This window comes from Leuciscus leuciscus (genome assembly GCF_965113295.1).
Source record: "Leuciscus leuciscus genome assembly, chromosome: 11".
In the NCBI taxonomy this organism is placed as follows: Eukaryota; Metazoa; Chordata; class Actinopteri; order Cypriniformes; family Leuciscidae; genus Leuciscus; species Leuciscus leuciscus.
The window spans coordinates 24,740,710-24,812,798 of record NC_138735.1 but is presented as its reverse complement, the minus strand read 5'-3'; the positions used below and the strand labels follow the sequence as shown (position 1 = coordinate 24,812,798).

General features: G+C 36.3%; 1 protein-coding gene and 1 long non-coding RNA gene across 15 annotated transcripts in view; both read right to left on the bottom strand.

Annotated features, from left to right (window-relative positions):
- Positions 1–2,786, bottom strand: part of LOC309509790 (uncharacterized protein) — a 16,419-nt gene extending 13,633 nt beyond the window's left edge. For 8 of the 10 annotated variants that reach the window (XM_082184621.1, XM_082184623.1, XM_082184620.1 and 5 more), the window contains exons 1-4: positions 2,630–2,786; positions 1,309–1,362; positions 468–533; positions 282–356 (exon numbers count right to left, since the gene is read on the bottom strand). In XM_082184621.1, the coding sequence (XP_082040747.1) occupies positions 282–356; positions 468–533; positions 1,309–1,362; positions 2,630–2,677 (243 nt within the window). In that variant the 5' untranslated portion in view covers positions 2,678–2,786. The remainder of the gene's footprint in view (positions 1–281; positions 357–467; positions 534–1,308; positions 1,363–2,629) is intronic. The other 2 variants (XM_082184627.1, XM_082184619.1) reach the window with 1 other exon arrangement.
- A 20,071-nt stretch (positions 2,787–22,857) lies between these two features.
- LOC309509703 lies at positions 22,858–58,141 on the bottom strand. 5 transcript variants are annotated; one of them, XR_014210007.1, is made up of 8 exons: positions 57,909–58,141; positions 54,091–54,123; positions 51,958–52,036; positions 38,653–40,888; positions 36,352–36,664; positions 33,374–33,811; positions 32,485–32,707; positions 22,858–24,650 (listed from the first exon to the last, which is right to left on the bottom strand). It is a non-coding gene; the product is annotated as an uncharacterized lncRNA (long non-coding RNA). The 5 variants fall into 5 exon arrangements; XR_014210008.1 differs by lacking the exon at positions 22,858–24,650 and adding an exon at positions 30,967–31,015; XR_014210010.1 differs by lacking the exons at positions 22,858–24,650; positions 32,485–32,707; positions 33,374–33,811 and adding an exon at positions 34,486–36,234.
- Positions 58,142–72,089: the final 13,948 nt, after the last annotated feature.

The following is a 72,089-nucleotide window of genomic DNA, read 5'->3' as shown; positions in this document are numbered from 1 at the left end:
AAAGTTGGAAATATGAATGTAAAATTCATTTTAAAAGTTAAGGAATCTTACATTAGGCCACTGTACTGTATATGTTTGATTTATGTTGAAGTGTTTGGGACATTGGCTTTAAATGATGTGCGTTTCGTTTTTGTAATCAGGCTTTCAAAGTATATCAAATTTTGGATTTAGATTCATCGGCTAATATATCAGATATCGGCTTTCGAATATAAAAATGATCAGTTATCGGCCCAAATGTTCATATCGCTGTATCCCTAATTTGATTTCCAAAAAAACAATACCTTCTGTACATCTCTGACTTCTGACTGGGACGGACTCTTCATTTCGAGAGTGGAGGGTTCAACCTCACTGAGAGTCTACAAAACATAACATTAGACATGAAACAGTGGTGTAAATATGTGAACACTAGATCTCACAGATGTCTCTGCTTCGTTTGCTTGTTCTCTTCCAGCACAACTCTCACTTACTTTGTCTAGTCCCACAGTAAGAGCAGCACAATCACTGCCTGATGACCACTGGCTCTTATGGCTCATCTGAGAATATGAAATTAAGCGTTACATACAGAAACACTTCACCTAAGAGTTTAAAAAAAGCATTATAAATGGAATATATAAAGGATAATGTACAGTCAGTCAGTAATTAATACAAAATAAACTGACAGGATAATAAGGGTCCTGATACACAGCTACCTATCAATAAATATTTGCACATGAAATACTGATTTGAGATAATATACAAGATTACAAAATAGTTAAAGTTTTCAAATCAATATTTAAATGCTACCACAAGGTAATGTTCACGGCTTTTATGCATCACATTACATGTGTTTTCATTCCAGTGTGTCAGGTTGTGTGTAGCTTTACACCAGTTTTATGAGGACACCGTTTTATGAGGACATCATAAGAGCATGTTCCTGATGTTTGACTTGACTGAAGAATCTCAGTGTGTTGTGTAAGTTTAACAGAATCCTGGTCTATGAGGACACTAGATTTATGAGGACATCATAAGAGCATGTTCCTGATGTTTGACTTGACTGAAGAATCTCAGTGTGTTGTGTAAGTTTAACAGAATACTGGTCTATGAGGACACTAGTTTTACTGGGACACTGGTAACTAGATACATTTGGACGGCACTGAGTTCAAGTGTGTGTATGTATGAGAGTGATACGAGACATTGCGCCTGTGCTAGATGTACAGTAAGTGATCGTGACTCACTTCTTACACACACAATCATAATTCAGGGACTGATAACTGTGGCAAATAATCTGTTTCTGAGGAAACAGAGTTATTACATTAACTTATTGGATACCTTTAGAGTTGCTGTATCTTGTTCAGGTTTCATCTGATTCTTCAGAGTTATCATCTGAAAAAAAAAGTAGTAAAAATATATAAAAAAGACAAATAAATACTAATTTTAGTATCACTTATTGACAGCCAAACAGAGGTTGCTATTTTTTACCAACTTCTTCAATGATTATATTTAATCTGACAAAAGCACAAATAGTTTTCGCTATTGGTATTAGCCACAATGAGCTGTGAATTATGGGTTATCAGTATCGATCCTAATATTCCATATGTGTGTCCCGGTAAAACTAGTGTCCTCATAGACCAGGATTCTGTCAAACTTACACAACACACTGAGATTCTCCTGTCAAGTTAAACATCAGGACATTGCTCTTATGATGTCCTCATAAAACGGTGTCCTCATAAAACAGGTGTAAGACACACACACACACTTGACACACTGTAATGAACATGCATGTAATGTGATGCATTAAAGCCATGAACATTAACTTGTAGGGCTGCACAATGTATTGCTTTATCATTCATACCTATCTGTGGTAGTGACATTGCAGTATAGGCCTCTGTGAAGTCAGGCTATATAAAGACTCTGCCGTGTTATTTTACAGTTGATTCCTCAAGTTCTGTACCTAAATGCTGTTAGACTTACCTGGAATATATGAGGCATTGTTTATTTCACATCTTTGTTAATTTTTTTTATCTCTGCTTGCAATTTATTATTTTCTATGCAGATGCAAACCCCTACAAAATCACACCAATCATTCTAGAATGATTAATTATTTCCAAATAGAGCTATTCAATTCATTTAGTGAAATTGCTTTTCATATTGAAAAACTTTTGTTAATGTGAGTTAATAAAATATGCGAATTCATGTTCGTTCACAGTGTATTAAATTAACAGATACAACACTGGATCCTAAAATGTCTTGGAAAATGTTAAGATTAACGTTAAGTAAGATAAACATTAAGTAAATCCTGTAGAAGTATTGTTCATTCATTGTTAGTTCATGTTAACTAATACTAACAAGATGAAACCTTTTTATAAAGAAAGTTGGAAATATGAATGTAAAATTCATTTGAAAAGTTAAGGAATCTTACATTAGGCCACTGTACTGTATATGTTTGATTTATGTTGAAGTGTTTGGGACATTGGCTTTAAATGATGTGCGTTTCGTTTTTGTAATCAGGCTTTCAAAGTCTATCAAATTTTGGATTTAGATTCATCGGCTAATATATCAGATATCGGCTTTCGAATATAAAGAATGATCAGTTATCGGCCCAAATGTTCATATCGCTGTATCCCTAATTTGATTTCCAAAAAAACAATACCTTCTGTACATCTCTGACTTCTGACTGGGACGGGGACGGACTCTTCATTTCGAGAGTGGAGGGTTCAACCTCACTGAGAGTCTACAAAACATAACATTAGACATGAAACAGTGGTGTAAATATGTGAACACTAGATCTCACAGATGTCTCTGCTTCGTTTGCTTGTTCTCTTCCAGCACAACTCTCACTTACTTTGTCTAGACCCACAGTCAGAGCAGCACAACCGTCTCTGCCTGATGACCACTGGCTCTTATGGCTCATCTGAGAATATGAAATTAAGCGTTACATACAGAAACACTTCACCTAAGAGTTTAAAAAAAGCATTATAAATGGAATATATAAAGGATAATGTACAGTCAGTCAGTAATTAATAAAAAATAAACTGACAGGATAATAAGGGTCCTGATACACAGCTACCTATCAATAAATATTTGCACATGAAATACTGATTTGAGATAATATACAAGATTTCAAAATAGTTAAAGTTTTCAAATCAATATTTAAATGCTACCACAAGGTAATGTTCACGGCTTTTATGCATCACATTACATGTGTTTTCATTCCAGTGTGTCAGGTTGTGTGTAGCTTTACACCAGTTTTATGAGGACATCATAAGAGCATGTTCCTGATGTTTGACTTGACTGAAGAATCTCAGTGTGTTGTGTAAGTTTAACAGAATCCTGGTCTATGAGGACACTAGATTTATGAGGACATCATAAGAACATGATCCTGATGTTTGACTTGACTGAAGAATCTCAGTGTGTTGTGTAAGTTTAACAGAATCCTGGTCTATGAGGACACTAGATTTATGAGGACATCATAAGAACATGATCCTGATGTTTGACTTGACTGAAGAATCTCAGTGTGTTGTGTAAGTGTAACAGAATCCTGGTCTATGAGGACACTAGTTTTACTGGGACACTGGTAACTAGATACATTTGGACGGCACTGAGTTCAAGTGTGTGTATGTATGAGAGTGATACGAGACATTGCGCCTGTGCTAGATGTACAGTAAGTGATCGTGACTCACTTCTTACACACACAATCATAATTCAGGGACTGATAACAGTGGCAAATAATCTGTTTCTGAGGAACACTGGTCGCATGGCACTGCTTAAGCATGGAAACCCTGAACTCACCTTTATAATGATTGCTGAATCTGCCCTGGAGCTCATCTTTGTCTGTAAACGGCATGTCCTCTTCCAGATCTTGAGCTTCTCCTTCACTGACTCACTTCAGCCATCATCCCATGTGTCTGCGCGCATAGAAAAAGACTCTCATTAATCACGACCATTGCATTTCATTTGACATATTATTCAAAAAGCTTGTTTTAAATAAATTGATCAATTATGGTAAACAGCATTCAAGTTATTTTAATACTTTATTATTATATGATATTTAAGGAATATGTTAATTGATAATAACTATTCATTCATAGATTTCATTCACAATTGATACATTATAGGCAATAATAGTGACAGTATTAATAAGACTGAATCAGACTGACAGTTCTAATAATATTCAGAGTATATTTTATTATAGTCAGGAGTAATATGAGCACATATTTGTGTCTTAATGTGTTTAAAGCAAGCATAACTGTAGTAATATTAACAGTAGCATATCAGGATACTGTACTGGGTGAAATAGCCTCCCCTTCACATACTGTAGTCATGACAACGCGTTATTATGATGGCTAGACTATTTTATGAGATCAGAAAAGGTAGCAGTTACAAATATAGTGCAATCGAAAACGAGTTTAAAATGACAAGCATCGCTGATTCCCTCATGTCAGTCTGTAAACAGAATCACTATAGGTCCGCTAGCACCGTTAGCATCACGCGCTAGCTGCTTTCTAACTGTAAAACGAGCAGCGAAGAGCATACAGAACATGCACAAACAAGCCAACCGGACCCACATGCTATTAGAGAAGCAATTAAACAACGTTATAACTTACCTTTTGGATAACAGTTGCCTTCATCAGGTCCACAGATGTCTTCTCAGGTGCAGAGTTTGTCCAGTCCAAACAGGAAATGACGTGACGACGAATGACTACACCTCTGATTACGTTGTACTTATCATAATATAAACGGGATTTTATTTATTTATTTATCATATATTTAATGCAAAATTAATAAATTACAGGCAAAAATACTTAAATAATTAGTATTTTGCATTAAGTTGCTACACATTTTAAAGCTGATTGAAGCTCCGCCCACTGGCGCCATCTTGTTTTCGCGATCTCCCGCCTACCGGTACCGATCTGACCAATCACTAAAGCTGATTGAAGCTCCGCCCACTGGCGCCATCTTGTTTTCGCGATTTCCCGCCTACCGGTACCGATCTGACCAATCACAGGCCCCAAAGAATACACTTGTGTAAAAGATGCAAATTTTTGATGACGCGGGTGTAATACCAGGACCTGGCTACAGGGGCGCACTCTCGAAATCAGGGATACACTGTGTATGGTAAAATGTCAGGGTTTTGTGGTATGTAAGGACATGGCGCCAAACTTTGAGAGGGAGCTTCTGGAACGTAGTAAATGACATCTACGCTGTCGGATTTATGAGGACATGGCCTCTGTCCTCATAAACCCAAATGTCCCCATAGTGCTGGTGCGTATTCAGGTCAAAAGTCCTCGTAAACCACAAAAACAACACACACACACACACACACACACACACACACACACACACACACACACACACACACACACACACACACACACACACACACACACACACACTGTTCTGATCCACCCAAGCTTCCTTTGATTTTCTTTCTCACAAGGTTGGTTTGCCGCTCTCGGTTGCCTGTAACACAATATTGAGGAATACATGGGATAACATGAGTGACCATGTTGATTGTTGTGACAGCCAGTATATCACTGCAGCAAAATGCAATTTTAGTCTATAGTCCCTTTAGCCTGTAGATCTTATTAGCTGACCATGAGAGAGGAGAAGAACAGCACAACATAGATCCACTATCACACGGTAATGTGTGTAGACAGACGGAGAGGAAGAAAAGGCCCTATATATTTTAATACAAAGAGGAAGAAAAGGCCCTATATATTTTTTTTCCCCTCCAAATTTGCAAGCAGTTGTCCTTATAAAGTGACAGAAAATCTGAATCGCAATTTCATTAGCACAACTTTAGCATGCAGTATTTCTGCCCAAAACCTGCACTAACTACCCACAATGAAGTTCAACTAATAAATATACATCACGGTTTCCAAAAACATATTAAAGGTAGTACAATTTCAACAATTGTAATAATAAATGTTTCTTAAGCACCAAATCAGCGTAATAGAAAGATTTCTGAAGGATCATGTGACACTGTAATAATACAGAAAATCCTGCTTTGCCCTCACAGGAGTAAATTACATTTTAATATAATAAAATAAAATTCAGTTATTTCAAATTGTAATAATATTTCACAATATTACTGTATTTTTGATCAAATAAATGCAGCCTAGGTGCACAAAAGAGATTTCTTTAAAAAACATAAAAAAATAGTTCTACTCCAAAATGTTGAACGTTAGTATTTCTTCCAAATACTTTATAAACATATCTATATTTTACAACTGCAACTTGATTTCTCAAAAAGTGACATATCACATGATTAAGTTTACCTACTCTGAAAAGGGTTACTTAAAAATAACATCTAAATTAGTCAAAAATATCATTTAATATTGCTGAATCAACCTAAATACATTGATTTATTCTAATAATTCGACAAAATGAATTTGCAGTTTACCACATTTTACAGTGTAGCAGCTAAATGCTGAAAAAAGTGCATTCTTCAAATCATTGTCTTTTCACTAAACATGCCCCTTTGTATGCAAACTAGGCTTGTAGAAATGATTAAATATGTGATTTTTGGCACCATTAAACCTTTGAACAAACTGATGATAACACATATGAAGTGGTCATGGACTAAATGTTGGCACAATGCAATAAAAGCTGCTGTGGTATTATCTAAATCATATGAGTGAGTTAAAAGGCCCATTATCAATAATCAGACTCTTATGGGACCACCAGTGTAGTGATTTAACCAAAATCCATCTCTGCCGCAAGATGAGGTCTTAAAAGCTAAGAGAGGAAAAGACTGTTCCTGATAGTCAGCATGATGCTTTTGCTTTGACATTTGGACAGGACTGACAAATAGAAAAATTGCGGGGATGAAGGACACGTACTAACCCGTGGCAGCTGTGGTGGAAGAGGGAAGACATCTGTCGGACTCTGGTTTCATCTCGGTTTAGGCTGCCAGACAGGGTATTTGATACGAGACATTTTGAATAAGACATGGTGGACTGATGCTCTTGAAAGATGTGACTAGAACGCTGAGTTTGATGGCGATCCATTATAGCTGATAACAGGCCATGTAACATTTCAAAAGCCTGACCTCACTCAGAAACCCAGTAGCACTGAAAACATCGCAGTATCCGACTTTGTCATTCTCCAAACCCAATTACCCATCAAAAAATTTGTTTTGTTATTTTGACATTTTTAGTTTACTTTTTTTTTTCTAGTTAATTATGTATGAATTTCGGTAACACTTAGGTCTCATTTGTTAATATTACTTAATGCATTAGCTAACATGGACTAACAATGAGCAATATTTTTTTTTAGAGCATTTATTAATTTTTGTTAATGTTAATTAGTAAAAATATAATTTTTCTCATGTGAGTTCACAGCAGATTTTAACAGTGTATAGTAAATGTTGAGATTAAAAGTAACTAACAAGAATTGTTCATTGTTAGTTCATGTTAACTCAACTAATGTTAACTAATGAATTCATAGTAATTCATATTACTATGAATTCTATAGCATACCGGGATCAAAGGATAATACTGATGTCAATGATTTCTTAAAATAGGTCTCATGTATTTTTTTTTTTTAGCAGATGTTTATCCATAATATGTTAATGCAGTGTTATTCACACTCACTGTAAAATGCAAATTAGATAGAATTATACTTCAACCCAAAAGCATCTAGACCATGTTAATGACATCACTTCAGTGTTGTGCTTCTTTTCCCTAGGGAAAAAAGAAAATCTTAGGTTTGTGGTTGAAAATAATCAATACATGTCAATCAAAAGTTAAAATTGTCTCATCAACAGTTTATAGAAAGCACACTAGAGAAAAAAACAACAACTATAATAATGATAATCAATACTAATGGTTGCTTATTAGTACGTTGCCTTTAAAAAAAAAATGCTGTACAGCACTATTCTGTTAATGGATTTTTCAATTATAAGCACTTTTCTGGTCCTTTTGGCCATTCATTTAGCCTACACAACAATGTTTTGGGGGCCTGAAAACGCAGACTTTGAAAACGGTGACGTCAGGCACATGCGTATAATGTGTTCAGTCTATAGTCTTTTTCTTTACAATGTGACATCACGAACTACTAGCCTGGGAGCATAATACAGCGTTTTTAGATGCTTTTTGCAGATCCGTATGAACGGGGAACGTTTTGACAACGTTATCTTCTGTAAACTAAAAAGTCAATGAAAAAACTTTTCCGTTTTTAGTACATAGTTGTTGTGTAAATGTACCCTTAGTCTTCAATCAAAACCATTCATCTCCCCTCCCATCCTCTTCACGACATATATCTCGGCTAAGGCCCTGTCCCAAATGGCACCCTAAGCACTCGTGGTCTTCCTACGAGTCCGCACGTTCGTGACGTAATGCTGCTTTGACTGTCGGGAAGAAGTCTGCTGCGGAGCCCGCATCAGTGCGGGCTCGGCAAAAGTGCGCATCGAGGGCGCATATCGACCGCAAAATGACCGCCTAAAATGACTGCCTAAAATGACAAATGGGACATCCTACGGTCTCACGGACTTAACGGACACGCGCACATGGCAGCCATTGTAAGTCCACAAGACCGAAAGTGCATATGAAGTGTGCCATTTGGGACAGGGCCTAAATATCCTCCACAACTGACTGCAAACTGACATTCAGATCTGCCCCCCGGTTGGTTAGAAACGCCCACCTTCCTACGATCCAATCAATTCACGAAGGATCAAGCCCCGCCCTACATTTTTCTCATTCCAGAAGCCGTTTCACTCGAATACGTCACAATAGAAAAGACTAGCGCAACTTCCATTGCATGCCGACTAAAATGCGGGACATTTCTACTTTGAAGTCTTATAGGAACTTTAAAACAAGTTTTAAAACAAAATCAGGGTCTGAATCTCCTGATAATATTGCAATTTCAAACACACACTAAATTTTTCAAATCCTAAAAATGTTACTGCCTATTTGTGACCCTGGATCACAAAACCAGTCACAAGTCGCACGGGTATATTTGTGGCAATAGCCAAAATATTGTATGGGTCAAAATGATCGATTTTTCTTTTATGCCAAAAATCATTAGGGTATTAAGTAAAGATCATGTTCCATGAAGATATTTTGTAAATTTCCTACCGTAAAGATATAAAACATTTATTTTTGTGAGTGAATGCAGAACAATCGCAAACATAAATGGACAAATTTAAAGGCGATTTTCTCAGTGTTTCGATATTTTTGAACCCTCAGATTCCAGATTTTCAATAGTTGTTTCTCTGCCAAATATTGTCATATCCTAACAAACCATAGCATCAACGGAAAACGTATTTATTCAGCTTTCAGATGATGTATAAATCTCAATTTTAAAAAAATTGACCCATGTGACCAGAGTCACATTATTAGCTCACCAAAATGAAATTTGACTTGCATTTGGTGATTATTAATTTTTAGATCCCGTTAAGTGTGATTGTCCTGAACTTTAAAGCTGGATTCATAAAGTACTGTGAGCTTGCTCTGAACACTGCACACTCCCAGTCATTTTTTTTTCTACCTGAAAATAATAAAAAATTAAAAATGGTGTCCCCAGACAACCGCAAACAAAATATTAATGCATATAATTTTACTCTGTCCTTTTGTCTGAGTGACAGTGAAGTTTTGCACGAGTGGGAGATTCATTGGGAATTATAAATCTGATCAGTGACAGGTCCATAGACACATCCACTGGCAGATTAATGAGCCGGATCTCCATGTGGGCTTCTGGTGCTGTTCTGACAGGCTTTGCTTCAATGATCATGCATTACTGAGGCATGAGGACCCCACCTCAAGTGTGTCTAAAGGGAATATCAGGGTCAGCTTGTGTTTATTTGCATTTGAAGATTTCTCCCGTGATGATGGGGAACTTGGATGATTTGATTGTGAGAGAGTCCTTGGTGAGGCAGGAGCCATTTCTTTCCTACATTCACAGTAATTTGCCTGTCACGTCGTCCCGATGTCTGCAAACCGCAACCCCACAATTTCATCAGATGAAATTTCATCTGTTCTCTGCCTATTATTTGCAAAAATTTAATAACAGTTGCCTGACTAAGAATGAGCGTAAACAGAATCATATCCCTGCTCATTCTGAAACGACCTGGATTTTACTTTTGATGTAAAGCTCCTTCTCCTGATTATAAAACAATCTCTCTCTTTCTGTTAAAAGTCCATTATGCTCATTGCCATTGTAAATACGGAATCTGAAAATGACATGGTGATCCCATGATGCTTTGGTTAAAGTACCTATTCTCAAACACAATAATTTCATAAAAAAAAGTGTATAAGTATATAGAAATGATATGCCAATCAATTAAAAAATAATAATAAAATGAATTACATGACGTTTAATAAAAAATATAATATCAAAATCTCTGGAATGAAGAATATATTAAAACATTACATTAACATATATACAGTATATGTGTGTATTAATATAATTTAATAATTTTGCTAATTCATTCATTACAATTATTAGTAATTAATTAATGTAAATAATCTTAATATATTTAATTATAACAATTAAAAATGAATACAATTATTATATAAATCATTATGTAATATAATTAATTGATTTTTAATTGATGTGTTTCATAAAAATATTATATAACTGAGAAAACTGGGTGCGTTTACACGACATTGATATACTAAAACTATACAGACAACAACTTTGTCAAAACGATCCATGCTCACACTATTCCGCGAAAACGACTGAAAATGCTGTATTAAGCTGCCAGGCCAGTAGTTGGTGATGTACTTTGTAAAGAAACACTACACACCATTAGACTGAACACATAATATGCATGTGCATGATGTTACCGTTTTCACAAATTCAATAACAGTTGAATTTGTAATTTAGACAATAACGGTAGCAATTTCAAAAGCTTGCGTTTTCAGGCCCCTAATGCCGTTGTCGTGTAAATGAGCGGTCAAAAAAAAGTTTTCCATTTTCAGTTGAAAATGGTGTAGTGTAAACGGCCCCTATAAGGGCTTAAATACACAGTGAATGATAGGCTGAATTCAGAACCGCATACTAGCATTCTCTTACTATTTCTGCCATAGAAAGATGTGGTAAAAGAATGAGTAGTATACTAGTATGCGCTTCCGAATCCAGCAGTAATCAATAGAGCAGGGAACAGGTGTGTCACTTAATTAGAAACCATGGAAACAAAAGACGAACGAGAACTCAAGCAAAAAGGAACAGGGAAAACCAAACTAAGGGGACGTTTACACAACACCGTAAAGTAACACTATGTGCCTATAGAATGAACAGGTAATACACATTCACATGACGTCACCGTAAATTCGTGTTTTTGTAGTTTACATGGAGACAAAAACTGTAAAACGGTCAACTATAAAACGGAAAACTTTTAATGCTTTTTGGCCGATTATTTAGACGACAACAGCGTTTTGGGGCCTGAAAATGCAAACCTTTGAAAACGATACAGTTATTGTCTCCACGTAAACTACAAAAACACGAATTTGTGTATACGGTGACGTCATGTGAATGTGTATTACCTGTTCATTCTATAGGCACATAGTGTTACTTTACAAAGTGACATTGCCAACTACTGGCCTGGCATGAATATACAGCATTTTTTGTTGTTTTCGCAGATCCATGTGAACGAGGATGGTTTTGACAACATTGTCGCCTGCATGGAATATATAGTGGTATCAACATGATACAGGACACCCTATGAGACCTCTTATACTGTCAATAACTCTTGCCTAGATAGGTGATCATGTCAAGGTCACCACTTGCAATAAAAACTAACCCGCATGCTCCTCTAAATTACACAGTGAAACGACGTCACAGAAACCCAGACTGGTTGTGAGATTTGTTACGATGTGATACAGATGTGTTGAATGAGCCCTTCTGTCTCCCGAGGCATGAACTGCGCTTCATTTGCACTAGAAAGCTGTTCTGCGGTGACAATACCACCACGCGTGAATCATACTAGGAACGGCACTACGGAGACGACGGCGGGGAATCTGAATGCTAGACCATCATTTCCAGCATCCTTCTCTCCTGACAGGGCATCAAGAATAATAAACAGTGATCCCGAGGGAAGACACGGCTCAGACCTTTGATGGAAATGAGGGTTCAGCATTTGGCAGCTAAAAAGATGTGATAAACGCCTCAGTCATGGGTCAGAGAGGCGGTCAGAGCGAGAGAGAATCTCTTGTTGATTGCATTCTCAAAAGCTGCTTTGTTTGTCGTCTGCTCGTAAACGGCCTCTGGACGTCTCTGTTCTGACAAATGAATATGCTTCATTTAGAGGAATATTTTGCACAGCAGGTTCACACACTGATGACTTGTTTGCGCAAATGTGCTTTTGGTTGTGACAAGTCTAATGAGAGTGGCTGGATGGCAGATTGAATGCAAACATTGTTTCAGCACAAAAACCTGCATCTCATTCACTAAATGTTTTTATCAGTTTCCACAAAAATATTGTCAACATTACAAGTCAGATCATGTGACATTGAAAAATGGAGTAATGATGCTGAAAATTCAGCTTTGCCATCACAGAATAAATTACATTTTAAAATATATAGAATTAAAGAACAGGTGGTTTAAATTGTAATAATATTTCTCAATATTACTGTTTTTACCATATTTTTGATCAAATAAATGCAGAGACAAAAATTTATAAAAAATAAAATAAAAAATCTTACTGACCCCATATATTTTAATGGTGGTATTTCTTGTGCCGTATTGAACAAAATAAGATATTATTAAATGAAAATATTACAAATAAATATGAATATTAAATATGAATAAATGCTAATAAATATGAATAATAAAATACAATATCCACATGATAGTAAAATGTGGCATATTTGTTTTACAACATATAATATATAATATAATATATTTTATAATATATATATATATATATATATATATACACAATATAACATTTCTGAATACCTATATGAATGCCTTTACATTTTATATGGTGTCAACATGATATCTGTTTCAACGTATTCAAACATGATGTACATGCAAATGTAATGTACAAATACTATGGGACCAAGGGTGCGTTTCCCAAAAGCATCGTTGGCCAACTATGATCGCAATTTCCATTGAACTCTTTTGGTAATGACGGAACTTGCGGCCATTATGGGCTTTTGGAAATGCAGCCCTGGCTGGTAATTCAGAAATAGACCCGTGGTTTGGCCACAAGGAACGCTACAAAACCACATTTTGATGTAGCAATGGACAGCAAACCAAAAAAACAAACATACAAAAAACACACACACACATAAACTGTTCCTGAGGAACTTTACATTTGTCTTCTGGAAACAAATATTTGGAAGGGGTCCTTTCATAGATTAGCTAGGCAGTTGCCAAGAAAACCTCTGCAAACGAACAGAAAATACTCAAATGACATTTACAATCAAAACCCAGATAAACAGGGAGACTGGGCTGTGGAGTCGGGCCAGAGAGAGGAGTGTTTGGTTTGTGAAGACTCAAATGAGCCAGTTATGCATCTGATTTATTGATTGTGTGGTAAGATGTTGCAGTTCAGTTCATAGTGAACCCTACTCAATCAACCTGACAGCTGCGACTCCACTTCGACTCAAGCTGTCTCCAGCGTGGAAAAGGAACGTAGAGTTTGACTTCAGTCACTCCCATGGGGGCCTACATTCTTAAACATTAATGCAAATTGCTTAGAATTCAGACCATCAGCACTAGAATATGCTGGTAAATGACACAAAAGATAATGCAACATGATCTCATTGGCTTTCATAGGTACGTACTGTGCATTTTCGACACCGAAACACACTATAAATGACTTAATCTATAATGTAAATGCTTTTTCATTTACATTGTATGAACAACTTTAGAAATGCAACGTTTTTTTTTTTCTTTGAGGTACAATTAAATTCTTGATTTTGTTGAAACACTAACACAATTTAACACATTTATTATAACAGTTTACTTCTGTTCTGTCTGATTTCTACACTGCACAAAATGACTTCTTAATATGTTTTTAATTAGTTTGTTTATTTTAAAGTTTAAATACATACAGATACTTTGAAAGGTCATTTAGTTTGGGAAGCAACACTGTATATTACCGCATTTGCACTTGTTTTAAGTGAAAGAAATATTAAAGATGTTTTCTGAAAACTCTCTCAATATCTTATGCAGTTTTGCTTCTCAAGTAAATGTATCTTGTCATAATAATTATGAATGTGATTTTTACAGTGTAAAGACTAATTAGTAAATGAGACATTACGTTTATTTGTCTTATCTCATTGATATCTTTAATTGTTTTTAAGCATAAACTAAAAAAATTGATAAAACAAAACTTAATATCTTTATTAATTTTGCATCTCAAGTAAATGTAGCTTTATTTAAGAATGTTTAGATATTTGTACTGGAAAACAATACTAAGATTTTTTTTGCAGTATATGCATATTTCATATATTTAATGATAAATAAGATAGATACCATAGAGTGCATATGATTTTACTTTTATGTCCCATCTTTCTAATTTACAAATAAACTTTCTCAATAATTTACTGATGAATAAGAGGCCTGCTATTGTACTTGAGAATCAGAAAAAGATTTACATTTTAGATGCTGTAATTATGTTGACATTGTACATTTCATCTGAAAGTATTCTGTACAAACAAAAATCTATGAAGACAAATGAGCTAAGCTAAGCAATGTAACTACAGATAGTCAAGGACTCAGTTATCTCAAAGGTCTCAAAAGCGCTAGGGAGGAAAACAAAATGTCCCATCATACAGTGCATTCTGTTACTAAACTGCTCTGTTGTGCAGTAACAGCCCCATGGAGATGTTTGTGATGGCTAAGAGCTCGGTCAGCAATCTTCTCTCTTAGCCATCACCTCCAGGTGTTAGAAGCTCAGTCCTGCCACTGAGCCAGCATTCTTGAAGCTATCGAGTCTTCTCGCAAATCTTGTCATGAAGCTCATGAGTGTAAATGTTACAAAAAAATACCTCAAAATTAGTTAAACATTAGTAGGGTGGTCCGCATGACTTGTGTTATATTCCAAATCGTTTGAAGTCATATGATAAGTGTGAGAAATATTTTATTTATAATTCACAAAAAATTGCCAAAAAAACCTCACAAAAATTCACAAAAAAAAGCTGTTTTAATTTAGTCCTGTGTCAAATGTTGCCTACTTTTTCGTTTTTCAGAGAAGGCATGCGCGTGGTTGCCAGATTGCAGAGATTAAGTAAAACACCTGACAGAAAATGAATCCTTTTAACAGAAAAGCTCTGACTGGAGGCTTTAAACTCTTGGCATCTGGTAACCACAAGCATGAAAGCTCGTAGACTGGAGGCTTGTACAGCAGTTTGTAATATAGAGAATACGAACCTACGTCACGCTGCGTTGCATGCTGGGGCGGTGCCGCCATCTTGGCAGGATACGCTATCCGTTGCCATGGTTACTTCGACAGTGAGACCGAGAGAAATAGCGTCAGAGAGAGAGAGAGAGAGAGCAGCTTGATATTTGTTTGCTTTTTTTGCGATACGGCGGAGTTTCTTGCGAATAAATGGAGAAGGAGGAAGTGAAAGGACAGGGGAAATGCACGTATCCGATTCATATCACATTTATTTCCTCATATGAATGAGGCCTGAAACCTCTAGTATGACTGAGCTCTCGCAGTTTACAGGTTTGTGGGTTTGTAAGTCTTGCAGAATTGTTCATAAGCTTCTAATGACTTAAAGCTTCTGAACTCTTGCATTGTGTAGGCACTGATAACATAAACCAGGTAATTGACAATGTCAGGGTATGTGAAAGGTGGTAGTGCTTTCGTCTATTCTGTAGCTGCAGGTCGTAAGGGTCCATGTTGTTGATGTCAAGCAGTTTCTCTAAATAAAGCTGCCTGGCATTGTTATTTAGTCTCTCCTGATAGAGCTCCTTTCCTTTCACTTCCTCTTTCTCCATTTATTCCAAAGAAACTGCACTGTATCGCAAAAAAAGTGAACAAATATCCAGCTGCTCTCTCTCTCTCTGTCGCTATTTCTCTCGGTCTCACTGTTGAAGTAACCATGGCAACGGATAACGTATACTGCCAAGATGGCGGTGCCTTCCTGAAATGCAACACAGAGTTTTTTTGTAAAGTTTGTGTTTTTAACCACATTTTAACGTCACTTTTTTACTTTTTTTCGTCAACGATATTGCAAGTTGATATAGACACAGTTAAATTGCATTTCCCTGATAAGCTTTGCATTCTCTTTTTGCATTTTCTCAAAAAAGTTAGCCTTCCCCCGAGATAGTTTGTGTTCACTTGCGAAACATTTGTGATCCCTCAAAGTGTTGCGTTCTCTATCAAAAGTGTTGTGTTGCCTCCTGAGGAGCCTTCTGGAAGGTTATGTAACGATCGGCAGAGCTTCCCAGTTGTTTCTTGAGCACCTCGTATCTAAGGCCGCATTTGCATTATATTGTTCAAGTGACGCAATTCCCAAAAAATAAAATAAAAAATTTTCCTCCCATGTGGCACAGATCATTTATGACCCACGAATGTGTAAGCAGGATCGGTTTCAGGATAAAAAAGGATTGGTTTCAGGTCAGATCATGTATGTGGAAATAAATCTATGAATCAAGTACTTGCGGACAGATCAGATATTCCCCTGTCAATGCAAGTTGAACGTCATTGAAAAAGAGATGGTGGCGAATGACATCAACTCAGGTGGACCACAACCACGATCACATGACTCTTTTCAATGGTGCAATGGAGGACGAAAGCTTAAACCAATGTTTTGCTGACCTTGGATGCTGCGGAAAGCAAAAGCTTGTTATCATTTAATCTGTGTCCATTGCAAATCGAGTCGTTTTTACTTCCCCTTTGGCATTAGCTTTTCCGGGTCAGTCATGACTATGTAATATATGATCAATAAGTTATGACAATGTATGCTTTTACATTGCTTTATCTAATTTAAGCAATTATCAACCTTTTTTATGTTATACAAGATTCAACCAATTTAAGTCAGTTTAATGTAATTTAAGTTGTAAGGACTTAAACATTCAAGTTGATTGTACTTAAAAATGAAGGCAGCAATTTTTATTATTTTTATTATAGTCTATCGGATATTGGTCACTGTTAAAAGAATCTGGTCATCAAAAATAAATCGGATATAGTGAACAAATCAGAATTGGGCATCAAGACCTGCAGTGTAAAAGCCCAAGACTCTCTGTCTACATGTCTAAGATGGTCTCAAAATGTCCTTGAACAGAGATGGATGGCTCTATGTTCTCTGGACTCAAGCTCGTTCTGAGTGTGATCTTTCATGTAGTTACACAGCAGACATTCATCATACCAGCGATATATCGTGGGCGCCCTGTCACCAAATATGCAGTTTTGATGTAAAGTGGGGAAAAAATCAATAGACGCAGATGTTAGAGTAGCTTTTATACTGTGATTAAATACAGTGCGCATTACACACTAAACAAGGGTTAAAAGCTCTCCTGTCCACGAACCTGCGATTGAGGTCATGTATTTGGGAGCATTCACTGTCTTTTTTCCTGTCAGTGTTCAGACTCCATGGCTCCAACCAAAGCGGCTCACAGTCTCCATGGAAGAGGGAGCAATCCTATATATTTCCTATTATGAATCTATTTTTGAATAGGAATGAACATACGTAAGGGTTCCACACTGCAAAATATCATTTTCTTATCATTTTCCCTTGCCTATACGGACAGGACTAGTTTTCCCTGGGGAGGTCAGGCAAATTTTTGTTTCACCAATGTACTTTCTGATTTTATTCCCTGTCCAAATCCAACTTGTCTATGTAAAAATCACAGAGCAAATTACCAATTGTTTTTTCAGCTAACTCAAGAGTCCTAAGAGATATGTCGGATAGGAATGTCTGTGATTGCGGTGTGCAATTTCTCCACAATGCTTCTCGTCATTTATTTGACCTTCATCGAACACCGTAACTAAAGCTACATTTCCCATTCTGCTATACCTTCATTCTGGATTGTAGACCTTTTTGCCAGCATTCTGGGTAAAGAACTGCTGGCTTCTTGGTGGACAATAATAAAATACAATTCAGTTAAAGGTATAGCGGAGGATGTTTTACTTCCTGGTGGGTAACCTATACTATTGGTCCTCCTAATTGTCAATCATTCTGGTGAATCAATCAAACTTTTCAAAAAGTGGAGAGGGCGGGTCTTATCTAAAATTTGGAAAGATCCTCCGCTATACCTTTAATAAGGATCAGAGACTGATCAGAAGTATTGCTCATTTCATAAACACTTTATTCATATTTTAATAACACTGTTACAAATAATCTTTAGCATAAATCATACTGCACTTTTTTTGTTTTGTATTTCATGTTTTTTAATTCACTTGTAGCATTTTGGTTAGTGTTTTATTGAGATGTTTTATGAATTTAGATAAAATAGTAAAGAATTTTAATATGAGGCTTGTTTAAAAGCATTTAAACCTAAAAATAAAAATAATTTCATCATTTACTACTCACCCTCATGTCATTCCAAACCTATATGACCTACTTTCTTCTGTGGAACACAAATGAAAATTTCTTGAATTTTTTATTTTATTTTTTTGTCCATACAACTAAAGTCAATGGGGTCCAAGTACATTTATTGTGTTTTAAGCACATTGGAAAACAAGAGAAAACCCCCCTTTTTTTCCTGCATTGCAATAACATAATAAAAAGCATTCATCACAAAGAGATACCAATAATCAGTTGTACCCCTGATGGGGGTTCAATGTTTTGTTGATTAATATCGAATTTGATTAATGTGAGTGTCTAAAAATGGCACTGAGAAAGAGCACCAGAGAGAGGGGGAGAGAAATCCTTAAAATTCTAAAGCAGTTTGATTCAGATCTCTCTCCCAGCCTCTCCGTCTCCTATCGGTGCTCAGGCGAACTTATTATCTGCTCAGCATGTGAGAAGCGTCAGGTCTCCCGTTGATCTGCTTTGCCCTGAGGCAGTTATAATGATGAAGTCTGTATCAGCCATGTCACAGGAACACTGATTCCATATGTAAGTGAACTAAGCAATGACTATCAGTGTTCCAGCCAACCATCAAAATCCTGCCCATATCTATCAGCACGCCTGGACCGTTACTGTATTTTCAGATGCTTTCAGATAAAACAACAGCCCTTTAAATGTGTGTGTGTGTGTGTGTGTGTTTCATATAGACCATGCCAATAGTGATGTATAAAACCAGTTCAAATGTTGGATCAAGTAAAGAGACATTAAGCGGACAGATATACTACTAAATACAAGTCTCGTTAGCACTATTTTATGCCCTTTAAATTCATTCTCTCTCACCTCTGGGAAAGAGCATGTTAATTGTTTTCCGTCTGGCACATTAATCATGATGTGACGATAATTGCCTGTTTTTATCTGTCACTGACATATGACTACTCAACTCATTCTTCACAAAGATGGGTTAAGAATATAATGCCTTTATATTTAGTATGTTAAACAATGTGTCATACTGAAGTTTTTGTTCAAGCCATTTTATTATCAGTTCTTTGTTATTAGATAAACTACAAGGAAGAAGGTTCTTTTCAAATGATTCTTGGAATTACATTAGATCATCAATCCTTTTTCCACTAAGCAATTAACTAGGCCGTTTAAAGGGATAGTTCACCCAAAATGTTTTATTCTGTCATTAATTACTCAACTTCATGTCGTTCCCAACTCGTAAGACTTTCGTTCATCTTCAGAACACAAATGACGATCTTTTTAATGAAATCTGAGAGCTTTCTGTCCCTCCATTGACAGCTACACAACACAACACTTTGACAATTCAAAAAATTCATAAAGAGATCGTAAAACTAATTCATATGAATTGAGTTCAGTCCAAATTTTCTGAAGAGAGACAATCGCTTTATATGATGAACAGATTGAATTTAGGCTTTTATAGATTTGCAAAAATGAATGAAGGTCTTACGGGTTTGAAATGACATGAGGGTGAGTAATTAATGACAGAATTTTCATTTTTGGGTGAACTATCCCTTTAAGGCTTATGCATGCAGAATACTTTAATTGAATATGAGCAACAGATGTGATGTCATGCCTTAGGACTCCATTTGAAATAAGTTACCATTAACAAATAATAAAACATTTTCAAAATGTAGGCTACTATTATATATACTTTCCAAAAAACAAAACAAAACAACAAACATGATTTTTGTATCAAACAAAAAGGTTTATCTGTGATTTTTAAATCATGTGTTCGTCAAACCACTTTTTGCTAAACTAATTTGCAGTTCTTCAAACATCAACCATAAGCTCTGCAACATTTTGTAACACCCACATTTAAAAATGAATGATTTAGCTTATTAATCATTATATAACAAAACTGTGCTTGCGCTGTCTCTTTCAAATAAATGCCATATTGGTCTGATTTTTTGTTATCTAATGCAAAGGCATTCATACATTTTTAAGTATGGATTAAGTACTATTTGGATTGAATACTTTTTGAGGCCTTTGTAGATCAGCTTAAACTCACACAAATGTTGAAATCTAATGATCACCCTGTGATCTGTAATAATTTGTTCCCAGCGCATCTGGCCTTATTATTCCAGATGTCTATACAGTCAACTGTATCATGGCAGGCAGAAAATCTTTGCCCATTACATCTGGGTGATACCCCGCCCCACGCTTTAATTTTGTTGGAGTCGAGGGAGATTAGGGGTCTTCTGTGCTTGCTGTCATTGAGAGTGTGGCTTGGCAGGTGAGTCAGAAAAGCATGCTGATAAGGGCACCTGCTCTCTGCAGATTTCCCAGGAGAAGGAAGACGACGAGGTGGCCGGGGCAAGGTGCTACGCAGGGAAGCACGGGTCGGTCAGAGCACACCAGGCACAGCTGAAGCCCTCCATTTACTGATAGACAACTTACACGCCGGGAGACCATAAAGCCGTGTTGACAGAATCAAAGGGTTTACGGGGTCATAACATAATTGGATTCAATAACCTGGTTAAAAAAACATGCACGCATGCACAAACTAATGAATTAAAAGCAGGGCTGTCAATTCATTACAAATGATAAATTACATTTAATTAATTATTGCAATTAATCACATACACTATACAGCATGTATATATACACTCTTAAAAATAAAGATTTCAAAAGGAGGTTTTCACAGCGATGCCATAGAAGAATCATTTTTGGGTTGCCCAAATAACCTTTCAGTGAAAAGTTCTTAAAAGGACAACTTTTTTCTTCATGATCATAAAATCTACAGAACCCTTTTCCGATATAAATACCTTTTTATGGAATGAAAAGGTTCTGTGGATGTTAAAGGTTCTTGGAACCATAGATGCTTAAATAACCTTTATTTTTAAGAGTGTGTATCCGTAGTAAACACCACTGACTGTTTTGTGTCACAAAATAATACAAATTTCTCAAACTTCAACTTCAGATTCAACATTCTGGACAGCTTTTATCAAACTCAGTTTAACTATTTGGAGAACAATACATCTGAGTTTGTTTTAGAAAGCAGACCCTTGGGTGTTCAAACCTTCAGAGCTCATGTACCATCAAGCCTCCTGTTTACTCTCCATCAAAAGAGCTTGAAACCATTTCCATAAAACAGTGGGAGCGCCAGTTGCTGGGAGCATAAATATTCCCTTTCATTGCAAGGAGCAAGTCAGTCATGTGACAGTGGGTCTGAAGCTTCTGTGATGGGATCCAACAGCTTCTCAAAGACAGAAGTATTGGAGTTCGTCTGCTTTGATGGCATCTCTAGAATATTCCTTATGGCTGTTGTGCCCCAGCAGGAGTCCAACTGACCCTATGGGGAATTAAACACCTTAAGGCTGAGGATATTGAGATTAGATTTGTGTTTTGTGTCATGAATTACATTTCCAAGCTTCCCCATGGGAGAATAGTCATATTATTAATACAGCTTTCTCGATAATATCATTCATATTACTGACGGATTTTTCTGAACCTTACCCCTAATAAAAAAAAGCTTAAATATTACCACATTTTAAAACATGTTCTCCGATCATCCACTGAATAGCCACTTGTTTTGGCCTGCATGAACCGACCTTCTGTTTTCCCCGTTTAACCATCTGAGGGGTTTATCTCAAGAAGTTCTCAATGATCAAAAGGCATTCCTTATTTAGTCTGTGCATATGTACATAAGAATAACATCTGGCAAAACAGCCAATGTACATAAGAGTGAAGTATGACTATAGTAGTAATCCAAACATTAATGACCTGCCGCTTGGAACACTCTTAGGGACACAAATGATACCATTTTCCATAATCTTGCAAATACAGTCACGTCCTTGCATTAGCGTCGTCATGCATGCATTAGCATGTTTTTGGTTCCACTTGGTCAATTTAGACATGCAACATCTGACCAACTATAAGTTCATTTTTATTTTCTCTGCCAGAATGTGACTTCTTTGCCCTAAAGCACAAATGAGTCAGGCAGGAAACACATCATCCACACCAGATCAGAGGAAAAGCCTGGACTCACCAGATACAATTAACCTCAGAGACCATGCAGACTTGATTAGATTAACTTCAGCGGGTCGAGTTAAGGAACATAGTCAACTGGGTCACAGGCATGATGATTGAGAGAAAAAAAAAAGAAAAAAAAAAACTCCAGAGCCTTACTGGAGGGAATTGTTATTGCTCATATGTTGCTCTTGAGTATCAGCTTCTTCTCAGATGTTTCGAGAGCTTAGAATTATAAGGTTCTATCTCCACTTTTGGTCGAAATTGAGTTTTTTACATAATCTGATCCATTATGTGTTTATTAATGCTTGTGTGGTGTTATTTTTGTAAAAAAATATTTTGTTAGTAGTTATTAATAAAATAAAAAGGTTCCATCACTCCATTGCCAGCTGGAATGTAAAAACTTTGATGCTCAATATCTCGGAACTACCCTAAACGGAGATAGAACCTTATAATTCTAAGCTCACGATTTCTCCTAAAATTCCTTAGGAGAAATAATAACAAACAAATCAGACAATTGTTGAAACACAGCAAAATTATATTGTTATACAATCGATGTGGATAGCATGGTTCAGATAATTTGGTCTAAAATAATGAAAAATATTAGAGTTCATATTAAAATATTATACTTTTGATTTTGAGCACACTTTAAGGCATTGTTGAAATCTCTTCTGAAACTCTACAGCAGATATAGATGTGAGATCTAATATGAGAAATCTAAGCAGTTGACTTCAGCAAAAGTCTCCATTGCTCTCTTTTAATGTGTGTTTAGTCCTGCTCACGAAGGTTCAACGTCCTGCAGAATTTAGCCCCAACCCAATTAACTGGACGTTTCTATTCATGAAGACCTTGGCTATGACCGAAATAGTCCCTCATTCACTACTCCCTACATTATATCATCATATAAGGATATGGGCCGAGAAACAGCCCTTGATTAGCTGGTTCAAGTGTGTTTTATTAGGATTGGAGCTAAATGTTGCAGGACAGTGGCCCTCCAAGAGCAGGACTGCAGTCGCCTGGTCTAAAAGAAACAATTGACAAAGATTATTTCATTTGTGACTTTTCTTTTCTATATTATCATAGACATACATTTGCTATATAGTACAGTATACAGCATATTGATACTATTTCGGCACCAATATTGGATATATCATTGATATATAACTGTGCATGCTTATGTCCCCCAATTTTACATTTAGATTAACTTTGTCAATAACTAACACTTACACTAAAACAAATTATCACCAAATCTCAAAATTCCAAAGTAAGTGTCTATTTTCTAAATTCACTTATAATGATTTCTGGTTTTGGTCTTTAACTGTGCATTTACATTTAGATTGAATTTGTTGTCATCTAACACTCATTTAAAAATATTAATAATTTAATAAAACAACAAATGTTATGTTTAGCAAATATACAAATAAGCTAATGCTTTATTTTAATGGTCCACTTTAGACATTCTACTAAATACAAGTAACTTTACAACTACGTCAACTAACTCTCATTAGAGTATTAGTAAACTGTCTGCTTAATATCTGCTAACACTTTATTCTGATGCTTCACCAACAGACATTTTACTGACTATAAATAACTTTGCAACTACATGTCAACTTATTCTACTAACCTGAACCCTAAAACAGTCAGTCTACTGTCTACTAATATTCTTGACAAGTTACTTATAGTTAGTAGAACATCAAAAGTAGACTAAAGTGTAACCAAAAAGGGGTATCCATTTTCTAAATTAACTTATTGATTTTAGTTTTTCAGTGTAGAATTTTAAAATAACATGAAAATAATTATTGTCTTACCAGTATTGGCCAGAATATTAATTTTGACGCATGCCTAGTCCCAATTTGCACAGTGTGGATTTCAACAGATTATATAACAAACGAGTCAAATGCACATCAGTATTCCGACAACAAAAGATCTCAAGGTCAAATGCTTGCAAATTCATTCCCAATAGGGAGAGGGAGAATGTTAGCTGTGGTTGGAGGGAAGCAAGCGGTGACATATTGCTGGCTGTGAGCGCATCTTCTCCCTTCCCTTCTTTTCATGCCATATATCAGCTGTAGCCAGAGTCGCTGTGACAGTAGGCTGTCAGAGCTTTGGCGATGAACTCATCTTCAGTATGTGAGGTTATGATCACTCTGCCATGTTACAGCTAGAGGAGATTGTCACACTCTGTCACACAAGGTCTTCTTCTACAGCTTTAGAACCATGGTACAGTTGTAACACGACAATACAAACTGAATCAATCCGTTGTGGTGTCTGGGGGGAAAAATGAATCACATTGTTAGTTTCAAAGCATATAGAGTGTACAAAGTGTACTGTATACTGGAAAATATAAACAACATTTCAGACTATATGTGTAAATTATTTTGAACGATGCCGCATAGAGATGGAATTACCGTGAGTCATCAAAAGTGTTCAATTTAGAGCAACTTAGACACTCACAGCTTATCACCCTTGTGGATGAAATTGTACCAGTTATTTTTCCACCTTTTAGACACAGATTCCCCAAACCCCCGAGGGCCAACCGAGACGGTAATTACAGATGTAGAAAAACGGGAGCGCGAGATAAGACAGATTTCTTTACAAAAAGAAATATGAGAGCAGTCCTTGAGTGCCTTTTTGTTTGTTGGCCTGCTCAAAAATATCTACTGATAGAACACGAAAATGATGTTAAAAATTAATGTATAGTTCATTGTGTTTACACATTAGAAAGGACTGTGTAAGATCTCTAAATACCCTAGTTATGTTTTTAATTCATGATCCTGGTCTTACTTTAAACAATTAATCAGTGAATGTTATTACAAAGAAAAAAAGAACAAAAGGACTAACATGCTCTGCCTCTGAAACGACTTTCTTCTTATTTTATTTTTTTTTGCCTCTCCCCATAACCAGCTGTCATATATTGCTTTTTTCTTTCCAAACAATGGATAAAGTGACAATCCAAAAGTAAAATGGATTGCAAACATTTTTTATGTTGATTTCACAGCTGTGTGTGTGGATTAAATGAAATGCATGTTGGCCTTTTTTTTTTTTTTTTTTTGCAAGTGGCCAAGTGGCATTTGGCCCTTGTGTGCTGAACTGAAAAGATGACAGTCATGCTGTCTCTCTGTGCTGCAGTTTTCCATTGGTGTGTGTGTGTGTGTGTGTGTGTGTGTGTAAGAGAGGGAATTTAGAGGCACAACAGTCATCCCTAAGTGTATGACCTATCCTTAGAACACAACGGCATTGCAGTCTCTCTCTTTCTCTCTGTCTGTCAGACTTCTTTTTCTGATATGCCACGTCATCCTGCCATATTCTCTTAATAAAATATGATAATCTGATTGCTATCAATAACATACAAACATGTAAAACAGCGTTGTTTTTGTTTATTCAAATAAAGCTGAAATAAAATAAAACAAAATAAATTATAAGATGAGAAACTAAAACTTGGCAACTAATTAAAATAAGTATAAGTACAAAAAATAAAACTAATAAAATGACAAAAGCACATTAAATTATTAAAATTTAAATAAAACCAAAAGTAAAATAAAAATAAAAGATAATTCATAATATTAATAAATACTAAACTAGTATATAAATAATACTAAAATACTAAAATTCCCTCTTTGGTTTTGTTCAAAAACAACATTTAATAAAATGATAAATGTTTAATTATTAAATGTTTATATAAAAAAAGACAAAAATGTTGCATTTACTTTGCATAATTAAAGTCACCATGAAATCTAACAATTCTTATTTTTTTATGGAATATTGCAGTTTATTATATATTTTTTTATATATTTATCAGTGCACATAATTATTATTATTTTTTAATTCACGTGCCTTCGTAATCTTTATTCAAAATAACTTCCCCTGCAGCAACAGTTCTTCTCTTCTCTGATGACGTGTTTACTGGCGTGAGGGCGGGACAACCTGTCACTCACATGAGATCGACCAATAGCAAACCACAACCACCCAATCAATTCCCAGTAAAAAAAAATAAAAAAAAGAGAAAGTCCCGGCCTATATTTTTTCTTTTTCGAGAAGCCATTTCACTCAGATATATGTTACAATAGAGAAGACAAGATTATTGCAACTTCCATTTCATCCCAGACAGCAACATAGTGTAGGCCCAGATCCGGCCCACATCTGGACCGTGTGAAATCCACATGAACCAGATTTGGGCCAGATCTGGGCTGATACTATGTTGCTGTCTAGGATGTCAACTTTAAACTTCAGCTTATACACTAAGCATATGTTATTTTTAAATATATATTTCTTATTTATTTTATTCTGGGAGGGGGGTGACCACCACTGCCTCAATGAATCATCAAACACCAACCATGGTGGTTCATTAGCCTATCAGCATGCAAATGAATGTGTAAATGAGTCATTAGTCAGTAAGTGAGACTAAATGCTCATCTATGCAAGGCAAAACAATCATTAAATCTGTATTTTACAAGACAAACACAGTTAGCCAACTAAACTAGCATGTCGGTCCACTGTACTGATGTAATTTGGTTAAATGAATTCTTTTTGTTGATGGTTTAAGACTTCAAAGAGAAAAACCTCAAAGAAATCTCCTCTGAGAGATAGTCATTACACTGATGTTCAGCCACGGCGCAAATCTTCTTTCAAATCAGACATTTGATTGCATTATACGTTATACTTAAAAGTGCACTGATCATGCTTACTTGTTGAGACTTTTACTGCATGTTTGGCTTATTTGCATGCACACTGTTAATGAACTGCTAATGAAGATTAAGGCCATGATATATTGATGTGCACTAAGAAGGAAAAGGCTTTAGTGCTTGACGTTCGAGTCGGAATCAGCGGGGAGGATTACGGATTTTGTGGACTCACTGCAGGATACACACAACCCCTATAATCAGAAGACGCTGAATAGAAAGTCCATATGCCTTATTCCCTTGATCAAAGCGAACTCTGTAGATGACTTAAAAGCTTACCAAGAGGAATTGTCTTTGTCCATTCATTTTTTATTACAGAACTAAGGCCTGATTGAAGGTCACATAGGCAATCAATCAGTGTAGATATGATGACTTCATAATATATTATGCAAAGATGCACATATTACCACTTTATAAATAATAATAAAGTTAATAAACATTATGAGGTCTTTGAAATATTGATCATTTTCATGCATTAGTACTAAATGTAGGCAAAAGCAAAAACCTCTAAATTCCCTTTTGAAATTCTGTGAAAATTTTGAAAATGAAATTTTGAGGTTTGGGATGCAAAGCTGAATTTTCAGCATCATCACTCCAGTCTTCAGTGTCACATGATCCTTCAGAAATCATTCTAATACGATGATTTTCTGCTCAATCATTTTTTTAAATAAACAATGTTTGAATATATAAATTGTAAATAATGGATTGCATTTGAAAAACACTTAGCAATTTTTTTTTTTTACTTTGCCTGCTCATATTTATGCAGTGTAAATCATCATAAATGCATTGCCAAAGCAATAACAAAGGATTAAATTTCCTTAATATCTGATGATATTAAAAAATAATGATACATGACAGCCAAAATCATAAATTGCTCTTAAATGCACAGTCTTCCTGGATTAACTAGAATTTTGTAACAAAAATACATTTCTGATGTTTTGAATCCAGGGACGTTTGTGTATTATTTGAATCTAAGGACAAGCGTAAAAAATTGTGGATTTGATTTATTTCGAGATCCAATTAAACGTGTGCAAGGAGGTTGAATTAGTTTTCAATTTTGAGTTAATCTCCTTTGTTGAGAGGGAAAGTTCATTGTGTGTGTGTGTGTGTGTGTGTGTGTGTGTAATCTGTCTCTTCACACCGTCCTGAGCTTAGCCTTGATCATGGTGTGTTTGATGTGAGATATCTGCAGACCTCATCTGACACCGCCGACTGCTGCACCTGTTCAAACTGATGAGATTTAATAGAAAGAAAACAACTCGACAAGATAATGCACTTCTCAATGCACTCCGTCCTGCCGTCTGCCGCACGTATATGTGCTTTCGAGGGTATCTCTGGGGTGAAATTATAACAGGGGGGTTAATGGCGTGTCTCAGGGACGGTCAGGGGCCGCACTGGATTACGAGGGACCATTCCAGAGGTCATCTTGCCTTGAGAGAATAAATGACATTTTGAGGGACTAATAATCTGCTAATGAAGCAGCGTTTTCCTGAGGCAGCTCAATACCAGTTACGACCTGAGCTCTCGTTCTATGACTCTGTATTCTCGAAGATTTAATCAGTTTCTAAAAAGGCAAAAGAAATAAAGCTACCGGGCTCCAGCGGGCACATCAAATAAAGACTTGCTCAAAATCACTGGATGGATGGATCGAAACATATGGGTGCAAAATGAACACACACCAAATACAATTATAAATTGACCAGTTAGCTTGTAACCTAATTAAGAACTTTATCATTCTTGCAATTTGATTTAAAGCATTTATAGAGTTAGACTAAGCTTGATGTACTGTAAGTGAAAGAAACTATTCGAATCAATATTAGAATGATTTCTAAAGGATCATGTGATACTATAGACTGAAGTAATGTTGCTGAAAATTCAGCTTTGCCATCTAAGGAATATATTACACTTTAAAATATATTAGTTTTGAATTGCAATAATTTTTCATAATATTACAGTTTTTACTGCAATTTTGATGCAGCCTTGAAGAGCATGAGAGACTTATTTCAAATACATTGAAAAATCATAATTAAGCTTTTGACTGGTAGTGTATATAAAAAGACATGGTCACCCAGTGTCCTTGTTACAAGTTACATGTAACTATAAATATAATAACTATAAATTATGCATAATTACGTGCAACTAACCAACCCAATCTCATGGCAATTTGTAAGTATTTTACGAGGTGGCTAATTCATATGAATTCATACAACCCCACTCAATGAATTGGTACGAATGACCATGTCCCTAAACCTACCCATCACTGGGGTTTAGACAATTCGTACGAATTGGTCGTAAGATCGCGTTGAACTAACCCTAAAACAAGCCCTAATCCTAACCATATAGTAAGTACATGTAGTTAAAAAGTTGCTGCCTTAAACTTTTAAGTAAAATCAACTTGGATGTTTAAGTCATTTCAACTTAAATTACATTGAACTGAAATGAGTTAAAAAAAAAACCTGTTGATTCTTGTATAATTTATAAAAACATTTGTTGTCATAACTTATTGATTTTATAATTTTTACAGTGCAGTACTTAAATGCATAATTACACTGTAACACAGGCTCCTTTAAATAAAGTACAACCAAAAACACACAGAAAGACAACATTTGCTTGTGTACGGATGAATAATAAAGATGTAATAAAGATAATAAAGATAATAAAGATAAAGGTGTAAAGATGGCATAATATCTTTACTATTAGCATCACCAAACAGAGCAGCAAACTGAACAGGTTTTCCTGAACATCTACACTGGTCCAATCAACATACAGTTCCACCCTAAACTCACACCATCAATTGGTTGAGTCTATGCTACAGTTCAGATTACTAAACAAACAGAGTAGTGTTTTGATGGGAAATTAACCCTTACTCATCTTACTATGCGGATATAAGACAAATTACATCACCTCTAGGGCCACTGTATCATTTATTGTATCCTGGAGCCTCTAAACTGAAATTAGGATGTAAAATGTCACTATTGAGATGTGCCCTGGGCAGGATTCAAGGCACGCGGGGTGATATATTATATATGTGGATATATATATACATCTAGCGCATTTTCATTTCTCATACCCCCTCAGAACTGAATCTATCTCAGATTGCCTCTGCTGCATTGTGATTCATGGCATACTGGGGAGGAATTTTTCCGCCCAGCTCAGAGACACGCGTGAATACCTGAGCAGAGGTCAGTCGGGTCACTGGAGGACGAACACCCCCCTCCCCAATACAAAAGGATGAAAAGAGAAAATGAGCTTGGTGCAATATCAGGTGTCATGTACAGCAAAAACCGCCATGCGAGCACACACACACACACACACACACACACACACACAGTCGAGTGTCAGCAAGGAGTGAGTGTCGGTACAGGCAGCTGAGGTAAGGAAATAACCCTGCCAGTGGCTCAGCCCTTGAATGAATGAAAATTCAACTGGAGCGATTTTCCAATTTGTGTCTGTTTGAGCAGATTGGCGCACTCAGAATGCCAACGTCGGACGGCCCCTCACACATTATTCATGTCTCGGGCAGCAGAACGAGGTGCGGAATTACAAATTACCGAGAGAAAACTCAAAACAAAGTGCTCTTGAGCCACAAGTACCGGACGAGAGAGCTGCCATTGATTTCTTTAAGCCTAGAGTTGTATTATGGATGCAGTTTAATATCTGAGAGAAGGGGATCAGGATTTTCATAATCTTATGATAAGGAAAAGGATTAAGAAGAAAGAAGGGATTAATTCTCCGATCTGCCAATATGGTGGACTAACACGTTTCCAGGGAAATGATATATCCCGCCACTGCGCCACGGCCCACCGTAACCCAATTACTCTTCCCTCGGGATTTAATTTGGTCATGGCATGCTTCAAATGATTGACCTCAGGTAGACTTCCTCTGCGAGATATCTGAAATCTCACCTGTAGGGCTCCCGCTGTATTTAGCACTAAGACGAATGTTCCGCGGTGTCTGTTAAGAAACAATATTACTGGAAGTTAATGCTCTGTTGTAAAAAGTCCGCACGTTCAAGTGCTCTATATATAGTGTTACCAATATTTTTGCTGACATAAATATTGGTTGGTATATATATATACTGTATACATACACCATTGTCTGTCTGAATACTGATTAGCTGTAATAAAACCATTTAATGCACAGGTTCCAGTCAGTTTAATCACTGTTTTATATTAATGTGCTGATTTAATTGAAGCACATGCTTTCAAAGACACTCACACACACACATTATATCACTCGAACACAGAGATCAGAGATTGCGTTGCGCACACAGAAATTTCAGCAACACAGAAACTTGTTGCCAGCGCGGCGCCCTACGACTTTTATTAATAAAATATCTTCGCTACTGAATCGCTACATTTTATTTCTGATGCTGTTTTTGACATTTCTGAAACCCGTGGCTTCACTATTAGTAGAGAGACGCTGCAGACGCAGGTAATCACACTCATCTCTCACTCGATTATTAATTCATATAAATGTAATCTTAATAGTTCTTTATCTCTGTGTCTGATTTCAAAGCAGGCTGAATGTTAGCTCTAACTGTAACTGACGAAAATCACCACCAATTTTACCCTTCCGTTCAAATATTGTGTTGCAAACATCAATAACATCTTCAACTAGTCAGTTGGCAAATGACCATGTTATAAGCAGGATAATCCATGGCTAGCTGTGCATTAAATGATTTTAATGCACTCTAATTCACATCGGGTGGTTCAATGCACAGCTAGTCATGGATTAACCCACTTACAACATTGCAGCAAACATTCCAGAAGTACAGTATGTGATTTGAATTATGTCATATTCGTTCCAGGTACAGGTTTTTGAGCCAATCACCTGATTTCATTGTCATGTGACTAATCAATCTGGAGCCGCAGAAAATGATGTCATGATAACACTGATTAGCTGATGATATCATATGATATTATGTTGACGCTTATTCAGTGTTTAGCCTATTGCCAGAAAATAACAAAAATCACAGAAATCAGGGTTTTAAAATGTATTCAGGCATTCAGTCCCAAAATCTGAGGTTGCAACAGGGTTGCAAGAATTTCAAACCCCATAGAATAAAAAGTATATCATATTTAATGTGACCTCCTAAAAATCACTAGTTTTAGTTTTCAGAGTATAACACCTTGTTCTACTCACACACTTTTGTAAAAAGTTACAAAAGCTGTCACTGGGGTGGTACCTTTTCCAAAGGTGCTAATATGTACCTTTAGGTATCAATATGCAACCTTAAGGGGTACAAAGGTGTAACATTGGAAAGGGTACAGCACTAGTGACAACTTTTGTACCTTTTTTTTTCTGATAGTGTATGTACGTAAAGCGCAAAATAGCTTACTTTTTAATTATATCCTACTCTTTGAAAATTTTTACTCCAATTAAAGTGTATGTTTTCAGTTATAAAACTGTAAAAATCTTACCCAGCAGGAATGTTTGATGAGTGGAACACTGTAATGTTTCTGTACATGAAGTTCCTGAAGGGCTTATGAAACAGCCGGTGACGGACAGGTCAAAATGAAGCTTTACACTTTGTGAGATGTATCCTGGTATTTTCCAGGAGGGAGGCGGCCCACAGGGATGTCTGGGATGGGACATGTTCAATGTCATTAGCGCTTGACATGTTTGTCACCTCTGATCGACGAACTGCGATATAAGAGAAGGCAAGCAATTTACATAATTACAGTAACAGATGAGAAACACATACTTGCAAAATAGTTAAATAAATAGCCTAATTATACTATGATAATCAATCGTTCAGGTACAGTTCAAACAAGCTGAAAACAGTAAAACCAAGTCAAGATGCCTTTAACTGAACATATTTGGTATACTTTACAACAAGGTCTCATTTGTTAGCATTAGTTAATGCATTAACAAACTAACAATGAACAAATTAGTTCATAGTGCATTAACTAATGCTAATAATGTATTAATAAATGTGTGATCGAGCCCGACTCATAACACCATCACACACTTATTAATTCAAGCAGATCCATGTTTCATGCTCATGTACATCAGTGTGCCTCTGCATTATCTGCTTTTCTCATTCAGCCGCTGTTGTTTTCTGCTTTATTAAGTTTTATATTTGCCTCAGGTGGATACTTGCTCCCTGGAGTTCATTATTCTCCCAGATTAGTCCAGTTTGTGGAATCAAAGATGTAAAAGGCAGCTAAGCTGTGTCTAATAGGCTCGAGTCTAGACGCCCCATTCCAATTACGCACTGTAAATAGATTCCGTTATTCAGCTCCAGGGTTTGTTTATTCAATTTTGTGCTCTTAAAATAATGTTAATTTCATTCCGTATTCTCCAAACCTTTGTTGAGGATTAAACAGCTCTGCGCCTTTGACAGAAAACGTGTCTCGGATCTTGAGCACGACACATGTCCGTGGCATTGTAATGCGTTTCTTGTTCTGTCCACAAGGATAAACAAGCCAAGAGTTCCTGGAAACACAGGGATAACCGTGAATGCCACTTTATACAACATGAAGTCATCAGCAAACTCCACTCTCATCACCACTGACATCAAGTCACAATCTTAAATCTCTATACACAAAGAGCTAAAACATTCATGAATTTAGCATTTTTTATTCATGCAAACACTGTCCTCTTTTCTTTCTTTTTTTTTGCAGACCGCATGGTGACAATAAACTGTGTCTATGCTAGACGGCTCTGTCCTGCTTGCTTCCTGTCTGTGAGAGAGGAAGAAAGCCGCACTGACCTTGAACACAATCCAAGGACGAAGTAAGAACTCTGCGTAGAGACAGAACAAGGATCTTCACAGTCTTGCACACAAGGTTTTCTGATTAGCATGCTGTTACATCAAATGGCTCACAGAAGATTTTTGCATGCTGATAAAAAGACCTTTACAGGACTAGTTGACCAAAAATTCAAACTCATGTTCAAACTCACATGTTGTTATTTTTTCTATGTAATACACACCAAAAAAGTGCAAAAATTGCTGTAAAAAGCTGTAAAGCAGAAAAGTACAGATCATTACAGAAAAGTATTTTTCACACACACACACACACACACACACACACACACACACACACACACACACACACACACACACACACACACACACACACACACACACACACACACACACACACACACACACACACACACACTAAATATCATCCAGTATACACACACAATAACGTTCAAAAGTTCAGGGCTGATACATTTTTCAATAGTCTCAAGCTCACCAAAGCTTCATTTATTTAAACAAAAATACAGTAAAAGTTGTAATATTGTGAAATAGTATCACAATTTAAAGTAACTTGTCTATTTATATATATTTGAAAATGTAACTTTCTATTATTTGACTGTGATGTCAAATTACTCTAGTCTTCAGTGTCACATGATCCATCAGAAATTATTTTAATACGCTAAATATAAAAATTTTTTCAGGATTCTTTTTTTTATAGAAAGTTCAACAGAACCATTTGAAATATAACTTTTTTACAATCATTTTTGATACAATTTAATGTATCCTTATTGAATAAAAAATAATTATTAATTTCTTTCCAAAAAACTCTTTCTAACTTTAAGCATTTGAACAGTTGTGCATGTACATATATAAATAAACTGCCTTTTTATTTTAATAAACAATTTCAGAAGACTTGGATTATAGTGCTGTGAATACTTTTCATGATACTTTAACATTAATTTATAATTTTTATTGAGAAATGATCAACTACAATTATTCATATAACTTAAATTACAAAGAATAAATGATTTATTAAAATTTAATTTCCAAAGAAAAAAGAAACCTCCAAGCACTATATTCCAAGTCTTCTGAAGTCATAAAATCACATAATACCTCTCATGCTTCACGTTTCTGAACCATTTGTACCGCATCTAATTTCAACTGAGAACAGTTTGAAATATAGCGAACTACATATATAAAACATTCATATCCAAAGCGACTTACAAAAGAGGAACACAAAAACATGAGAGATTCATCGAAGGCAAGAAATACCTCAATACAAATTTTCAAAAGTACAGGCCGGGCTAGAACTGAGCTGACACAGTGAAACAACAGTGAATAAGAATAGTTTTCATATCCAAGAATGGAAGAGATGCTTCTTTAGTCCTTACTTGTAAGTAGCAAGGGACTTCGGCAGAGTTTGGAAGGTAATATCTATCCCTAATATGGTTTGTGTTGAAAATTCACGTCAGAACCAAGCAGCAACAGATCCCGAGGCAAAAGTGTCTATTCAGCACACATTCTGTTCTTCACAGCCTCACCTTGGCTCAAAGCTACAGTCACTTTGAGTCAGTCTTTGCAGTTATAGCCCTCTGTGGACACCTTCTTTTACAGAAGTGAACAGTCATAAAGCTGCCTCAACAGTAGAGACCAGGGTCACCATTCTCTCTGAACCATAATGAGCGCACACACACACCATCATATCCGCAGTTTGCCGAGGCTCTTGGCCACTCTCAAACTCTCATAAGGAAAAGCCACTGTAGGGACTTCAATCCTGCACCACCAACTGTGACTCTTGCACCGTATTCAACTCATTTACTTCACTACTGAACACAAACTGTATTATTTCTGTCATGGAAGAAGTAGTTATTATTTTTGAATGTTAAAACTGTGTCTAATTCCATTTAACTATCATAATTATTCACAGCTAATCATCCTTTCCACTGAAATCTCACACTCATTTAGACATTTAAAGTGTGATGTCAAATGCCATTGGCTCTTGTGTGTCATGTGACCTATTGCTACATGCTAAATGTGTCATTTGATATCATGTAAATGTATAATTTTTCCCAGAGCCATAATGGAAGAGAAGTCACATGGACTCTTTTAAAGTTTTAATTTTTTGGTCATGTTTAGTGTCAATAGGCAATGGCAATAGCGAGTTAAAAAGTAAACTTGCAATTGCGTGTTATACAGTTTATATTTTGCAATTCCGACTTTATTTCTCGCAACTACATTTATATCCAGCAATTTTGACTTTATTTTTAGCAGTTGTGTGCTTACATCTTGAAATTCAGAGAAAAAAAAGTCAACTGCAATATGCAGCCTAAACTCCGTGGCGGAAACAAGCTTCCATAAAAACATGTATTTCAAAGGGAACGTCCAAAATTCGAACAGTCTTTAAAATCATTCTGCAGTGACTGAAGAGAATTGACCACCCTTGTGTTTGATCAGGGCCGCTCTGAAAGTAAAAGGACGTTTTTTTTTTTTTAGATCAGAAATAGGTATGAGGTAAGCTGCTTCTGCAGCACGACTTCCTTCCTGAACTAAGTGACAGATCGTAAGTGACAGAAGTTACCTAGGGAAAACCTCTGGGACTGGAGAAAGAGACTAGTGTTGAGTGGGTGGTCCATCTTCAGGTGCCAGCGATGGAAGATAACGGAACTCTCTCTCCTCTTATGCCTCTTCCTCTCTATATTTCTATGGCTTTTCTTTCTTTCTCCATGACACGTGTCAGTGGAGGAGACTCAGAGGACGCCTGGGTGGAGACAGCGCCTCGGGCTTCTGCCTCCAGCGGAGGATTGAAGACCAAGCTGGAGACCTTGGAACACTTCAGCCCGTTCACTCATGGTTGACTCTTTTCTCCTGTGTCTCCATCCTCTTTCCTGAAACTGAAAGGTCAGATCATTCCACTGTAGATTCCTTTATTTACTTTACCTTACCCACCTTATTAATTAGTCATTTCAGCTGATTTATCTCACTGCACATTTAGAGAGATTTTATCCAATATCCAATCTCAAAATCTATAAAATGGTCTTTGTTTTGGATAGTTCTTTGGTAACAAAAAAAATTCCATTCTCTACAGAAATTGGTATTATATTTTTATAATAATAATAATAAATAATAATAATAAATTAATAAAGTAATTGTTGTTAAAATTGTTTTATTCAAATGAATTCAGGTTATATATATAATTTTAACATTTATTCAATTTAAATTCATATACGTAAATCATTTGTGGTAAACACACACACACATACATATACATATACATACATATATATATATATATATATATATACACTCACCTAAAGGATTATTAGGAATACCATACTAATACTGTGTTTGACCCCCTTTCGCCTTCAGAACTGCCTTAATTCTTCGTGGCATTGATTCAACAAGGTGCTGAAAGCATTCTTTAGAAATGTTGGCCCATATTGATAGGATAGCATCTTGCAGTTGATGGAGATTTGTGGGATGCACATCCAGGGCACAAAGCTCCCGTTCCACCACATCCCAAAGATGCTCTATTGGGTTGAGATCTGGTGACTGTGGGGGCCATTTTAGTACAGTTAACTCATTGTCATGTTCAAGAAACCAATTTGAAATGATTCAAGCTTTGTGACATGGTGCATTATCCTGCTGGAAGTAGCCATCAGAGGATGGGTACATGGTGGTCATAAAGGGATGGACATGGTCAGAAACAATGCTCAGGTAGGCCGTGGCATTTAAACGATGCCCAATTGGCACTAAGGGGCCTAAAATGTGCCAAGAAAACATCCCCCACACCATTACACCACCACCACCAGCCTGCACAGTGGTAACAAGGCATGATGGATCCATGTTCTCATTCTGTTTACGCCAAATTCTGACTCTACCATCTGAATGTCTCAACAGAAATCGAGACTCATCAGACCAGGCAACATTTTTCCAGTCTTCAACTGTCCAATTTTGGTGAGCTCGTGCAAATTGTAGCCTCTTTTTCCTATTTGTAGTGGAGATGAGTGGTACCCGGTGGGGTCTTCTGCTGTTGTAGCCCATCCGCCTCAAGGTTGTGCGTGTTGTGGCTTCACAAATGCTTTGCTGCATACCTCGGTTGTAACGAGTGGTTATTTCAGTCAAAGTTGCTCTTCTATCAGCTTGAATCAGTCGGCCCATTCTCCTCTGACCTCTAGCATCAACAAGGCATTTTCGCCCACAGGACTGCCGCATACTGGATGTTTTTTCCCTTTTCACACCATTCTTTGTAAACCCTAGAAATGGTTGTGCGTGAAAATCCCAGTAACTGAGCAGATTGTGAAATACTCAGACCGGCCCGTCTGGCACCAACAACCATAGAATCTATATTATTTTAACATGTATTCAATTTAAAAAGAGTACAGAAAATGCATACCGTATTAAGTCATAATTATATATATATATATATATGTATATATGTATATATATATATATATATATATATATATATATATATATATTACACTAACGTAAGCCTATGAAGTTTCTCCAAAATGACACCTTCAAGACATTCATTACATCCGACACAAAGCTCAGAGTTAGCATGCCAAGGCTTAGTCTAGCCAGGAGGAACACTGCAAATAAACACACAATATTATTTCACACCTTCTATTTATTACTGAAACCTCCCGGCTAGTAAATCATTTGTGGTAAACATTAATTTCTCTGAGAGCGGTTTCCCCAGATTAAAAGCATACAGAAGAGAAAAATTAACTCATTAATTCAGTCTTTAACATTCTAGCATCCATTTAATGTTGTTGTAATGAATATAATTCATTTTAAAAGCCCTATCGACAAAATGTGCATGCATCCATAATAAAAGTGAATTGCCCCAGTGAGAGCAGAAAATATCTTTACACACCTTGCCTCTTTGTGTGTTAGAGGCAAAATAACCCAGTTCACAGTGAAGACACCTGAGAGAAGAGAAAGAAGAAAATTAATTATGAAGATGACTGTCAATTAGTTCAGGAAATACACCATCTTGTCTCCAGATCTACATTTAGGCCTACATAGATCAAATATTATTTTAAACTGTACATATACACTACTGTTCAAAAGTTTGGGGTCAGCAAGATTTGTTATGTTTTTGAAAGAAGTCTGTTATGCTGCATTTATTTGACCAAAAATGCGAAATATTATTACAATTTAAAAGAATTTTCTATTTTTTTATTCCTGTGATGCAAATCTGAATTTTCAGCATCATTACTCAAATCTTCAGTCTCACATGATCATTCAGAAATCATTCTAATATGCTGATTTGCAGCAAAAGAGTTCGAAAGAATAGCATTTATTTTAAATATTTTTTATAAAGGGTTTTATTGTCAATTATGAACACTTTTTTTTTTCATGCTAAATAAAAAATATTAATTCCTTGTTTTATTCATATTTTTTGCACCATTATGAAATCAACTCTTACAGTACTCTTAAGTTAAGTTAAATGTAATTAACAATTGAAAAATAAATAAAAAAATCACACAAAGAAAATGGCCCAACTTGATTGCAAAATAGATTGCTGTGTCCAGTGATAGAATAACAAATTAATAATGAAAAAAATAACAATACATGTTAAGGCGGTTTTGAGTATTTTATGCTTTTGTCTGCCACGTTAAACAGTCTTCGAATAACCTTCATTTAAATATTTTGATTAAATAATCAGCATATTGTTTAATAAATCCGATTAAAAGCTTTACTAATATTTACATATAGAACAGACAATTGTAAAAAACAAAAACGGTTTAAATCTAAGGCTCAGGTGGAAAATATCCAATTTTTTTTTGCCAATGACCCTTACTCACACTATAACTACAGTGGGAAATAAACTAGCCACTTTTGATTTTAGTTGCGATTTGACAGAAGTGCTGTTTCTTACGAGTTTTATTTTAGTATTTTCCAAAACACATATAAACACAGCCGAGCCAGGCTGCTCCATGTCAGACATAAGGGCCAAATCTTCACAAAGCACTTAGTCTGTGTTTATTTCAAAGTAAAGCATCAGGGAGGTAAACTTCAATACAAAGCCAAATCCAGACTGCGGTAAATCCAGACCACTACCTGAGCTTATACTGTGTTGTGTGCTCTCTGTTCACGCACTAATGTCATTTCATCCCCCTTCAGCATTGGAAATAGCCTCAGGAGATCACTTCTCTGCATTACAAACATTGCATTGATATTAAATGTAAATGTATTTCTGACTTGTGTGTCAGAAAACACAAATGCACAAATCAAAAGCAGTAGCTGCTGCTCTAAAGCTATTTTAAGGAAACGCACAATAATAAATAAGTAAAGTGCATTTTATTCTTATTTTGCTACTTCAGCGCCTGAAATGTTCGGCTTAGAGAAACACAGTTATAGGTTTGGGCTTGCTGCGACTGGTTCCAATAACACCAATGTCATTTCTGTCTGCCGTATATTAGGAGGAAGAACCAAACAAAGTTTGTGTTGCGGTGTTCAGCTGCTCCTGAGGTAATCGGCTTTATCACCAGAATATGATGTACGAGCATCTGGTTTGGAAATGAGTTTACAAAAAATAATGAGTAGTTGATATCTCTGGGTAAGACAATTCTTCTGTCTGCAAGCCTTAGCACTAGAACCTGAGGAAAAGGGGACTGCAAGAGGAGAGGCAGGAGGGAAAAACAAACAAAACCAAAAAAAAGTAGACTCAAAATAATCTTCCAGTCACGTTTCCCCCCAACAGCCTTCAATAGAATATCATTACCGGGGTCTGCATGCAGGCGGCATGCTGAGGAATGGTGGAAGTCAACCTTTTTTTCCCTCTCACAATCAGTGTGCAAGCATTCCCACCGGACAGTGATACAGCACAATGAAGGAAACAGCAGGGAAGGGTAGAAAGAAAAAGAGGAAGAGCTTTGTTTCAATTCAACTGTTGCTATGATACCAATATGAAAATGATGAGGTCATACTCTGTTCATTTTTCTAAACCAGAGCTAAAAAATACATTCAAAACCATTATTTTCTACTTGCATACTCCGATTTTGACTTCAGATACTTGTGAGGTTTTCTGTGGAGACCGGGAGTGCTGTAACACCATCATCATTCACTCGTCCTCATGTTGGTCCAAACCTTTGACTTTCTTTTTTCTGTGGAACACAAAAGAAGATATTTTAAAAGAGTCTGTTGTGATATGTTTGGTTCTTTATTATTTTACAATTTTATTTGTTATACTTAAACTTTATAATAATATTTCCATTAGCACTTTATTTTACAGTCCTGTTCCGCATGTACCTACTATATTCTTATTATTGTAATTATAATAACTGGGTAATAACTAGGTACTAACCCTGAACCTACCCCTAAACCTAACCTTAACACATGTAGTTACCATATTACCCAGTACTTTCCTAGGTAAGTACACTGTAAGTCCACGTAAGTTTACATACTGTAAAATAAAGTCCAATGTATTTCCATATTTACCTGCTTCAAATGAAAATTTAGATGTCTACTTATCCATAAACTGTGTATATTACTGTCAAATACAAAGAGTGCTGATATTACAAAACTAAAATGTTTTCCACAGTATATGGTTTCCATTTTTAATAAAAAAAATTCAAATTAAACAATTACATTTTTTGATTGAAAATGTTACGATTACCAAAAATGTATTTGATTACCACAAGAAAATCATGCACACAATTGTACTGTAGGTTGTTACAGACAGGAATGTAAAAAAAATATTTCAATGTTTTTGCGTTTTGTCGCAAAAGTTTTGAGTTCCCCCGAGAAACTTTGGGTTCACTCGCAAAATGTTTGCGTTCCCTCACAAAACATTAGCATTCCCCTAAGAAACTTTTCATTTGCTTGCAAAGAACTCAAAAGGTTTGCAAGTGAACGCAACATTTCTTAGGGAAATGCAAAATAGTTGAGGGAGAACGCAAAAGCATTGAAATATAAATTTTCCTCCCGCTTCATACTTTTTTTCCCCATTATGTCCCTTCAGGAGCTCCGTAGGTTGTAACATCGGCACTCTTTGTACTTGACATTAATATACACAATTTAAGGGCATGTAGTATTTTATAGAAACAATTTTATAGATACACATTGGGCCCTATTTTAACGATCTGAAACGCAAGTATCAAGCGCGAAACGCAAGTAACTTTGTGGGTGGGTCTTGGGCGCTGTTGCCATTATACCGGCGGGATAAATGACTCTTGCGCCCGATGCAAATCTAAAATGGGTTGGTCTGAAGTAGGTTCATTATTCATAGGTGTGGTTTGGGCGTAACGTGAAATAAACCAATCAGAGCGACATCTCACATTCCCTTTAAGAGCAGGCCCGCTTGTTCCATGGCGGATTGATATTATAACGGCGGATTTGCCAGGCGCGCGCCAGGAGCGGTTCACAGCCGAGGAGACCGACGCTCTCGTCAGGGCCGTAAAACACAGAGAAGTCACATTGTATGTGGATGGAGAAACACACCCAAATTAGCTTCGGTTAAACAGGTGTAAAATAATTTGGGTAAATGTGTAAGCTAGATTTATGCCTGTTTTTTTACATCTTCATGGACACAACAATGATTTCCCTCATGTGTTAATATTTTTCCTTGTAATAATGTATGGTTTTCTAAAAATGAGAACTGCTGCGTCTGTGTGTAGATGAGATAAGCAAAGTGCATGCGCGTTGTGCACACGCTACATTGATTATGGCCAAGCATGCGCCCTTAAAATAGCATATGAATAACATGCGCAACGCGCCACTGACTTTAGACTAGGTTTTTCCTGGTCAGTGGCGGAATTGTTTTCTAAACCTGCAAAATACCTTTGCGCCGTAACACGCCTCCTCTTTGCTCTGAACCGCCCCCGGGAGCGCAAATGCATTTGCTAGTTTACCGACGTGCGTCTGTGGAGGGAAAAGTCCGCTGTGCGCGGGTGCAAAATAGGAATGATACATGCGTCGGTGCGAAGTCAATTGCGCTGGGTACAAGATAGGGCCCTTATTGTTCAAAAGTTTTTTGATTAATAAAGCAAGGACATATTACATTTATCAAAAGAGACAGTAAAGACATTTATAATGTTAGAAAAGATTTCTATTTAAAAAAAAATATCAGCTTGTTGTTTTGAAGTTTTTATTCAACAACAAAGAATCCTGAAATAAAAGTATCATGGTTTCCACAAAAACTTAAGCAGCACAACACTGATAATAAGATAATAAGCAGCGAATCAGTATATTAGAATGATTTCTGAAGGATCATGTGACACTGAAGATTGGAGTAACGATGCTGAAAATTCAGCTTTGATCACAGGATCAAATTATATTTTAAAATACAAAATAGTTATTTTAAATTGCAATAACGTTTCACAATATTACTGTTTTTACTGTATTTCTGGTCATATAAATGCAGCCTTGGTGAGCAGAAGACTTTATTCAAAAACATCTTACTGACCGCAAACATTTGAACGATAGTGTAAGTACTGTATGTGAATATTAAAATATGAGACACACACAAAAAATAGTTAAACAAAATTTGTTGCAACACTCCATGATCACCTTTATTTTTCCCTTTTTGTTGCCGAAGAACCGAAAGTTTCCTAAGAGCTGTTTTTGTCAGAAACTGGCTACTTTGTTTAAAATACATTTTACGATGCATTACTGCATGTGTCCTATGCAGTCTCACGCTCTCACAGGGATTGCATGTTTCTGAGCTCCTGAATGCTGCATTAAAACGAACATCTGAGCAGCTCAGTCAAGGGAAGGACATTGCATTAAATGTGGTTAACAGATGAAATAAGCTATCCCATGGTTCCCCGTGTGAGACCAAATCAATGATTAAACTGCGTGCTTCACATAGGCCATTCTCACGCAATGACAAGACCTCTGGATTCTCTCCAACGACACTTGATTTATAGGAAAAAAAGAAAAAGCATCATATTGGGAATATGCTTTTCCTGATTTCCCCTGAAAATAATTCCCCTTGACTGAAAGGAAGGTTGTGCTCTCACTGATCTGTACTTTCGATGCTTTTTGCTTAAATCCCTATTCTATACAAGGAGATGAGAGGCTGCATAAAAAAATTTCATTAAAGAGATTGTTTTTAGATTGTTCTAATGTATCTGCAAGCTGCAGGGAGTAAATCTTCCTATAAGCCGCCAACATGCACCTGAGTTATTTCTTCACAAAATAAATCTGATTAAATCTGGACCTACGGACATGTATCATCCTCTTCCATCATGTACAAATCAGAATGAGTAACGTCATCAAAACTGGAAAAATTTTGCCACCATATTGTTGTGATGCCCAACTAATCTCTAATCTGTCAAATAGTCAATAATATACAAGCTAAATAAAATTGGTCCCAGAATCGATCCCTGTGGGACTCCTGTACTACAATCAAGAAATGACGAGCATATATCATTGATTCTTACATAGTTTCCTTAAGATTAAATATGATTCCATCCATGATAGTGTTTGTATTAATTATAAATAACCCCACAATAGAATTCTCTTGCATTATACATCTAATGTTGATTAATAAGATTAATTAGAATTAGTACAAGCTCTAGTCAAGGCTTATTGCTGCTTTATGATCTTTATCTGTCAGATGTGTCACCTTTATTTATACATTTCTATGACCCGAGGTTGTTTTGTCACTCTTTTTCTTGTCACCGTGGCTGTGAAGCAAGCACCAGACGAAAGCTATCTTGAGTGTGTAGAAACCCTGGGAGGTATTCTGCCTCGTTCTTAATTACGGCTGATTAAAGTGACATTTTGTCACCCTTGTGTCTGCTGACATCAGACAGCAGGATTGTGAACAAGATCAGGGCTTTTCACTTTGCATTCTCTCTCATTCAGGGCGAGTCAGAATAAAAGCACCGATGCTCACAGTACAACACAACTCGACGTTAACTGTGAATGTGGCTTCTCTGAACTCCGGTTCAGCAAACGTCAGGTCTACTCCTTTAGTTGGAGTAAATGCAGCTTTGTGCGAAAAGAAAAACTTGCCTAGGAGCGAAGCGAGCTGTTCATCACTTTTTAAAGATTTAAGTCATGAGTCTGAAATAGAAATAAAAAACAATTAAAATGTGTTTAATTGGAAATTAGTCACTCATCCTTTGAATTCAAATGTCGATCATTAGCTAAACATTATTAGCTAGACATATTTACAAAAAATATATAATAATAATAATATATATATATATATATATATATATATATAGTTATTTCTGTTATGTAATGTAATGTCTTAATGTTATTAATATTATAAAATATTAAATAAATGCATTTGAAATATTTTTTGTTGATCAAAATTGATGGTTAAACACCTTTCACTGACCATTTGTAAAAATAAAAATAAAATAAAAAATAAAAAATATATATATAAATTATTTTCTGACATAAAAAAAAATCTAAAGTGGAACAGATGGACACAAATGCTAGTTTTTTTAAGAGATGTATATGCTTTTTTCTGTTAAAAGTTAAATAGGGATTCACAGACGACTTATATTCCCACATAATTATCCACTTGTCAGCGCATGAGTGTCATTTGACTCTAATTGGGCCAGTCACTTCAATCTCAGAGGTAATGTGGCTGTAGATTGTCAAAGAACCAAACGGTCATACATTCCCATTACATTTCTGACTGAGAGACCCCACTGAGCCTTTGGCCGCAAAAGAGAAGTTACACTTAAAAAAAAAGGTACAAAAAAAACCCCTAGAAACTTTGACCTGAGTTCAAATACCATTTCGCTAGTGGAACTCAATGAAAAATGATAAGCACTTTGCATATTGGAGTGTTTGTTTCCTGGGATGCTGTTTGCTGTGGGGATATCAGACTGTGAGCGTGACCTCCAAACTCTCTCTCTCTGCCCTTCACACGCCAGCACATCGGGAGACTGGCCGAGGCCAGACTAATCAAAAATGCATGATATCAAAGCAAACTCATCCTCTGCCGCTAAGCAGGGTCCCATTTGAAGATTTGATTTTATGAGGCACAGAATGGCTTTTACATATGAATTTCCACTCTCATGTCTGTCGTAGATTAGATCATCTCTTAGAGTGTTTTTAAAGCTTTAAGCTCTGGTTAGATTGAATGTGATTTACACACAGTTGGATGGTAATGCCAAGTATTCATTCAATTTCATACTTTAACACATTATTGTTAATGCTCAAAGTTGACAGATAGATGGATGGATAGATGGATAGATAGACAGATAGATTGATTGATTTCCATAATGACCAACACAATCTACCAAGAGTCTGTTTAAGAGCAAATTAGAGTGTGGTTTAAGACTCGTTTTTAGGGGAGTTAAATAACGGCCCAAATACCAGTACATTGACTAGCGCAAACCTTAGTAAATCACCTTGCATGATTAATTTAAATACTCTTCTCCCATACATTTTGTGTCTGAAAGGGAAACTCCTACAAATGCATTTGCAATAAGCTCAGCCACAAAAATAACCACGGCTGGGTTTCCCGAAACCTCCTTAACACTATGTCATTCTTAAGTTACACCTTAAGCTGTACCTTATCGTTAATACATGTTTCCCGAAACGTTCTTAGTTAAGTATTCCTTCTGTAAGTCATACATTCGGAAGGTTGGTCTGGGCTGAGTTTCAGCGCGCTATGAAGACTCTTAAGGTATAACTTAACTGAAGGTATACCATTGCTAGGCGTGTTCCCCGAACCATACCTTAGGAAGCTGCTTAAGATATACCTTACGTGCGACGTTAGCCGGTGCTGTCCGTGGCGATGGTGCTGAATATGTTGATATCGATGACTCGAGAATCAATTATTCTCTCGTGCAGGGGCTGTTTATGTGAGAAAGCGGTGTTCTTTATAAAATAAGCACTTAGTTGAAATTGCATTTATTAGGACTCATGGGATATTATAAAAAATAATCCAAACTATAATAGCCTATAATAGCCTAGCCTACATATTTTAAAATGATAGCCTATCATATATTGCTGCCATAATAACCATTTCAAATTTTTACATGCTTTCTTCTCTTTCCCATTTTTGTTCCCTCAGGTGGAGCTGCGATGAAATATTGTTCTTGCAAATACTTTCCAGCATTTCAGTAATAAAAGTGTATATCTTAGGTATGGTGCTTGGAAGTGATCAAAAAGGATTTAAACAGAATTTTTCTTGTAAACTCATGTGGTAATTGAATTGCCGTCTGAATCCAAATCTGTGAGTTTTGTCAAAAAACAGTAGGTAATAATTTGGCCAGGGATTTTTACGCGGGTTGGGTGAGAAAAAACACTGATATTATGGATTCGGACGGCACTAAAATCACCGACTTACCCCTGTAAATGTTTAAAATACCATACCAGCCCATGAGAAACAATTAGCGTCCGAATAGGACTTAACTGACAGTAGCCTATGCTTTCACTGGCCTTTAAAAGCGCTCTTTTACTAAATGAATAATATAATATATATATAATAATATAATTAAAATTCTAACAACAATCAGTGTAATGACAATTTTATTCTTTGCATGAACACACTTGAATTAGCCTAACTGAACACTGTCTGGGTGTATTAAAACTTCAGAATTAAATTCGTATAGACCTGGGCCCGGTTTCCCAAAGCGTTCTTATCTCTAAGTAGTTCTTAACCTATTCCTTAACCTCTCTCTTAACCTTATGGGACGGTTCCCGAAACGTTCGTACGCTAAGTATATCTTTTGTAAGTCACACTTTCGTAAGGTTGGTCTGGACCACTCTTAGCTTTACCTTATCACTGTTGCAGGTCTATATGAATATAATTCTGAAGTTTTAATACACCCAGACAGTGTTCAGTTAGGCTAATTCAAGTGTTTTCATGCAAAGAATAAAATTGTCATTACACTGATTATTTTTTAAAATTATATTATTATACAATATTATTAATTTAATTAAAACGCTCCTTTAAAGGCCAGTGAAAGCATAGGCTACTGTCAGTTAAGTCCTATTCGGACGCTAATATTGTTTCTCATGGGCTCGTCGTATTTTAAACATTTACAGGGGTAAGTCGGTGATTTTAGTGCCGTCCGAATCCATAATATCAGTGTTTTTCTCACCCAACCCGCGTAAAAATCCCTGGCCAAATTAGTACCTTCTGTTTTTTGACAAACAGGTCGTGTGGTAATTTAATTGCCGCCTGAATCCATATCTCTGAGTTTACAAGAGATTCGAAATTCACGGTTTAAATCCTTTTTGATCACTGCCGAGCACCGTACGCAAGATGTAAACTTTTATTACTGAAATGCTGGAAAGTATTTCCAAGAACAATATTTCATCGCAGCTCCACCTCAGCGAACAAAAATGGGAAAGAGAAGAAGGCACGTACATTTTTGAAAAGGTTATTGTGGCAGCAATATATGTTACAATTTTAAAATATGTAGGCTAGGTTATTATAGGCTATTATAGTTTGGATTATTTTTTATAATATCCAATAATCATAATAAATGCAATTTCAACTATTTCTGAAGTGCTTCTCTAATAAAGAACACCACTTTCTCACATAAACAGCCCCTGCACGAGAGAATAATTGATTCTCGAGTCATCGATTTCAACCAATTCAGCACCATCGCCACGGACAGCGCCGGGTAACGTCGCACGTAAGAAGGTATATCTTAAGCAGCTTTCTAAGGTATAGTTCGGGGAACACACTTAGGAACATAAACAAATTTGGTAAGATATATCTTTCGAGTCTTCTTAGCACGCTAAGAGTGAGCGCCGGGCCCAGGGCTGCGTTTCCCGAAACCTTCTTAACGCTACGTCGTTCTTAAGTTACACCTTAAGCTGTACCTTATCGTTAATACGTGGTTTCCGAAACCTTCTTAGTTAAGTATACCTTCTGTAAGTCATACTTTCGGAAGGTTGGTCTGGGCCGGGTTTCCCGATAACGATGTATCTTAGCTCTTAAGAGCGCTTTCTACGTGCAAGGTTACGAACGCTCGCAGCAATTCCACGAGCGTTTCCCAAAAATGCACTTAACATGAACGCGCGAGAATGCGCTCTACGTGCTACTTAAGAGTCGCTGTCCATTCGTGAAGTGCTGAAACATAACCTTATATGGAACGTTTAACCTAATAATTGTCATCTGTTGTGGATTAGCAATCAAGACAAGTCTATATAAAGCACCTACAGGCACTGACAAAATAGCTAAAAAATAAAATAAAAAATAAAGATTCCTTTCAAAAAGATGAAATTAATGTCCTTTTAGAGGAGATAGAGTGAAACAAAGATGTAATTTTTAACAGATTAAAAGGATTTCTTTTATTTATTTTTTGTTCATTCTTTTAATTTTGATTAAAATTATTAGATTAAATTATTTCTATTTTTTGTTTTGTTTTCTGACCTTTTTAATTATTTAATTTATACATTAATTTAACCAACAACAAAAAAAGAGTAATAAAGTGTACAATAAAGTACAATCAAACCTTATATTATAATCACATTGCATTTGAATAAAGTTAAAGGTGTAATCTGTCGGTTGTCCTGCAGGTGTCCTCATAAATCTGTCTTCTTACGATGAACTTGGTGATGTACGATTACTCCAGAGCACTCGTAGATCTACGAAGATTTTCAAGTGCTACTTAAGCTACGATGCTTTTGGGAAACAGACCGTAATATTAAGATCAGTCGTACGATCGTTTTTACGATCAACTTAGGCTTACGATGCTTTTGGGAAACGCAGCCCAGGACCACTCTTAGCTTTACCTTATCACTGTTGCAGGGCTATATGAATATAATTCTGAAGTTTTAATACACCCAGACAGTGTTCAGTTAGGCTAATTCAAGTGTTTTCATGCAAAGAATAAATTTGTCATTACACTGATTGTTGTTAGAATTTTATTATATTATTATATAAAATTTTATAAATTTATTTTAATTAAAGAGGCTAGTTAAGTCCTATTCGGACGCTAATATTGCTTATCATGGGCTCGTACGGTATTTTAAACATTTACAGGGTCGATGATTTTAGTGCCGTCCGAATCCATAATGTCAGAGTTTTTTCTTAACCAACCCACGTAAAAATCCCTGGCCAAATTAGTACCTACTGTTTTTTGACAAACAGGTCGTGTGGTAATTTAATTGCCGTCTGAATCCACATCTCTGCGTTTTCAAGAAGAGATTCAAAATCCACTGTTTAAATCCTTTTTGATCACTGCCGAGCACCGTACGTGACGTACACTTTTATTACTGAAATGCTTGAAAGTATTTACAAGAACAATATTTCATCGCAGCTCCACCTCAGCGAACAAAAATGGGAAAGAGAAGAAAGCATGTAAAAAAAATAAATGGTTATTATGGCAGCGATATATGATACAATTATTATTTTTTATAATATCCCATGAGTCCTAGTAAATGCAATTTCAACTATTTCTAAAGTGCTTTTTTTATAAAGAACACCGCTTTCTCAGATAAACAGCCCCTGCACGAGAGAATAATTGATTCTCGAGCCATCGATATCAGCAGATTCAGCACCATCGCCACGGACAGCACCCGGTAACGTCGCACGTAAGAAGGTATATCTTAAGCAGCTTCCTAAGGTATAGTTCGGGGAACACACCTAGAAATGGTATACCTTCAGTTAAGTTATACCTTAAGAGTCTTCGTAGCGCGCTAAGAGACAACGTTGTCGGGAAACTCAGCCCTGCAACAGTGATAAGGTAAAGCTAAGAGTGGTCCAGACCAACCTTCCGAACGTATGACTAAGAACGTTTCGGGAAACACGTATTATCAATAAGGTATGGCTTAAGGTGTAACTTAAGAACGACGTAGTGTTAAGAAGGTTTCGGGAAACCCAGCCCTGGACCACTCTTAGCTTTAAAATAAAAATTAATAAAGACGTAAACATTTGAAATGGTTATTATGGCAGCAATATATGATACAATTTAAAAATATGTAGGCTAGGCTATTATAGGCTATTATAATTTGGATTATTTTTTTATAATATCCCATGAGTCCTAATAAATGCAATTTCAACTATTTCTGAAGTGCTTCTTTTATAAAGAATACCGCTTTCTCACATAAACAGCCACTGCAAGAGAGAATAATTGATTCTCGAGCCATCGATATTCAGCACCATCGCCACGGAGAGCACCGGCTAACGTCGCACGTAAGAAGGTATATCTTAAGCAGCTTCCTAAGGTATGGTTCGGGGAACACGCCTAGCAATGGTATACCTTCAGTTAAGTTATACCTTAAGAGTCTTCGTAGTGCGCTAAGAGACAACGTTATCGGGAAACCCAGCCCACGTCTTTTCAGCGCTAATTTTCACTGCATGACCAGCCTGATCTCACGGCAATTCGTACGAATTCTACGAGGTGGTTAATTCGTACGAATTCATACGACCTCACTCGTACGAATTAGTACGATTTTTGCTAAATCGTACATATTTTACAAATTGCCCAATTCGTATGAATTCATACGAATGACCTACCCCTGACCCCGCCCCTAAACCTACCCATCACGTGGGTTTAGACAAATTGTACAAATTCGTACGAGTGAGGTTGTACGAATTCGTACGAATTAGCCACCTTTTTATCACTCGTACGAATTGGTCGTGAGATAGCGGTAGTTTTTTAACACCAAAAGAGAGTTTGCGCTGGCAAAGATATTAAAGAAACTACTGTTCCATACCATACGTCGTCTTCTTCATTCTTTTATGGTTTGTGACCCTTTAATAAGGCTGAAAATTCCTTCATTATTTTAAGAATGGAATAAATGAATATGGTTAATTTTAGATTTCAAAACAAATCCATGAGAAACCACTTCTCTAATAATGGATTATAATGTCATCATGATGTTCTCCTTTTTAAGCGACAGTTTGCAGGCATAAAATGAGAGTAGTTCTCACAGAATTCCCATTTGTTCATTTTATGACATAAAAGTCAAGGACGTGCTGATTTGTGCATTTTCATGATGTACATTTCCCCTGCATGTGCACTTCCATTTGGAAACACTACAAGTTCTCTTAAAAGAAAACACAACCCATTTTGCAGACCGTGTGCGAGGAGAAGTACGGACAGAAACGCAAGTAACAGGGAATCTCATTATTTTACGTGGACTTTTATGGGGCAAGTCAAAATGCTTCGCCCCGCTTGCCTGTATGTGACATTTCCCTCTCTCATTAATGAGACGTTCCGTCAGAGCCGAGCCTGTGCTGAGAGCAGCAGACCTGGCAGAGTTTGGCCCGAGGGTTCCTTACTGTTCACATACTTACCAACGTGAAATATTCCAGCGCTGTTTCATTCGATAAGGCCAAACCTGTGCTCAGCGCTCCCGGCCAGTAAAAGCCATCGCTGCAGATAAACAAAACAGCTTTGAGTCACAACAATTTGAGCCACAAAATTCGTGCAGATGTGCTTATGACGAAGCTGAGCTGCTAATGTGAGCTAATTTGTGGGGTCAGCTGATTAAAATAGTTTAGGATTGTACTTTTGCCATTAGGATGCACAGATAAAATGAATAGCCTTTTATTTCAGCCATTGACACTGCAAAACTCAATATTAGCCACTTCCTACTCAGTATTTGTCCTGTATTCCAGTGCAAATATCAAAACATTGTTAAATCAAGATACATTTACTTGAGATGCTAAATTATGCAATTTTAAGTTTTGTTTTCTGAAAAGATTTATCGAAATGAAGTGTGTTTTTGCTGAAAACAAGAACAAGTTTATTTTTCTGAACCCATTGGCAGATATTTTTTGTCTTGTTTAAAGCATTTTGATATATTATTCGCAAAACAAGACTTATATTATTTTTCAAATTTTGCTTCTCAAGTAAATGTGACTTGATTTAAGAATGCGTAAAACAAGACAAAAATAAAGAGTGTGTGTTTTTCCCTCAATGGACACGTTGTAAATAAAAATCACAGGCACATTTTTCAAAAAGAGAAAATTAAGGGCTTATCAAACACTTTGAAAACAACACTCAAATTGTTGTCTGTTGCAAAAGGGAAGATAATTGATTTTTTTAAATTAGCTTGCTTCATAAATACAGCTAAACGAACGCAAACTGCAAATTCAAGCACAGCCACAATATCTAATTACTCCATTTACTCTGAGACAGCAATGCATTTTACTCTCTTTACATTAACAGACTGAGCGATGGGATTTTACAAATATACTGATTACATTGCAAAGCATGTTTAGTTAAAGCTCATTTAAATAATATATTTATCACATGCTGCAATGATATCACTCAATTTATGAGCGTGTAGGCGAGCAAGAGAGGTTGAAAGAGAGAGAAAGAGACTGAGAGGGAAGGTTCTCATGGGATAAACAGCAGTTTTCCGTATGGCTTTAACTTTCTGACTTTCATAATTTAAGCAACATTCACCGGCATTTCCCTGAAACAGCAAATCTCAATTTCAGTCTATACATATATGTTTCATTATTTGACTCTCTGTGGCCTCAGTTGCTCTGCTATGCAATAATGCACTGGAGCTGATATACAGTATTGTATTGTGTGGCTCATCTGGCTCATGCCGTCTTGCACATTCACTCCTCGCACCAATGAAACGCAGCGTAGGTGTGTGAATGAATGATGGTCTAGAACCACAAACATGAATGAGGCTGCCAGCAAAAGGAACATTTGAGGCTTTGGAGTCAAAGCACTTGTTGGTCATGGAATATTGCATACTTACAGAGTTGTGTTCGAAACACCCATGCAATCCATTTATTTACTCACCCTCATGTCGTTCCAAACCTATATGACTTTCTTTCTTTTGCAGAACTTTAACTTTTTCATGTTTGTGAATAATTTTGTTGCTGTTTTATTGGTTTATCTACTTTGAATCATGACAACTCTCTGAATAGTTTTAGCATGTCATTGAATATGGCAATGTTAAAGTGTTGGCGGACTAGATCTGCTACGCTGATGGACTTGCTACTGCTAACAGATAGACAGACATGATGTGAGCATGTAAGATATGCTGCTGCAGCATAAATAGAAACATAAATCCTGTAGCAGATATTGACAGGTGGAGCTGGGGAAGGTGGAGGGTTTCAGAGGAACTCTGATAGCGTGTTGCAGGACTAGCTTACAGTAAACAATGAACCAGACTATTTAAATGTTGAGCAAGCAATCTCATTGGCTGCAGGATCAGCAGAGGCCAATCAGATTGTGCCATGTATGTGCCATGTAACTTCTAAGTATGATGTGATTCCTTGCAGATTGAATACAGGTCTAATCAGTCTGCACCCAATAGAGTTTCATGACTGAACCAGATATTTATTTTACATATTTTATTATTACATTTTATTTAACATTTAAATATTTTATACTTTTCTTCCATTGCATCTGATCCAGTGTAAAAAAATCAAAACACTGATATGATCGCTCCATTTACTCACCATCACGTTGTTCCAAAACTGTATGACTTTCTTCTGTAAAACACAAAGGAACATAATTTATTATTTATTTTAATTTATACAAAATGTAATTATTTAATTTACTTATTTACTACTTATTATTTCTTAAATTTACTATTCATTTATTTTATTTTATTTATTAAAAATGTATTTTAAATGTTATTTATTTAAATGTATTTTAAAATGTTGGCATAAAAAGTCACTTTGAAACAACTTTGATAAAACCCTTTGTTTTTTTCTAAGGCGACAACAACAAAACATACCAAAAGGGTTATTCACAAAGCGATTTGTAGCGACAAAGTCATAGGACAATGTTCATTTTTAATGAGAGTTAGCAATTGCTGGTTGACATTTACGATAGAGACCACCGGTGATGCGACAGAGTTAAAGAGTATGCAAATCAATATGCACTGACCACCAATGGGAGTGCAGATGGCGAGCCACTGCCTGATTCAGTTGGATAACCAGTATAAAACCAACAGGAAAGCAATTCAGCGAGCTCCAATGATTCTTATTATAAGGAAAAGTATGAGTTCATTCCTCCTAACTTCCGAAAAACAAAATTCAGTCAGTACGTCAATATAACTAAAACTGACTCAACTTAAATTAAGGTGACAATATGACAGTATATTTCAAGTTCACAAAACTTCTAAGTAATTTGCAGATATAAAAGCTCCCAGTTCATGCCGTGACATGTTTCCTGACAGATAATGAACAGAAAACCAGCCTTCTGATCACATTTCTAACACACCAAACCTATCCCATCTCCTTTCTGATATAAAACTCTCAATGCTTCCCAACTACAGTGCCAAGTGTGACTCAGTTTCTACCATGAAAGTTCTAATCCATGTCTTGTGTGATTTTCAGGTTGCTGTGACACAGAGTTAAAGGTCAGGCATAGAGCCGGTACTCTGTGGCAGCAGTGTGAGTTTGTCCCTCAGGCTTTCTGAATCCGGTAGGTGGCATTTAGCTTGTTCTAACTTGCTGTGTGACTCCATGTTCTCATATTCCAACAATATCACTCTTCCAAAGAAAGATCAGCGGGTCTCCGTGGCACCACCAGGACTCTGGGCTCTCTGAGACACTGAAAGCCCCAAAAGGTCTTGCCTCTTTGAAAGGCCGGATTGGAGCGAGTGCAACATCGGGGGCACGGGAGGCTGGACTTCTGCTGTCCGAGGCTTTCTTGCGCTCAATAGGGGGTTTGTTCTGTGGAATAAAAGGAAGTCAGTCCCTTGCATTAAAGCCACTGGAGACTTTTGATTCGCTGCGTTTTAAACACCAGATAGAAGGGTTTTGGTCAATATAGAGTTGTTTTCTTTTCCTTCTTTTTTAACTCTTAGTTATCCGAGTGATTCTTGCACTGTGTAAGTGGATCGGTGGATAGCTTTCACGGTCGCACAACAGGAGAATAAGACAAAAAGAGAGTCTGAAAATGCTGCCTTATTAGAGCAGAAAGGGATTCATGGAAGTCAGAATTGAATGATTGCTTAACATGCCGTCTTCTTAAATGCCTCCATCTGGATCATTTTTGTCTTCATAATCTTTGATTAAGATTATAGCCACTGGAATGCCAACTACCCGCTCCATTTTTGGATGCAACACCCACTTCCCACAATCCAATAATTTACAGATGGATAATAAAGAGTCCCACTCTTCTTTTTTCATATTTAATATCATCTTTCTCTCAGAAATGTCACATTACAGAAGCAAAATAGGTTGCAAATGACATTTCATGTTGACTTTAAGAGGTACAAAAATGCTGTCTCACATACTACCGAGAGACTAGGAACGGAGGCTGCCGGCAAGTAGATTTCAGCCTGAATCAAGATGCCATAGATTCAACAGTGACAAGTCCTTGCACATTCAGAGGGTGAACTGCCTAGCGCATCTTTTAATCAGCATTTTGTTCTGCTTGCACATGCCCTGCTATGGTTTAGATGCTTATCACCTCTCCCATCTATTGAATTCTAATGGGACATTTAAATCTAAAGACCTCCGTCTTAAATCAGGTAGTGTGAACCGATTACGTCTGGCGGGCCGAGCTAAGCGGCGAGACGGGCTCCCGTCCCACAGAGTCAGCCCGCATTTGACTTTCTCATTTCCTGTAAATAGTGCAGGCTCTGTTTTGAACCCCTCCTAATACAGCGGCCCACTCGCATTTGAATCGGTGGTTCAGTTCACCAAGTGACATTGTTTTATTCAGTAAAATATATTGAATTATGGTATACAATACCTAATTTCCTTTAACTTTTTTATCCATCTATTCAAGTGCTAGTGCACAATCCCAGCTAACAAAAATATATTCTAAGAACGTTTTGCTAACGTTCCCATTTAGTTAAGAACATGCTATTTCTGAATGTTCCCTGAATGTTTTACAATTTTTTTTATTATTTTGCAAACATCATGGGAATGTTACTTTTGAACATTCCCTGAACATTCTAACGGTTACATAAAAAAACAAAAAAACATCCAATTATAATGTTTCAGAAAAAAATCTCCATGAACAATGTATAAATAGCGTTTTTGTGCTACCATTTTGAGAATATTATTAAAGACCATGATAACTTTAAACAAACACTCTATAAACATGACTTTGAGAGAACCTTGCCAGAACGTTAACTAAAGTTCTGGGAACGTTCCCTGTTAGCTGAGAGGATGTTACACTAAATACTGCTAATACAGTGTTTCTTCCCATTGATTGCCATAACATAATTTACACAATAAACAGAAAATTACAAACAAATGCTGGGTAAAAAAAAAATATATATATATATATACTCCCATGCTGTGATGAGGTCATGTGACATAAATGTAGCATACTACTCTTTAAAATATTTATCATGGAATAATTGACTTTGGCTGTTTTTATAACTCTGTTTTTCCCCCATCTCAAATCAGACTAAACAGCCATGCTTTATTAGCTCTGAACATATCGTTGAGCTCAGGTGGAGAAAAAAAATGGTGTCTCTAGTTACAAAAAGACACAGGTGTACTGATTGCCTTATTACAATGAGCTGTGGGAATTTATTCCTGCTGTTCGCCACCTTGTTGTTAAAAACAGCTTCAATTAGAACAGGGACATAAATTAGGCCCCACTGAAAACGATATCTTTAAAATGGCTTCATCTCAGCTTTTTTCTGCTCTTTATTCATTACAGTACAGTTTCTGTGTGCATGATGCTAGTTTGGTGTATTGATTCAGACACCTGTAGTGATTTATGGTCTTAAATATTAATATTGTTTTTATATTTTTGGTCACACGTCACCTAAGGTGAGTGTGAGAGTGTCAGATGAGTCCTTACATTACGGGGCACCAGCCAAGGCATTCCACCTTCCACCAATCATGGAAGATTGTTGACTGAATTAGAATTACATCAATTGGAGGAAATTCATCATCTGACTAATCTGAACTATTTGTGAGATATCGTTAACTTAGAGCCACTAAATGTATTATCAACACAAGGGAGACACAAGTGTAATAAAAGGATTTTATTTACAAAAGGATAGACAAGAGTAACTAACAACTACTGAATGGATAAAGTGCAAAACGATTGATAGATGCAAGTGACTGAGTTGGATGTGACTGTAGCTGTTACAAGTTATCTTATGGAAAGATAAACTGTAGTTCCTCTGGAAGTAATAAGGTAAACCTTATTCTGAATTCAACAAATAAATCAAGAGATTATTTGTTATTAACTGACATCAGCTATGCAAAATCTAATGCAAATCAGATAATCGTATACTGACAAGATACACTAATGCCAAGGTCTCTGGAAAGAGGTTTGGTAAAGTGATATTTACATTCCGCCTGGTTGTATTCCTTGCCTTGCTGATTCCAAGCGCCAACGTCTTCCACTTGTTGAGCTGGGCCGCATTCCAGTGGGAAGAAAGGAGTTGGAATCCGTTTCACAGCCTTGAACACAAAGTACTTGTGAACGTTGAACTCCTGGAGAGAAGATCCTTTTTCTGGTAGACACAGATCAAAGAGCCTTGAAGTTGAAGGTTCTAACGTCTGTGCAGACGATCCTTATACTCTGGAACATGCAGATGAAGGATCACTGAAGAAAAGATTCTAGAAGGAGGGAATTGCAAATTGGCACCTTTCAGATCCAGTGTTTGATTGGCTGATGCTGTCAGAGGTGGCCAGTGTATTGCCTCTCTTTTGCGTGAGGTTCATTTGCATAGCTTAAAGTTCATGTTAAGTTTTTTCCTATGCACAATTCACTTTCCAAACCAATTTCAGATTAACCAAGGCATTATGCTGAAAACATAAAGTCCAAACATCATTGGGTTATGTTGAACCTACGAATTAATGTATACCTTAAAGTTTGTAAATTTTGCATGTACACAAACAGCACTCATTAAGTATATACAGTTCTGTTAATAGAAATGGAAAATATTTGCTCCATTTTGTGTAGAAAATCCATCCTTTGTGGCTTCAAGCCACATGGCAAAACCGGTTTGGTGAGTCTAAAAGTCTGTGGTCATTCACATCTTGGTCTCAGGACTGAGGGACTGGGGTGAACAATGGCAAATGGTGATGGGATCAGTCTGTGATCAATGGCATGCTAATGCCATCATTCTTCCCTTCCACAAATACCTGGCAATTGTCTTTGGAGGATTATCTCCTAGCCCACCTTAGTTTCTTGTCTGTGGAACTTCTTTTGGTGGTGTGAGTTATGTTTGCCTGCTGATCAATACACACCAGAACACTGAATATATATACAATTTGTAATTATTGTTAACTAAAACCAAAACTAAATAAAGCTGTAATAAAATAAAAATAAAATATTAGATGAAAAGCTTAAAAGTTAGTTAAACGAAAATGAAAAACGTTGCCTTCTAAAGTACTAAAATATCTCAAACTAAAAATTTAAGCAAAACAGATAATAAAAAATTATAATAGAAATGACAAAAGCACAGCAAAATTACAAAAACCTAAAATTAAAATTAAAATGAAATTGGAAAATAAACAAAAGCTAAAAGTACTAATAAATTCTATAATAGTTCAGGAATATCTCCTCCACAAACAAAAGCACCAGTCAGCAGTGCAGTAATTGCTTTTCATGAGGCAAATTTACTTTGACTCCCACCCAGTTAATGACATGAAGAGAGAACATCCTTCAGAGCGCCAGAAAAGGAAGTGGCCCGAGTCACTCAGGCCACTTCCATTATATATGTATACATATACATACATTTACACACCAACATACTTTGAAAACCACTGCTTTAGCTGTTCTTGTGCTGTGTGTTTGTTGACCTTACATCATTACTTCAAATCAAAGCTGAGTAATCTGTTAATTCATCCTTTATTGCGTTGCTGGCACTCCGTACCCCATACATTTACTGTAACACAGCCCATCTGTTACACATAGTTTATGACAGAATCACGAGCTGTAAGACTTTATCACACATTGTAAATCACTACAGCTTAAAGAAGACACAATCACTGAAATTGCTTGCATTTAATAAGTTGGCACTTACATTCCTCTTAGCAAGCTTATCTCAATACCTAGATTGAAAGAAAGAGTAATAGTTTTTTTGCACTATAACATGAATTCCTTCAATTTCTAATGAATAAAATAGGTCTAAAGCCTTTCCCAAAATATTCTTAAAATATCCCTGAGATAAAAACAGGTGTCAGGGAAAGGTCATGGCAATCATATTTTGAAAATTGAAAATAGAGGAACTGGGACTGGTGCTTATACCCACGCAGAATTTGCTGCTGTGATGCTAGGATGTTGTGAGTGGTTGCCAGGGCGTTGCTATATGGTTGTGAGGGTGTTCTGGATGGTTGATATGGAGTTGCTATGAGGGTCTCACTGGTTCTCACTCATTTCTCATTAAGTGATGGAAAAGGAAACAAAGAACATGCAAAATTCAGTTTCAAAATTTTCAATGTATAAATGTAATATTAACCATTAAAATGATATGTATTGTATATTATATATAATTTTTTTTTAATATATACACACACACACACACACACACACACACACACACACACACACACACACACACACACACACACACACACACACACACACACACACACACACACACACACACACACACACACACACACACACACACACACAATACAGTAATTAGAGGAATTTTTATTAGTAAAATATAATTTTCCATTCCATTATTCTATTTGGATATACATATCTTAAAGTCATTTATTCCTGGCATATCTGAATTTTCAGCAGCCATTATTCTTGAGTGTCACATGATCCTTCAGAAATATGCTGGATTCTTTGATGAATATAAAGTTCAAGAACAGCACTTCATTAAAACAGAAATATTTTGTATAAATTACTTTACTGTCAAATTAATGCATCCTTGCTGTTAATTTCTTTTCTTTCTTTCTTTCTTTCTTTCTTTCTTTCTTTCTTTCTTTCTTTCTTTCTTTCTTTCTTTCTTTCTTTCTTTCTTTCTTTCTTTCTTTCTTTCTTTCTTTCTTTCTTTCTTTCTTTCTTTTTTAAATAAGATTGACCCCAAACTATTGAATAATAGTTTATATACATAATATTATATTGTGTTATAATACTTTTACTTGGTGTCTAAATAAGATCTTGAAGAGGGCATCAAACGATCCTTTTATAAAGGAAGTGAAGGGACTTGCAGGGCTAAAAATCTGTAATGTCTGACTGTGATTTAAAAATCAATGATGCAGAAGTCTCAGATGTGAAGAAGAGGGACAGGAACTCTCTCCTCCGCACACAAAAGCACCAGTCAGCAGTGCAGTAATTGCTTTTCATAAGGCAAATTTGCTTTTACTCCCACCCAGTTAATGAAATGAAGCGAGAACATTCTTCAGAGCGCCGAAAAGGAAGTGGCCCGAGTGGCACCGGCCAAATTCTTCCATTCCATCTGAGTAAACACCCCGGATCGAGAAGTCATGTGGCATTCGTTGATTGACAGATCTCTATTATTACAAAAGCTTATCATATCCCTGTCCGCAATTACCCATCAGGAGGATTGGCCAAAGATTTGATTTGTGAAGGGATCATGAGAACACAGGTGTGCGAGGAGGAGACATATGATAACCTGCTATGTGCACTTCATTAGCGCTTTTCTCCACATGCTAAGGCTAATCTTCCTCTCTATAGCCCCAACTCTGGCCTAAAGTGACCCGCCGATAGAGTCACACAGAGTAAAAACTATGGAAGGTTCTAAAGCAATGATGGTGGTTTGATGAGGATGCAGGGTGCAAACAGGCTAATCTTTGTTTTATTGCTTGTCTTTTTTAGGAGGCTTTTTGCTGTTTTTATTGACAGCCATTTTTTAACCTAACTCAACCTATTTTGCCTTCTAACAGGAAGAGTATGAGTATTGTGTGGAATGCTAGTTGGTTTGTGAAGTTATCTGTGTGCGGAACAGTAACTAATGGAGCTAGAGGAAGAGCGAGTGTGGTTGAGCCATGTTCGGTGTTGCATGTCAGTGGTTATGGGATATATATGAGGGGTGTAGAGTGTGTGGGTGAGGAAAGTTGGGTCAGCAATGATAGGAGGACGGGAAAGAGGCTTTGTACATCTCCGCTGGAGTGAACACAGAGACGCTCTACTACCTTCACTAATATACCCTTCTGACTTATAGCTTCACATGTGCGTTTCACACGCACACACACAGCCCATAGATATAAAAATTCTGTCATGTGTACCTTCCAAGTATGCCGCACACATCCTGAAAGGTGAAGCCAAAACATTTTGATCGTCCCCTAGTGGCTGGCTGCAGTATAGGTCACACTATACACTTCAAATAATTCCAAATATGATTTCAAGTCATTTTAGTTAGTTCTTATCATCCTGATGTATGTTCAAGTGTTCGTTTTTCTAAAAAACTTGGTTATAGTTAGTTATTTGATGCTATAAAAACGGCGTGTACCGTCCTGGGGTGCGTTTCCCAAAAGCATCGTTAGCCAACTATGTTCGCAAGTTCTGTCATTATCAGCATAGTTCAACGAGTCGGTGTTTCCCGAAACCATCGTTCTAACGAACATTCGCAAACAGCATCGCAAAGTTGTGTAGTTGGAACGACAGATCTCGACCTGTGGTTAGAAGCATAGTTTCTAGTTTGCAAGAGTGCGCATGTGCGGACGTGCTCGACTATGTAAGAACGAGCCTATGATTGAATCTGGAAATAAAGCAAAATAACTGAGAAAAATTAGAAATAGTCCTCAAATGCCATGCCTGTAATGTATATCAAAACATCTAGTGTTAATTCGAACTCAATTGGTTTCATTAAAAGACGGTAATACTCCACCACGTGCGTGACATCATTAACCAACGTGGTTGAACGACCACTTTGCGACAATACAGTTTCTGGAAACAGTCGTGACTAGCAAGTTGATTTCTTCAACGATGCATTGTACTATGTAGTCAAGCAGCGAGTTACATCGTTGTTCGGGAAACACAACCCTGATTGACATTGCTTGAGACCAAATGACGTCATTGGCGCAAGATGTCAGCCGCCATTTCTGTGATATTTTGCCTTCATTTTGAGACATGTCGCCCATCTTTTTTTTTTATTACAGTCTATGGTACGTACAAGAAAATAAAATCACAAACAAGATCTCTTTAACAACTAATTTAGGTTTTTATTTTGATGTCAACACATTCTGTTGACTATAAGTAACGTTACACCTACATGTCAACTAACTCATTAGAATATTAGTAGAGTATTAGTAGACTGGTAGGGTTGCGGTTAGAATAAGTTGACATGTAGTTGCAAAGTTACTTAGTCAACAGAATGTTCAAAAGAGACACTTTATCAAAATAAAGTGTTACCCTAAATTGTGTGTCTTCTACAATCAGATACAAAGGAGGGCAAATGGAGATTGTGGCTAAAGTTTCCCGCTTACCAGTTTGTTCAGATGAGGACAACTCAAAAAGCTTATTTCGTCCATTAGATCGAAAGATCTGAAAAGGTCCATACATTTACCCCGCCCATAGACCCTCCCCTCGAAGAAATCAGAACAGAAGTGTTTGAAAGTGAACAGAAGAGATTATTAAATACCAGGTGTATATGGGTATGTGTCTCCCTCGTCTACCCTCGTGATCCGATCGCCCAAAACGCACCATAATACCAGGCGTAAACAGGGCCTAAAATAATTCAATGTGTTTCACAAGAGATTTCAGCAATGTCTCAACTTTGCTCAGGTGCCAAGATAACAAAGTCTGCTCTATCAAAATAAAAAAATTAAAAACACACACACACTTACATAGACATACATAAGTTTTGTGTACACTTTTGCCTGTAGAAATGGCATAATTAACATTAGCATATTTAAAACTAAGTTAAAGTGCAGTGATTTTTTTTTTTTTAAATACCACCTTAAACATACATTACCAGCCTTGTATTATAAACTTTTATGGTTTTGCTGCAGGGTGAAGCACATTTCTTCAAACTCACAGATGTGCTGAAGCCTCAGGAGCCGATCTGGAATGAAGGGTAAAGAAATGTTAATGTCTCTTTCATTGTATAAAACATATAACCGCATTTCCATAATACAAAGTGTGAGTGTGGGGTTTAGTTTTCCTCCAAATCTGACAGACTATTGCATGTGAAATGAACACTTTCAGGTTCTTTTTAGCCTCTCAGGGGCTTCGGTCCCTCTCCCCGTCTAGACATTAAACAGAGTCTTCTCTGACCACCCAGGTGCCTCTCTTTTATTTATCACGGATGACACCTCTGCGAACGAGACAGGAGAATCTTCCTTCACTCTTCTCCGGCTGCCACAACAGACCTGACAGCTGTCTCTTTTCACTGACGGGATTTTTGCTTTCTTCCGAAGGGCGTTTTTTTTTTTTTTTTTTTTTAAATCACGCATGTGAATTGCGATCTCAATGTTCCTTTCAAACATTTTAATACGTTGGCATTTCCATATGTTTTGGGTAAGATGTGAATTTTAATGATTTCCTGATGACTGCTGCGTGATTTATTTGAAGTCAAGCTCTGCATCCACATTTCTAAACACTTTTTCTGCTCGCTGACCGCAGTGATGCATGACCTAATACCTTATCTCTGAAAATATATTTAAAAATAGTCAAATGAAGATTGCAAAAAAGAAAAAGAAAGATTTCCAGACAGCACATGGCCTGGTTTATTCTTAGCTGGTCCGGTAGCAGTCTGGTAAAACGATATGAGAATGGACTCAAAACAGCTGAAAATGAATCATTGTGTTCTGGCGAACTGGAAAATTCAATACCTCGGCTATAGCCGTCGATAAGGCTGACCAGAGCTTCATGTCTTCAGACCGTTTTACACTCTAGCGGAACTAATTGTGCTCAGTTGGGAATACTGACATTTGATTTCCTTCTCAGAGAAAATATAAACATATTGTGTGGCTGAAATTCAATAATGCCGAGCAGCTTTTAAAGCTTTCTCTTTTGAAGGATATTTCTCACATTAACAAAACACAAATTTAGACACTTGCCACAAACACTGTATACTTTGGTGATCAATTACTTTAAGTATTTGAAGGCTAAAGTACATACATTTGTGTGAGCTTCTTTAGTTGTGAACTTTTCAATAGGTTAATTAAATTATTAACAACATAAAATTACCCTATATGAAAAAAGATGATTTTAGCTTGTACCACAGAGGTCATAACCTTCCCGTCTATATCCCAACATTTTTATTATACAATTTTTTGAAATTATGTTGAATTATTATTAGATATAGATATTATATAGATTTGAACATATTTTTAATTAACAAATTTTACTGACCAAAACATATTTAACATATACTGTATATAATTAGCATTATTTCTAAACACTCATCTTAAAAAAAGAAAGAAAAATAATGTATGCATGTGCAGGCCCAATTGTGTAGTCCTATTCATGAATATAAAAATTAAGAGTCATTCAGAAAATCTCTCCCTGAATAAAGATGTGTGGTAGATTTACATTCCTTGATGACTAAAGATTGTGGGTAATTATCAAGATCCCTGCTAGATTTAATCCGTGCTGCATGTGGTATGATTGGCCAAGCAAACTAATCAAACTACCCCCTCACACACACACACACACACACACACACACACACACACACACACACACACAGAGAGAGAGAGAGAGAGAGAGAGAGAGAGAGAGAGAGAGAGAGAGAGAGAGAGAGAGAGAGAGAGAGAGATAGAGGTTACATCAGAGACAGAGGTTACCGCAACTTCAGCAAAGGATATTCACCTCTCCACTGCAGAAAAAGCCAATAACTTCAGAAATAGTTTGAGGAGATTCTTACAGAAGGACACAAGTGGGAATTCATGAAAGAATAAATAAATTGCTGGTGAGGTTTTGATTAACTGGCATGGTTAGCATAGCAAATCCCCCTTAAGATTTAGAGATTAGAATGCAAAGTGACTAAAAGCTCATAAAAGCAGTGTTTTCCCTCGGGAAAGTGGTGGTATTGTTCATATTCAGTGCGTTTTCTGTGAAAACAAGCATTTAATCACATTGTGTGGAATGAATGTGTAATATGCCCTGAGTGCGTATTGCATGCAAAATGACTCTAAATCTCCTCACCAACACGACAGTGGATGCAGGAGCGTTTATAATCATATGTGCTGTGTACTAGTAATACCACAATCATTTCAGACCAGAATATTCTTCATAAAATGAGGTCTGTTTAGATAGATTAGGATGGAGATGTCACAATTGATTAAGAAAGGTGAAATAATGCCGGCAGTGTACGAAAAAGGTAGACAGCTGGCCAATATATCAACGGATTTACACAAAAGGATTAAGCGCTGGTGTAGAACACAATTGCATTATGGACTAATACATATTATGTTCCCAGTTCTCAGTGTTAATTCTGAGAAACATATTTACCTTCAAAGAATTTTTTTATCTGGGGAAAGTATACAGTGGGTTGACTGCTTTTGTTACAGATTAAAACAGTATTTAGAACCTTATGTTGTGAGTTAAAAGTAATATTAATATTAAACAAATGCCTCAAAGTAATATCATGTATGTATACAGTAGATTAGAAGCAGCATTCATTTGAAAGGAAATTATTGTTTTGCCCAAAAAATTAAAAAATAAATAAAAACCATTTGGGATTCATCAAACTGTGAAGAGTAACGTCTAATAAATATTAATTATAGGAGAATAGCTCAAATTGATCTGTGAGTCTGAGAGAAACATCACCTTTTACTCAAAATTTGGTTTATGTTTTGTATGACAACCATAAAATCTTAATACAACAGTCACATTTCACCTGATAAAGGCTTTCTAGAATTGCTTTAATTAGAATTACTTTGAGAATTGCAGTTTTCTGTCATGTGTTTTATAGTTTAGATTATATCCATTTGCTATTCACCGGTTGGTTGCAGGGGGAGGGACATGCTCGATCCAGAAAGCATTTGATTGGACAGAAATCTGTATAGTGCAGGATGAGTTATCCATATTTTTGGTCTGTTTTCCTGGAAGTGAAATTATGTAAATATTAAATGATAGTCACCTTTGGCCTGTTGGGGTTTAAAAGACACTTAATATTCAGTTATACTGCATTATCATTTTGACTCTTTTCATAATAATTTATTAACTTTACATAGATATTGAACTGAACTGACTTGAGCTGAAAAATGACACTACTGTCTTTTTACAGCAGAAATCGTCTCATATTCGATGAAATTCAACCATCGATTCGGTTATTTTCCTATTTATTACTGTGAAGGTGCTTTGAAACTATCTGCATTGTATAAAGCTCTATATAAATAAAGGTGATTTGACTTGACAGATTCCATCAAAGTCAACACGCATGGACTAAAAGCCAGAAAACTCTCTTTTTGATTTCATAGCGTCATTAAACTAGAATTAAAACTCTAGAAAGAGCAATAAGAGACATCGTAAAACAAGAAAAAGGCTAGATAAAATGACAAAAGATGAACACAGAGAGAAAATCACAGCCAGAGATCCCAACACAAGACATCATCAAACTAGCCCATAGATGGCTCATACACACTGTTATCTCTTCCTCTTGTCCTGAAATCAAATGTCTCATCCTTTCAAATCTCTTTCTGGGAATACTGAGTACAAGCTGTCAGAAATGTGCCAAAAACTTTACTGTGCTTTTAGAAAGCATTTGGCATCATTAACTGAAGTAGGTTTATGTTGTGAGGACTCCCTTGGTGTCCCATCATCATCATCATTACAAACTCTTAATCATCAAAACCATTCAAATGTGTTTCATTTTTAGGATCCACTTTGTCACATTTCCCATGAGCACTTCTGACTACAGAACTGATAAGGAGCCAATCATCATTCTGCGATCCAGTTAGTTCTGTTTCACAAGAATGTGCCAATGACATCATCAAGTAAGATGTCAGCTTAAAAAGTTTAGAATTTCAATTACAATTACAATCAATTACAATTAGAATTTCAATGACACTCTTAAAAATATAGGTTCTTTATTGGCATTGATGGAACTTTTCCATTGCACAAAATATTCTTCATAGTGGAAAAAGTTTCTATAAATTATTAAAATGTTCTTTATGCTAAGAAAATAATGGTGCTTTTTAGAACTATTCACCAAAAGTGAATAGTTGACTCCTCTATTGCATCACTAAAGCATCCATTATATATTATTTTCATAACTTGTAACGAAATGAAGTCTCTCATCTGGACTTTTGGAAATGGACTTTCCTGTCCTGTCAGAAGCGATACTGTAGTGCTCAAATGATGCGTTGCACGCTTTATAAAGAGAGAATGAAATTTCGAGCATGCAACGTTGTAGTTATGTTGTCAATTAGTAAGTCATAAAATTACCAATTTTTTGTAAGTACCATGTGACTCCAGTGGTTTAACCTCAATTTTACTGTATGAAGTGACGCAAGTGCTTTGTTTGTGATTTTTATTTTTATTTATTTTTTATATTAATCTCTGACGTGCGTTCACGCAACGTCTGCGCTTGTGTCAACATAACATGCACAAAGCACTCACATCACTTCATAAAAATTGTGATTAAACCACTGGAGTCACATACTGTAAGTTACTTTTATTATGTCTTTACTACTTTCTGGGACTTGAAAGTGGTAGTTGCATAGCTGTCAATGGAGGGACAGAAAGTTCTCAGATTTCATTAAAAGGTCTTCATTTGTGTTCCAAAGATGAAAGAAAGTCTTATGGGTTTGGAACGTCATGATGGTGAGTAATTAATGAAAGGATTTTCATTTTTGGGTGAACTATCCCTTTAAAGTGAAACCAAACGTATTCAAGAATCGAGTGTGCTGTGTACGAATAACTCACCCTTCCCAATGAAAGTTTTGTTTCGATCTCCAAATCCCCACTAACAGCACTTCATTTTATCATCTCTTCATTCTGCCAAAACCCTCACAGCATTCATGATTGGCACAGATTTCTAACACACAGAGAGAGAGAGAGAGAGATAAAGGGAGAGATGCATACTTGCCTCTAAGTGACCTTAGCATCCGTCAGAAAGATTCTTAAAGAGTGGGTGAGAACACTGACCTTGAGTTAGGGCCCCTGACAGCCGTGACGAACTTCAAGGACTTCAACACTTTTTAGGTGTTGCACAGTTGTTCTGCCAACACTGTATGATTTAATCCAGTTTGAGAAGTGACACAGCCTGGCAGTGCGGTCCCAGATGCAGGGACAGATTTCAGAAACAGACCAGACGATGCATGTAGCCAATCTGGATTACGATAAGAGACAGACAGAAGTGTCCCGCTCTGAATCTTGGGAGTGTCGACTTCTGTTCTGAAGAGCAGACATGATGATTAGAATTGCAGAGCGCACTCCAAACATGTCTGAAACTGGTGGCGCATTTTAAACATCCTTTTAAAAATGCTCATTTTCACGTACTGAATGAGCAACACTCATTTTTAAAAAGTTTTTTTTTCAATAACTGCATTTCAGGTATAACTAACACTTCAGGATAATGAAAAAGGGTTAGATAATGAGTAAGAATAAAAAATAAGGCTAATATAAATTTGGGCTCGCTCAATCTCTCAGGTTCCTCAGGAATTCTTTTTAAACGCAGAGTCTGAAAACAAGGTTTGATTTTTGTCAAAACTGTTGCACGGGAGAGTTGCGAAGTAAAATCGAAATTATTTAGACCAGTACTGCATATATTTAAATAAATAAACATACTTTTAGACAGAGACCATGTTTATTGATAATCTGAATCTGATCATATTCTGATCATGTATGCACTATAACATAATTTCAAGATTTCTAAGTTTCTAACCATCTGCTTTTTGGTCATGTAAACACCTTATTTGGAATATCCACCATAACTGAACATTCGTATAATTATGGATGAGAATAGATTTTTTTTTTATTATTATTCAGAGAGGCAAAATAAAACATGATAATTAAAAAAATAAAACCTCGCAAACTTCTTTTGCCAATTCACCACATTCATGTGTGCCAAAGTACAAGGACATGAATGAGAAATAATTGCAAATTAAATTACTAAAAATCATGAATATTCCAATTGCTGTATTTTTCAGGCTTAACTAAAACATGGGCCTTAATCTGAAAAACATAACTTTCAGCAGCATTGAATGAATATGAATTGATCTGTGTCCTAAACCAAGGAAGGGGTAACACGAATAAACCTGAGGCAAAGATCTGTTTTTTTTTGTTTTGTTTTTTTTGCAGTGGCACTTAGTGTAGATGTCCTTTAGCAAATATTTAATCCTGGTATGAAGACTTGGTTCCTTTAAATACTTTTTTTTCCTGCGGAAATTGTTAATAATGATTGACAGTCATAACACCTACACATGTGAAGAAAACCTTTCAAAAAGGTGTGCATTTGCATAAATAATAAGAATCCTCATAGCTGTTGAACAGCTGCTACCACTGGGAGCTTTCCAAAGTAATGAGTGATTACATTTACTGCAATCAGAGAACTTGCTTTTTTTTTCCAGTGTGAGAATGTGCCATCTGACAATATCAGCACAGAACGTAAAGTTGGTGTGTATCCATCCATCCATCCATCCGTTTTTTTATATATATTTCTATCAACCTTCCTATGCTTGTTTAAATATATATATATATTTTTTTTTTTAAACAATTCACTGTAAAAAATGTGGCTGCGATTTAGATATAACAACTTTAACAACTAAATTTGTTGAGATAACTTAAATATCCAACTTAACTAAAGTTAACTAAACTTAAAATTTTAAGTCAAGCATGAACACACACTTTTTAAAGTTGAAATAATGTTGGATTTTAAGTTGTGATAAATAATCGCAGCATTTTTTTTTTACAGTGCTAACATTCAAAGATAAAATTACAGTTATGAATTAGAATTTATTTTAATTCTACTTTCTGCTTGGTATGTGAATTCAAATTCAGGAACAGGACTCATTTATAAGGCATTCTTAATTAAATTCTGCAATGTGCAAAACCTTGATTAACTGTTTTATCCCCCCTATTATTAATCAGTAACCGCATTAATTTAACACATTTTTAGTTTTAGATAACAAAAACAACATTATTAAAAAACTTAAACTTGAAAAACCAATTGAAATAAAATAAGTTGAAGCTGAGGTAATACAATTACAAACTTAAAATGAATTGAAAGACTGAAAGCTAAATAGAAATATAAAAAAACACAAAAGACAAAATTTTGAAAATAAAAGCAAATAATAATAATAATAATAAAAAATACTGTAAAATGATAATGCCCAAAAGTGATGTCCAGCCTAGGAAAATTGACATCTTCACCCTTTATTCAAATTATGAACATTTGTTAAATATTTTGTAGTAGTTGTGCTTGAAGTCAATTGTTTTATTTGTGATCATGCACTGCCAAAATAACCAAGTGTTTTGTTATTACCAAACATTTAAAAAATTTAAAAATATAAAACATGTTCCTCATATTTTGATTTTAATTGAACTTGCAGGGTCATTAAAAACAAAGCCCCAAACCAATCCCCTGCACTTTTGGCCACTACTGTAAACAATACTAAAATAACACTGATTTAACGTGTTTAATCGTCAGTCCTACTGAAAACATACCATGCATTACACAGAGTGTTTGAGTGTGTGTGTGTGTGTGTGTGTGTGTGTGTGTGTGTGTGTGTGTGTGTGTGTGTGTGTGTGTGTGTGTGTGTGTGTGTGTGTGTGTGTGTGTGTGTGTGTCTTGGATGTCGGGACTGTGACCACCCTCACCTCTCTTGCCCACAGATCTATTAGAACATGGAACATCACCTGACAGTTTGCCAGCTCTCCTTGTCTTTAATTTGATCTTCCTGTTACAGGTGTCAGTCTTCTGCTCTGCGCTGTCAGCCCCTGTCCATTACAGCGGTCAGCACTGCTCAGAACTCTGGCAGAAATTGCCTATGTCTTAAGTCAAATTATAGGCAGGCTATTGCAATTCAGCTTAACCTAATGGGAGAGGGGGAGGAAAGACAGTGGGTTGAAAAGACACATGGCAGGAAGTCCAAACGAGTCTGGATTCAAAATAACTGGAGTCTATGCTCATATTGGAAGACTGCATCCTGTGAAATGTCCAGGGAAAATAACCAATATACTTATCTGATGCTTCCCCTGCTGTCGAAAATATATTGAAAAATTTAAGACGTTCCATTCGACTAATATTTGTTCCATGAATAGTCTTAGAAATGTCTGAAAACAGAATTTGGCTTTCGGTTACCCATCCCGAGACCTTTAAAAACAGCACAACACATGCATACTAAGCAATATCTCCGTTAGATGAAAAATAGCAATCACCATGATGGGCGGCGAGAGAAATACTGATCTCTTGTGAGTTATGGGCATCCAGGGCAGATGAAAGTAACTTCCTTGCTCTATTTCGAATATCATTATTTCACAGATGCTCAGCTCATTTCAATAGACCACAGTGGTCATATTTTAGCTTGACAGTTGAGTGACTATATCAGCATCAGATAATGACACTAAGGCTAATATCAGCTTCGCCTGCTGTGATTGGTGACAGGTGAGGCATTGCTTTATAACGTTATTGAAGATTTATCAGCTGATT